The following is a 71,841-nucleotide window of genomic DNA, read 5'->3' as shown; positions in this document are numbered from 1 at the left end:
GTAATAGCAATATAACATGTTCACTGTTTCCTTTGTATCTGTCTACAGAAAGTGAAGAAGTCTATAATAAAGCAGCTAGTAGAGATCCATAAATTAGACAATATGTATTTTAGGAGGTTGGGTTTTAACACTGCTACAGTGCAATACTAACTTGAATATTTTTTTAATTATGAATCATGATGTTGCATAGCAGCAAGAGTCAGCTTTATGCTCTCAGCTGTATGAAATAGCTTTTGTTGTTGTTTTTAAACACAGTAAGAACTGTCAAAAGCTCCAACAGAAATTAACATTAGCTTAGATTTTCAACTCTGAACACTTCAAGACTGGAAACACAGCAGCTCTGGGTGCCCATACTGGACTCAAAACATTCTAAAAATATAAGGATGCAGCATCCTTACCATGCCTATGGTAGTTAATACTCAAAGGAAAAGCTCTAATATTGTATTCTCTCACATTACCTACACTGAAGGCAAAGGATGACCTTGTTTTAAGATATGAGTAATAATCTTTTTCTTTCTAAGATGAAAATAAAAATAGGATTGCCAGATTTTCCTTGCAGAAGAGAAGGAACAGTAACTGCTGAAATCCTTCCCAATTTCTACATGTGAAATAAAGTAGGTCAGGAAGCAGTCAATGGTAAAGCCTTTCAGAAGAGCTACGAGCGAATGAAACACGTGGGAAGGAAAAAAGTGGGCCTGTGATTTCTCATCCATGCAGCATTTCAAATGTGTAGGCTGCTGTTTAAGGTAGAATTGAGATAAGAGGCTACTTAGGAATCAAATTCACAGCTATGTCCCTCCTGTTGAACCAAAACCTAGGAAAAGAAAGATGAAATAGCTGCTTGCAGACCCAATACTGTATCCTGCTTTAGCCCCTGGCACTTGATCCTTCAGCTTGTGTGTAAAAAAAAGTTTAAGTATGAGAGACTCATGGAAGTGGCTTTGACTTTTTGCTTCCTCCTCACAAGATACATCAAGGTACATCAACACAGCTTCCCTCTTGCTAACCGATTTAGGATCTTGGCTACTACTGGCAGACCTGCATTGTGTCCCACAAACATGCTGCACCTCTCCACCACGTAAACAGAGTGAGAGAAGAGGCTGTGGCACTGCACTTCTGCTACAATCCATCAGGATTCCTTTAAATAGCACACTGTCCCTTCTGTGAGATATTGAAATAGTTGTACCCAAATGTAATTTTCCATTTACTCTCATATGACTTGATTTCTATCAGCCCGGAGCAGCCTCAGGTTGGCACTTGATCCTGCAGAGGAAGGGGCTTTCTGATGGCCAGGATGCTGTGCTGGAGATTTACCTATGGAAAAGCAGTTCTGTGCTGAGGAGGAACCTCTCTCTTAGCATGTCCACTTCAGTAAAGAAAATAATGGCACTTAGCTTGTTACTTTCACAGCCTTTACATATGTAAGATTCTGCAGTCATTACCACACACTAACCCTAAACCTTCCAAAAAGTTTCAGCTGTTTTTTTTCCATGTAGAAAAGAAACAACCTACCCAGCACGATCCTAACTTATAAACCAGTTTTGTCACTAGAATTCTTTTTGTTTCATGCATGTCTCTGTTAGGTACAGTTCCTCCCAGGCTGCCTACTCAAATTATCTACTGGAGCAGCAAGGGTATTAAAATGCTGTCTTATTGTATGTTTCTCAAAGCCTGCCAGCTCAGAAAAACTCACAGAAGCCAGGCAAAACAAAAACCAAATGCAAAGCACATCTCTGACAGCTCACAGGAAAACTCAGCTTCTAGTGATGCTATTCTTGGGTCCTCCTTGGACAGCAGTTTCCAAATTGAGTAGCTACCAGTGTAAAAACCAGTTCTAAGAGTTCTAAGAGCTCAGGACAGCAATAGGTTTAAGTGACGCTGCTCAGTGAATGCCATAGCATGAATAACCTGGAACATCTGGGATCTCTCTTTGTTCTATGTTGACAAGCTCTGTGATCTGAGACATGTCCCTACTCATCCTGATGATAATTCCCTCCTACTGTTTACCATACATGTTCAATCCAACAGTTCTATGCTTTTCTTGCCCTCTTTGTATGTTATAATAAAAAATATATTTTAAAAAGTTTTGTTATTTATATGCTTTATTATATATTTTCTAAGTGGTCCAAGATAATTCCTCTTAACTCAATATAGCCTGAGTAAGCCAAGAGGTTGGATATCCATGGTAAATCCTCTATTATGAAGATCCTATGATAAATCTGCATGGAGTCTAGTCTAGTAGAACTCCACACCTGCAAAACGATGACAACCATCTCCTCAAATAAAGATTTTAAGCATTTACTTTCATTACATGAAATTTATGACTTTCATTCTATTGATGATGTCAGAGCAGAAGGACAGAAGTGTTTTTAACATTAGTATACATGATCAAAATGTTGGGCAATAACAAGCAGCTGGTATCCAAGCTGGTTCCCTGTGGAAAGCACACTCCATGTAAGCTGCAGTACTGCCCTATCTCCTACTTAGTACAAGTGATGGGGGTGAAAGCAGGCACAGGAAAGACCAAAAGAATGAATGGGAATGAAAGAAAGAGGCTTTCACACTGAATGCATGAGATTTAATGTTTCAATGTAGTTGGTAGGCTGCATCATGCCAGATGCTGTAAAACTAGGACTATTGTTTTCACTGGCTTAGGCCAATGTAACTTGACTGAATGCATTTCATTGTCTTTTTCCAAAAGCTGAAGACCTGACCTGACCTGACCTTACCTATTCAGTCCAGAAAAAGCTGTGAGAAGAATGCAACTACAGCCTCCATTAACAAATTTATTCTACTAGATTTAAATGCATTACACAGGCACATCCATTGCATACATACAGATTCAGCTGGCTTGATTCCTAAGATGGAAATGCTGTAGCAGCACTGACAGAAAGCAAGAATAAGTGTAAAGCAGAACCAAACCCACAATGTTCATTTTACAGTTGTATTTCTTTTTCCTTGCTTCTTTGAAAGCAAACAGCCCTGCCAAGCTACGGTCCCAGGCCTCAGACGTTAAATAAACAGGTGGGGAAAATAGGCTCACGTTGGTGGGCAGTCTGTGGTTGCCATCTGGCGGCTTCATATGAAAAGTACAGGAAAATCAAGAAATAACCCATCCCTTGATCATATCTTAACAGTGTTTTTAAAGAATGTTTTGTGTATTCTCACTATTTTTAATTCCTTCAGGATGAGCAACATGAATATTTTTATATATACATACATATAATAGTTATAATATAGTTATAATATATATATATACTTGTTACTTATATTCTCCATAATGTAAGTAAGTCCCTTCGCTTTCATAAATCTCACCATCACTCAGTTCACCCTCATTCTCCTCATGGAACTTACTCTTTGCAGAGTAGCTCTATAAAGAATTAAGTGGTATGTAAGCAAACAAGAGATTCCCTTGTGGTCTTTATCATTTGCCTTTTAGGATACCCTGCAGATGTTGCCACTCCCATCACCTATCACCTGTTTGTCACAATAGTAGTCATTGACTGTGAGGTTCAATATGCTGACATTTAGGTGGCCAGGAGCATCAACAGCAGCACTGATAACATGGGCATTGTCAGGAAGGCTTGTGACCAAGGTGTGATATTTGTCAGGATGCAATTCCACCAAAAATTCAGACAGAGAGTTTGTTCACTTTCATTTTCCTATCAAAATCCCTGAAATTTAAGGCTGTTTCACCTTTAAGTTCAATACATCAATACACAAGCTTTCCATTCATTCTCAGCTTCCCTATTTCTAATTTTTTCTTTTTTTCAAATAACTTCACCTTGTTCCAAGAGAAAAACAAGTTGCTATTGGCAACATTTCTTTTTATAACCCCCTGTGCAGCACCATCTAAGGGATTCACCCTGTGGCTTCAAAACAGAGAACACAGTTTCTCCAAGAACTAAAAGGAATGCTGTAATACATCAGACCATCTTTACTTAAGTTCTTTTGGTGAGGAAGAAATGATTACACCTTTTGGTAAAGCCCTTCAATCCAATATTCTCCAAGGATTGATACAATGACATATTTTACAACGCATAGGCATCACATCAATCCCATCTGATGCTGCAGGTGCTCATATAACACAAACTAATAATACAGTATATGAAATATTGGATACACTATGCAGAAAACTCATGTAATTTTATACAGCTGATCACTTGTTCAGTTTGGGTGCAGAATGCTCCTTTTTAGCATCCAATAAAGTACACTTTATGTTCTCACCAGAGAAAACCAAGGTTTGCTTTAGCAGTCTATCAGTAACAAAGCCTAAAGTCTAATCAGTTTTCCTATCTACATTTTCTTAAAGCAAGAACCTACAAGTTAAATGCCATAATACCAAATGCTGTGACAGAGCTAAATCCTGTGTCACCATAAGGATTCAGACATGATAAATTTAGCTGATCCACACATACCTTCTGTTGAGCACCCTTTCACTTTACTCTTCTACTATGGAGGTGCAGGAAACCTGCTTGTTTGCACTTCTTGCTAGCAATTAAACCACTGGTAAGGAGATTTACTTTAGTGATAATGATATTCAACAATGGAAATAGACCAGGACATAGATGAGACCTGCCCTCTCATTCCCACTATTCAGAAAAAAAAAAACAGTAGACATGGCAGGTCTCCTCTGAGTCACTAATTTCATTGACCTCATATTTGAAAGTTGAAATGCAGATGGTAATTTTAACTGAACCATGCAGTGTTGGAATTATTAAGATATCTCCTAACAGTAGAAGAAGGAAAGCCATTTACAGCTGGAATAAATAGTCTTGTAGAGACTGAGGAAAGAAGTGGACCCCAGTGATTCAATTTCATTCTCCCTGCAATCTCCCAGACCCTCATTTCAATCAATTTAGGTTAATACTTGTTTCAAGCTCCTTGAGCAATGCATTTTCAGCACAAAAGGGTTCAGCAGAAGATGGCCTTCCTTTCACTGCTGGGTAGAACAGATAACATGACTGAATTCTTGAAGCGATTTTTTTTCTGCAGGCTATATCAAAACCACTAATTGAAAATACAGTCACCAGATGCTAGCACTTCCTTTTCACATAGACTTTCAGAGAACTGATGACTTCTGTTTAGATGTCAGGGCAGGAGAAAATATTTTTCCCCTTACACTGCAGGACTTTCACAAGAGTTATTTTAATGTTGTTTATTTTCCTGAATTGCCTTTCTTCAGCTTCTGTCTTTAATCTGAACTCTGTCCTTTCTTCATATTTTTTCCACAGCTGTATATCCTTTTATTGCTCTCTCAATTGCTTTTATCAGGAGGTTGAATGTAGCTCAATTTGTCCTTCGGATAGCAATCACACAAAGTTCAGGAGTCAGATTTACATGTGTACCATGCCAATTTCACACCAGCACAGTTCCTTCTTGAAGAGGCAAGTGCAAGACTCCTACAATTCAGGCCTACGGTACAGATTTCTATACAGGACATCATAGAAATATTTAGATACATCTTTGGAGCAAAGTTCTTTTGAGCCACTGGGATATTTTTTAAAGAAAAACACTGCATGAAATATGCAGAGAAGTGGGAAAAATATCTCCCTAGACTTCAGATTCAGGGAAGTCTTGTGGTCAGCATACAGTGCTGAGAAATGATAGACCTTCCTGTCTACTACAACGACCTCAGACAAGTCCCAAAACTACACTTCAGATTCAGAGGACAAAAATAAATATCATACTTACAAAAGATAAAGTGCTTCAGACTAACTAGGAGAACTGGTGCTACCTGCAGCCATATATTCTAATTTTTCTGAATAATGAGATCCTAAAAGAAAATGCAATAAGATAAAATCTTCAATCACAGGATTATCCCGAACTGGACAAAAAATGAAGCAGACACTGCAAATTTCTGGAGCAAATATTATGTCTTATGTCTGACCACAAAAAATCCTGCTGGGAATTATTAGCTCCTTATTTCTGAGATGAAATTCAGAACAGGAAACTATTAAAAAAAATAAGCTTCATACTTTGCATTACGATGCAATTACACTTCAAACAAAAATGTCCTAACAGAGATGCCTATTTTTAACTTGTTTTTAAAATTTTAAGCCACTGTGTCTTGTCCACCAACAGAATTGAAATGGTTTCCTGCTTCTGACTACAAGCACGAAATTTCTTCCAGCTGCAATAGGAGATCAGAAAGAGTAAACAGCTAAGAGCAGACAAAATTATCAAAGCACATGTAACAGTGATAATCACAGCAACACCACTATTCACAACATTCAAAGAGTAGGTTTTGGCTAACTGTAAGTCACAAAGAAACGGATATTTAAAAGGCAGAACAGTGTCAGTCTGTTTAGGAAATCACAGAAAAAAAATATATCCTCAGTCCTCTAGCATGCAAAAGCTAGCGTATCAGAAAGCCCTGGGGCACTCCAGTACAGCTATGAGGAAAGCATAAACTGTTACGATGCTCATCCTGAAGCAGTTGTAACACAGCTAAATTGGAGTTTATTGATTTCCCTGTACAGAAAGGCACATATTTTGATATCAATTATGCCCTAAAAACAGAGAAATTTTCCAAGTGTACATCATTAATTCGCTCCATTATCTGTGTATTCCACATTAGCATCTTGTTCTTTGCCAGTGAAGTCAAAAGAACAACTTCAAGAACCCATGCTTTCTGTACGTGATAGACCAACGCCCTGAGAAAAAAAAAAAAAAAAAAAAAAGTTGAAAATATCCACAGAAGAAATTGTATTTCTGTAAGAAATCGTTCTCAATCAATAGCAAAATTCCACTTCAGCATGGAAGAGTTAACTCTGCATCATTTACAAGCCATTTCTGTTCTCATGGCAACATCCACATAGGGAAGCTAGAGATGAATTAACATTTTGCTGTCCAGCATCTTCATGGGCCAATCCTTTTGCATGTAAGGGAGATGATCCTCCCTATCTACTCTGATCTCATGAGATGAGGCCCCAGCAAGACAGTGAGCTGTTGGAGTGAGTCCACAGGAGAAGCATGAAGATGATGAAAAGGATGGAGCACCTCTCCTATGGAGACAGGCTGAGAGAGCTTGAGTTGATTATCCTGGAGAAGAAAAGCTCCAGAGAGAATTTACTGTGGCCTTCCAGTACCTAAAGTGGGTCTGCAGGAAAGCTGGAGAGAGATTCTTTATCATGATATGTAGTTATAGCACAAGGAGTAATGGTTTTCAATTAAAAGAGAATAGATTAAGATTAGATATAGGAAAAAATTCTTCATTGTTGCTGTTGGTGAGGCACTTGGACAGGTTGTCCAGAGCAGCTGTGGATGCCTCATCCCTCCAGCCAGGTTGGATGGCAATCTTGTGTACTGGGTCTTGTTCCTGCCCACAGCAGTGGAGTTGAAAGTAGATAGTTTTTAAGGTCTCTTCCAACTCAAACCATTCTAATTCAGCAGCAAACTGAATGGTGATGAAACCTAATTAATCAGTAGCACACTGAGCACTGCAACTGGGAGACAACTGACCTGTGAAGCCAAGAGCAAGAGAGAGCAGCAAAAGCTCTTCAGTTGGTATGGCAAGCTGATCAATCTGTGCACTATCTTTCTTAACTTTCTTTCTATAGCTTGCAACTCTAGAACAAGGATAGTCTGGTACAATTCAGAATTACCTCATGTCGTTATATGCATGGAACTGATCCTCAGAGGCCTTTGCACTAGTTCACAGTATCTTTTTCTTCCTTCTTTCACAATGTGCTACCCCAAAATGATTTACTATTTGAATAACTGGACTGAAGATAGATGGATATTCATTCCTGTGAAGTCTGTAAAAGCTAAAGTGTCCCAGCATTTCATTAGCAAGGCTCAGAAGATGGAAACATAGTTATTTCTGACAGTTATAAATGTCATAATTCAGAACTGAGGGGAGCTAAAGAACACACATGAGAAGGTAGTTACCACAGCCAATTCATTTCCATTTTCACTGGGGCAGAAGAATCCCTTATAGAGTTTTACTGTCTGTGAGAGGAAATCCCTAAAAGGGAAAGGAGTAACAAAAGGAACTCAGATGTGAGCAGGAATAAAAAATGATTGAGCACTTACCACAGGAAAGCAAAATCCCAGCCTTGTCACTGCTTCTTTTTTTTAACAACCATGAGAATCTCAGCAGAAGGAGTGTTATCACAGCAGTGCAAATACAAAAAAAATCTCTAAGCACACAGCGTAGGGACAAAGCACAAAACTCAACAAAGAAAGTTAAAAAAAACTTGACTACCAAAAATTAAAATCAGAGAAATACTGTTTGCCTTTCTGTCATTGCTTAGTGCCTTATGTAGGCACAGACACAGCACTCTTCTTTATACGGAAATCTATAGGGATAAAAATACTAAAAAAGCACAAGTTTTATTTTAATACATAGGCAGATGTGGCACCTTGCAGAAGGGACATTTGAGAAGCCCTGTAGTGCGTTGTGAAAATCAAAAGCAGTATGGTTTCTGGACACTTGTGAAAGATTATCTCCATACAAATGTAATTTAACCAAAAGGGTATATAGAAGGGGAAAGGAAAATGTAAGCTGTAAATTTACTTATTATTTCTATCCCTTCTATGAGTAAAAAGTGGAAAGCTAGTATTTTATACAGTTTGAAACTAAGAAAGTCAAATAAATTGTAATAAAAGTTTTCTAGGTTAAAGAACCTACGTTTCACCTCCTTGTATTCTACTGACACTTTACAACAATAGATTTAGTTCTCTCATGTAACATTCAACAATAACTTCTATCAGAAACACTTCAGATTTAATTAGTGAGTGGTTCCATTGCATAATAGACTTGGAACTCATGAATTTCTTCACTTTTTCAAAATAAATGATTTAATCCTGCAGAACCCTGGGGAGCTAGGCAAGTCTTTTTATTTCACTATCTGTATGGCAAATATGTAACAGAGAAGCAGGGATATTTAATATTTACAAAGCAGACACCACATTAATCCACAAGTAAGTCTCCATTGAAATCACAGGAAAAAAAATGTTAGAAGGAACCCCAAGAGGTCAATCTGGACCAAATTCCTGCTCAAAGCTGTGTTACCTTCAAAGTTAGATCATGTTGCATGGAGCTCTGTGCAGTGTTTTGAAATACTGCAGGAATTTATATGCTCCATTTTTGGGAAGCCTGTTCCACTGCTTACCCGCTCCCATGTTGAAGGTACTGCAATGGTGAGACCTCTTTCAGTTGTTTACAAAAGGTTTCTTCCTCTTTCTTGTCTTGAGATAGCTGTCAGTTGCAGTCAGACAAGATGAAGGCCCCCTAGTTGGCCTCCCTTCCTAATTCTGACACGTAACCCTGTCCTCATTTCCAAAGCAGAACTCCATGTATTTGAGCATCTGCTTAGCATCCTCTCTCTAACGATTAAAACTGTAACAAAGACCAGCAATCTTTTTTTCTCTAGATAACTCACCTTTATTTGACAAACTACAAAAGTTTTTCTCAGACATTACAGAATAACCCAAATCTCCACTCTAGACTAGGTGTTCCTCCAGGTAGTTGTAAGTGGGATAACTGGTTTCACCTTCTTAGCCTTCTGCTGTAATCAAAATTTTGGAATTTGTCTTAATCGTCTATCAAACAAGCTATGTGACTCACAGGAATGAAATTATATGGTAAAAACTACCACTGAGAGATCTCATTCCCACTTTCTCCCAAAACATTACAAAACTCTTACAAAACCTGAATAAATTCACAGCATGCTCACTCAATTTAGTAGGAGCATTATCAGCTTGTATCTTGTATCTTCAGCAACAGATCCTGCACTAAGGCATAGGGAAAGTAGAAACTTGCTACTTTCTGATTTTTTTAATATTTTTGTTTTAGTGAAATGTTTTGGCTGCAAAGTGATTTACAGAATTCTGCAGAGGAACAAGCATAGCACTTTATGTATTTATCACAGCTGTAATTTGCTCTTGATCAAAGTTTGCCTATGCTCCTTGGGGTCATAATGTCCTGTACAAGCTGAGGCACGCTGAAGGCTATATATAAAATAGCTGAATTCATAGATTCTAAGGGGTGTGGGCAGGCCAATTAGCTTATGAGTGCTGAATAGCACGAATGTTTTGTCAACATTCCCACCACAGTTTCCTCACTGTTACTTTTCATCTTGAATTTTACTTGATTAAGTGTGGCTAAAACTCATAGGGATTAAATCTCCAAGGAATATTAGTCTAAAGATAAAATATTTTTGTTCATTGCCTAGTCCCACAGTGCTTCATTAACTCAAGTTCCAAATACCTCCAGCAGAAATTAACTGATCAAGGATTCCAGATTTCTAGGCCTAAAGGTACCCTGGCCATCTTAGTCTTCACAGGAACACCAGATGTGCCCATTCTTCACTGACTTCACTTAAACACAGAATTGACTTCAGTTTACACCACTGAGTAACAGCAGAATAGTGAACATGGGCACATAATGTAGATGGGTTGATAGTTGGACTAGATGATCTTACCAGTCTTTTCCAACATTAATGACTCTGTGATTATGACACTCCAGGAACAAAACGTGACACTAACTGCTGGGTAGGGATACAAACTTCCACTGTAGTCACTCCCAAATTCATGTTCCCTACTTTCTACACAGGAGATGTAAAATATTCCAGAATGGTATCTACAACAGGGGGTAATTTGGCAGACATCTGGTATTGACTTACTTGACAGAGTGGCAGAGCACTCTAACTAGACTGTTAGCTCAACCATTAAAATTATAGAATCACAGAGTTGTTTGAGTTGGAAGGGGCCTTTAAAGGCCATCACGTGCAACTCCCTTGCAATGAACTCCTACAGCTTGATCAGGGTGTTCAAAGCCCCATCCAGCCTGACATTCAGTGTCTCCAGGGATGGGGGATCCACTGCGTCTAGGCTGCTACCAGATCTCTCCAGTCTCTCAGCAGGTCCTCGTGGGGAAGATGTTCCATGCATCCAATCATTTCTGTGGCCCTCCGCTGGGAGCGCTCCAACATCTCCATGTCTCTGCTGTACTGAGGTCTCCACATCTGGACGCAGTGCTCCAGGTGAGGTCTCACAGCACAGAGCAGAGGAGCACGATCACCTCCCTCGCCCTGCTGGCCACGTTTCTTTTGGTGCAGCCCAGGATACAGCTGGCTTTGTGGGCTGTGAGGGCACTTTGCTGGCTCGTGACCAGCTGCCACCCACCAGTCCTTTTTCAGCAGAGCTGTGCTCCACACTTACATCCCCCAGCCTGTACTGACAGTGGGGGTTGCTGTGACCCAGATGCAAGATCCCGCACTTGCATTTGTTGAACCCCGTGAGGCTCTCTTGGACCGGCTGCTCGAGACTGTCTAAGCCTGTGGATGGCATCCTATCCTCAACTGTGCAAAAAATCAGTGCCCTGGGCGCTGCGGGTGTGATCAAAGTCCGCTGCCTGTACGAGACACCCCGACGGGCGGCACCGGCTGAGGCGGGAACCGACGGCCGCGCCCTCCCGCCCGCCCCCATGGCGGGGCGCTTCGGCCAGCGGGCCGGGAGCAGCGGGCGGACATGTGGACGTCGCTGGGCGCCGTCACGGAGCCGGTCGGCCCCAGGGCAGCGAGCGGCCGCTTCTGGGCCGTCACCCTGGGGGCAGCGGTTGGGCTTTTCCTCCTCGGGTTCCTCATTGGTACAGTGCGGACTTCAGCCATTTCTGGAGAGGAGCCGGGCTGAGCGGCGGCCGCGTCGGGGGGGGAGGGGAGAGAGAGGGCGGGAGAGGGGGAGTCGTGCACAGATGGCTCAGGATCGGGGATGGGGTGGAAGAAGACTCTTTATCAAAGCCTGTGGTAATAGGACAAGGGGAAATGGTTTCAAACTGAAAAAGATTGAAATTGGATACAAGAAAGAGGTTTTGTACTGTAAGGGTAGTGAAGCATTGGAGCAGGTTGCCCAGAGAAGTGGTGAATAAAGTCAGACTGAAAGTCAGACAGGACGGGGCTCTGAGCACTGATGGAGCTGGAGGTGTCCCCGTTCAGTGCATGGGAGTTGAACTAGATGGCCTTTAAAGGTCCCTTCCCACTCTAAAGATTCTATAATTCTATGTCCTGGCTTAAAAATAAAAACAGATATCAGAAACTTTCTAGCCAGGTGTTCCTCTCATCACTCACTGTGATAATGCCTGTTTAGTAAGGGAAGGTTTCCAGAATAAGAACTAGAGACAGAGACATACGTTCCTTAAAAAGGGGCTCTGTTTCTTTCCTACTTTTTAAAGCTGCTGTCTTTCTGAAATGACTGACAGCATCACGTTCTGGTGCTCAGGGAAGATAGGAGTCCTCCACATCTCTTCATTTGGAGGAGAGGAGGCTCAGGGGAGATCTTGACACTGTTCAACTTTCTGAAAGAAGGTTGCAGCTAAGTGGGGGTCAGCATCTTCTCTCAAGTAACAATGAGAGGATGAGACGTAATGGCCTTAAGTTGTGGCAAGAGAGGTTCAGGTTGGATATTAGGAAGAATTTCTTCTCAGAAAGTGTGGTGATGAGTGGCAAGGGCTGCCCAGGGAGGTGGTGGAGTCACCATCTCTGGAGGTGTTAGAGAACTGTGGAGATGTGGCACTGAGAGACATAATGGAGATTGTGAGAGTGGGCTGACAGTTGGACTAGGTAATCGTAGTGGTCTTTTCCAACCTTAATGATTCTGTGATGTAAGATCTGCAGTAAAATGACTGTGATTGGTATAGCATTGTATTCACCTCAGTGTCCTAGCTAACAAATACCGTGGTGCAGGACTATCACTGCCTTTACCACACTCTGTACCAAGTTGTGGCTGTTTTATTGTGCTATGATAAAGAATAATGGTAAAATACACAGTGAAAATCTTATGGTATTGAAGAAAAATGTATTTTGATGTGTTGTATAGGCTGGTTTGCAAAACCTGTAGAAGAGAAGACACCGTTAAGACCTCATGTGGAGATGAAGGCGGCATTTATGGCTGAGATGAAAGCTGAAAACATCAAGCACTTTCTTTTGTAAGCAATGTGTAGGCTTATCTGTCAAAAAAAAAAAAAAAATCAGGAACCAGCCCAAGGATACCACTAAACAGATCAGTGTGTAGGTTCTTGGCCATTGGTTTCAACTGGTGTTTCCCTAAGATGAGAGAGAATACAGTCTATCTTGACTCCTCTCATTCTTGTTTGTGTTGAAAACACTTGGAGTCATTCTCAGCAAACTCAATACTTAAAAGTAATTAAGAGCTGGCCAAATTCTTGCTCAGCAGTTGGTGAATACTTGCACAATCATAGAAGTTCACTCTTTCACTTATGTGGCCTATTTAGTCAACAGCAATGTTGATCTTACACTGTTTTTATGGAGGGTGTTTACTTCAAATTAGGCTTTATGAATGAACTTGGGTCAGGACAGATTCAGTGCAAAATAGTGGAGTGCTTAAACATAAAAGAGAAAAAAATCGTGCCAATATTTGAGCTTATGTTTCTTCACTCTTTTGCTGTTCTCCCAAACTTGTGACCACATTTGTGTTACTTGGCAGCATTCTGTCATGTTCTCACTTTCTTGAAGATGGATATTCCCAAGCACTTCCTCTCTGCACAGTGAACAACTAGAATGGTTATCTTTAAAGCTGTAAAGACATTTTTAAGACCATGTTTTTTCCCCCAAGGGGAAGGAAGGAAGTTTTCTACTCCTACAAGTAGAGATGCTAACTTTTCTTCCAGAAAATTCAAGTGGTAAAAAAATGGCACTGTAGATTTTTAAGATCTATTGTAGTTGAATTACTGTAGTTAATTTCTTGATTTCTTAAAGTTTAGAAGCCGTAGCTACTAGGAAGCTGATGCATTATTAATTGTTTGTTCTAGGGACCTTTTAAACAGATTTTCTACTAGGAAGGTGTGATATTTGTTAAAATAGTATGTTTATTCAAGCTAGAAGTCGTAGATTATTGGTGGAAATTGACTTTCTATGTAAAGAAAATATTAAAATATCAGTGCTTTTAGAAGTAGACAGTAGTTCTGGATTTGTTTTTAAATCCCAGCCTGATTAAATAGCAGGAAGTTATATCTTACTGCAAAATCAAATTACAAAAAAAAACCAAACACGTTTAGCTTATTGATTATGTCAATCCCACATATTTCATTTTAAGTGCACTTCCACAAACTATTGCAGATAAGTCAGCTGGGAAGTACTGCGTAACAGTCGTATCCTGGGCTATGTAAACATTGAAAATTTAAGATTTTTTGCACTCTTCAACCTGTTTTGGCTCCTAGAACACCAACTGTTGCTCAACAACTCTGTAAAAGAAGCTTTCTGCCCTGCAAACTCTGTCTCTTTGCCAACGGGAAACATTGTACCACATCTGCTGACATGCAGCCAGTTCTATGGTGGAATACACAAGTGCTTAATCACTACTCAGAACTAGCAGTACGGGCAGTCAACAGATTAGAACAGGAAACAAAGAAAAACAAAGTTCTATTAAATGGGGATATAACACAGAGGAATACTATTGCATAACTCAAATTGTAATCAAATCCAGAAAATGGTGCCTTGACTGTATGAGGAACAGTACAGTACAGTCTTCATAGAAGCTGTTATATCAGAACATGGCTCTGTACAAAAATCAGAAGTATATAATTCTTTCAAAGTACTTTGCTGTTTTTTGGTAACTCAGTGGAACTTAAGAAGTAAAATTTTCCCCAACCTTATACCTGGATCTTTTCTGAGGTCTCCTTTCCTTCATTAACACCACTTGGTTCATGTGGCATGCTGATGGCATGGTCATGTAACAGGAAGAGGACATAATGATGATAATCTCCTTCAATGGAGGCTTCTTTAGATCAGTTCACCACTGGGTTTCCTCAATAATCTGGCCAACTTTCATTTACAGCTGATGAGTTGCTCACCATTCCTGGTATCATACACTATTTGGTATTCAGTGTGCATGTCTCTTAAGTTACAAGCTGCTGAGTTTTTCTGTTCCTTGTTTGTAAGCTGCTACGAACTCATGCTCTTATTTGACAACAAAACACACTCAGTGTCAACTTTTAGATAAATCAGTATTTGTGCTAAAATTAATTAAAACAGTGGGATCTGAGGAGACTATCCAGCTAATTAAACGTAGGGATCACAGTAATTATGCACATTTCTAAACTGAATACCTAGAAGTAATTATGCTGTTATTTTACTCCTTCAAGGAAAGCTAGTCGTATTATGCAGAGAAATGACTGGCCCTTGGTTGCCTAGAAGACTAGGAATAAAGCAAGAACTAGATTCTATGGCTGATTTTCTGCCATTCTTGCTAGGCTGCATTGCTAACAAGATGTAAACACTTACAAGTGAAACCTTTTGCCTCATGTTATGTGTGTATGGCAGACAAAAATATAAATGCTGAAGAATCTTGGTATTGATTCAGTCTGAGCACATCTGGTTATATCCAGGACATGTTTCTAGCTAGGTTAAGATTATGTGCAGCAATGCCCGATCCTAACCAATTGCTTCTGTTTCTTCTAGCAATTTTACACAGCGTCCTCACCTTGCAGGAACAAAGGAGAATCTCCTTCTGGCTCAGCAGGTTAAAGCTGAGTGGAAGGAGTTTGGTTTGGATTCTGTTCAGTTGGTTCATTATGACGTCCTGCTCTCTTATCCTGATGAAAATAAACCGAATTACATCTCAATAATTGATGAGCATGGAAATGAGGTACTGAAAACACCTGTTTTTGCAAACAGTGCAAAAAAACACTTTTATACACCTGGGAAGACTGGAAGGGAAGGCTATTCTATGCTCTGTTTATGGTGTGGCACCTGATTCTGAGTTCATGGAAATGAATGGTTCTCATTTGCTCTGTTAATTTTTTTGTAATTTATATATATGTTTCTTCATTTTTGTGCTACGAATACTAATAACTAAGCTGCTTCATGCAGCTTACTGACACACATGGATGAAAGGAAAAGTATGTATTAGAGTTATTGTATGTAGTTCAGTTGTTTTAAAATTGCTTTGTTATTTAGGGAGAGGAAATCAACCATGGTTAGCAACCAAGTAAAATGACTTGTATTGAGTCATTTTACAGTATTGGTGATTGTGCTGAATTCAGTTCCTTGAAGATTACAGAGTTTATGCCTCAAGATACATTGACACAAATCAGTTCATTACAGAGCAGCTCTACTGCTCACTGATGGGTCAAGGATGAGCAGAATGCAAACAATTTTTTTATTATTGTGATCTAACCTTCTCTTACTTGCTATATTGACACTTCTAAAGGAACCTGGATTCACATAAACAGGCTTCTGTGCTAAGTCTGTGACAGTGAAACTATCAAGATCACGCACTGAATTTGCATACAGAAAGTGATATCCAATTGCTTATTAAAGTTTTGGTCACATCTTATTTTGAGTTAAAAAACTAGAGTCCTTTAAACATAAATGCCTGTGAAATGTGCCTGCATAAAGTACTTCTTTTTCATATTTCCTGGTTTACTGTTTTGTTTGTTCTTTCCTACTAGGTATTCAACACATCATTATCAGAGCCACCTCCTGCAGGGTATGAGGCAGTTGGAGATGTGGTGCCACCCTACAGTGCATTTTCAGCTCAGGGAATGCCTGAGGTAAAGTAGTGGAATAGTAAAAGAGACAGAGATAGAAATAAGAGAAGATGGGATACTGGAGCATAGTGTAGTGTAAAGTAGAATGGAATAGTATGGAATAGAGTAATGTAAAATTCCTGGGTCTTAGGCTGTGTGTGTACAGACACTGAGATACTACTAGTAAGAAAGATGAGTCAGCCTTGATGTTGTTGGGAGTTTTACAATGGAGTTGTGTTGAAACTGAACTGTCATACATGTATGTTTGCTTGTTTTTTTTCCCTCTAGTTTGACTTAAAATTGAATTGTTTTGCATTTTCCTAGAAATGTGAAAATAAATCTTTTGTTTTATCCACTTCTTCAGCTTCTCTAGATACTGTGTGAATATTCACTATTCTTTTCCATCTTGGTGATCAAAGTAAGACTTATATTTAAGTAGGCAATTAAACAACCTCATTTTCAAAGTGCTGTTTTCCAGAGACTGTAATACAGGTGTGGCTGTGTAGTGTACCATGGCTATTGCAAATGACTATTGCTAGCATTTATCTTTTCTCTTTTGCACAGATGGCACCAGCTAACAAACTGTCTATTCTGAAGCTGGTCTGTGTAACAGCAGTTTTCTATTCTATGGTCATTAATTGTTTCAATACATAATTTGTAAGAATAGGAAATATTTTTTTGCTTGCTGTACCTTCCCTGTCTGTACACAGAATAACATAGGTGGGGAGGGCCCTCTGGAGGTCGTCTCATCCAAGCTGTCCTCTAAAGTTGGAGCTGACTTTGGAGTCTGCAAGCAGTATTAAATTCATGTACTTTCTGAAGTTTGTTAATAAGATCTGCAAGCCAGAAAACAAAAGATATCCTTTATTCGTACTCAGAGGAAGCTGGAGAGCCAGACAGATAGCCTCTCTCCTAGGATATGAGAATTATGAGTGTTTCAAGAATCACAGTGGGTGTTTTGGAAGGTAATATAGGGTAAAATTCATAGATTCTGTCTTCCTGTTTTAATATTTCCACAGAAAGACAGAATAACTTCACTGTTTTATTTGATTTCTAGTGAGCTACAGTAAATGATGGGATATGGGAAATAACAATAAAAACAAGTTTTAAAAGATGCAGCTTCCTTCTTCAGAAAATGATTTTATTTGAATTAAATAGAAGAACATTGTTTCTGAGAGAAACAATACCTAATGGACAGATTGTCTATTCAAAATATATTGCTTATGTTTCCCTTAAAGCATAATAGTTTGATAATAGCTCCCGATATTGGTGCTGTTAGCCACAACATTCTTCAGTAAGTAGTTGTTGCAGCAATATTGCAAATAGCATAGGAGGGAGCATGTATAAAGCTCTGCAATGGGAATGCTCCTGTGTTCTGGGCTCGTATGAATTTTCCCACATCTTTTTATGCTCTTTATCTTAAAAGCCATTTTATTAAAAACGGAACTAAGCTGTGGATATGGTTTTGGAACCTGCCTGGTGCATTCATCGGTCTTAGGCATTCTGCTCTGAATTTTGGAACAGTTCCTGCATAAAGCTCGAAGTTCAATGAAGGGAGAAGGCTGTCAAGAACCTGCATGCCAGGGTAACTCTAGTATCAAGAGTAGGACACCTTCCTGAGAAGTGGGAAGAAATAGATCAAAGTTCTTCATACTGAGAGAGGCCAGGAACACAGCTTTCTTATTTTCTGGGTGAAAGCTCTAATCAGGGAGTTGTAGAGGTACAGTTAGGTGCTGCTAGCACCATTACTGTTTCCTGCAGCTGTTCTTTAAAAATAAGTGGTAGTGACTGTATTTTGAAGGTTATATACTGTCAGAGTGGGATGGTAGCTTCTTACCTGCTAGAGTGAAACCCTGCAGAGATTTAGAAATAACTACTGCTCATTTCTGGTAGATGTAGTATTGTAACGGGGTTTTCTAGATCTATCTGTGTCCGTGATAGGAGAACAGCAGGCCCACAGGCCCACCAGCCCAAAAAGGGGAGGGGAGGGTGTTAATGGTTTGTGGCCACTTCAGCCCGGTTTTGTGACTAATGGGGCAAGGGACCCATGGATCCATGCTGGGGGAAAGGTGAAGGGGAAAGGGAGAAGGATAGGGAGATGGGAGATGGGCCTAAATAGAGAACAGCAGCAACCATCTGAAGAGGAAAGTTAATTTACTAAATATTATATCAGAATGCAAGATAACACAATATAATACAATATATTATTGGAATTGAGGCTAATAAATCAAATCAAATGAGAGAGAGAGTATTCGAAACCAAAGGCCTTACTTTGAATTGAAGGTGGAATGGCTGGGGAGCACACCCATGCACTGCCAGGCAGCGAGAGAGGGAGAGTCCCATGACTTGCGGGTCTTTCCTTCCCCTCTGAAGGAAAGTCTTCTGGGCTATGTAGTTCTTCTCTTCTGACCAGGTATCCAGAAGTCAGTCCAAGGAACTGGAGTATTAACTCTTTAAATCCCCGAGCTTTACATGATGTGATGATGTGGAATACTAATAACAAAAATCATAAAACTATGACAAGTGTACCCTGGTCTCAGATACAATATATTTTTCTTCTTTGTGATGTATTTCAACTAGATGCCAATAAACAGAGGAAAGAAGTTAAATTTTGAGCAAAAGCATCTATTCATATAAATCTTTAGTAGAAAGCTTACGCAGTGATGATGTGAAGTCACGTTCTTACTTACAGTAGTGTTGGTTTGGAACATTAGCATTATAAATAGCAGTAAAATTCTGTTCCTTCCTTCATTCCTTTTTAAGTGACTGGAAAAATGCCTCATGCCTTTGGATATCAGGGGGAAGTTCTTTACTATGAGAGTGGTAAGGTGCTGGAACAGGCTGCCCAGAGAGGCTGTGGATGTTCTGTTCCTGGAGGTGTTCAAAACCAGGTTGGATGGAGCCCTGGGCCACCTGGTTTACTATTAAATGGGGAGGTTGGTGGTCCTGCCTGTGGCAAGGGGGTTGGAGATTCATGATTCTTGAGGTCCCTTCCATCTCAGGCCATTCTGCGATTCTCTGATTCTGTGGTGAAGCCAGTACAGTTAAAGACCGTCAGTCTATGCTGTATACTGTATTGCAAGGCCACCTGAATGTCTGCTTACAGGCTGTGTAGGAGATTTAAGCTTATTCATTTTTGAAATTAAATTGAATATCTCTCTGGAAGCATGTGGTCATACAGAGAAATGCACTTTGAGAAGTGTTATCTGTCACCTAAGTTTAGCTGTCTGAAATGGCAAGTGTCTACCTTAAACTGGTTCTTCAATCTCTCTGTAGGCATTTATTCTAAAGAGGGCAACATGTTTCTTCCTAAGATAAGTTTGGGATACCTCCAACTGTCCAAGGCTGACTGACTAGAGCTTAAGCAGACTAGGAGAGAAGAAAGGCAAATGCTCTGAGAGTTTACACTCAATTTCTGAATCATATCTTATGTTCTCTATTGAGGCTTGAGGTCACACAGCTTTTTATATTATTGTAAATTCGTGAGAAGTCACTTACTTACCTAATTGTCTCTATCAGAGAAGAATTCATATAAGAGCCAGTCCTGAAGATTATTGTTCCCAGCCTATTGTCTTGCTAAATCCCATACTCTTCCTGTTATGCTCATCGACATTCAAATTCTATTTCCTTCTATCAGGGTGAGTTAGTGTATGTCAATTACGGCCGCACCGAGGATTTCTTTAAGCTAGAACGTGAAATGGGAATTAACTGTACAGGAAAGATTGTTATTGCCAGATATGGGAAGATCTTCAGAGGAAATAAGGTAATGACTCTATGTAAAAATGTTATTTATGCCATCCTTTAGTTGACTTCAAGAGACTGAAACTGTTAACCAAGGTCTCCTCAAGCTTGTAGTGTAATTGAGGTTTTCATAGAGGTGCATTCAAAGAAAATTATGTAATAGGAGATATAAAATATATGTTCGATATGTGTAATACATCTAAAGGATAAAAGTGAGTTGGAAAATGTTACATATTTGAAAATGTATCTGCTTACTATTAATTGTTCCAAAATGTAACTAACATGCTCCAGTAATATACTCTGTGAAGTAGTTTGTTCTTCCCAATTTGTTCAAATGCACCTGAATATAATTTGGGAAGTGCTATATTTTGAATTTCTCAGTTAGATGTGAGTGTCAAACACTGAATATCGTCATTGGAATGCCAAAATTTATTATACAGACTTGAGTAATCTTCTGGCAGAAGATCTCACTGGTTTATGTATATGCTGTTTTCACTGGTGAAAAATGATTTGTGGATCTTAACTCCAGTCAGATAATATTGTCATTGAATTTTTATAGGCTGCCACTCTTAAAGATACTATCTGAATGGAAAAGACTTAAACATTATAGAAGAATGTGAGTCATTTATTAAAATGAAATACACATCAAAATTACTTATAACCAGAGGGACAGGCAGTTGCCATTTAGTTTGGAAGCAGAATGTCCTCACTGACATAAAGGGATGATACATTCACTCTTAAGGTCGTGTTTCTAACAACTGTTTATACTGGTGTGCAAGTTTCCTACTTCACTATCTGTGTATCTATATGATCTTTTTGATACAGAACAAGTGTGGGACCTTTACTTAGCTAAAGCTGTGTGAAAGGTTCCAAGTTATAATCACTGTAATTTATAATACATTCTTTTGCCCCTTGAATGCTTATGTCAAGCTATAAAGATCTGGATGGAAATCAGAGATGTGCCTTGCAGGTGAAGAATGCTGAGCTGGCAGGTGCAAAGGGAATTATTCTCTACTCGGACCCTGCTGACTACTGTGCTCCAGGAGTAGATCCATATCCAAATGGCTGGAACCTTCCAGGTGGAGGGGCCCAGCGTGGAAATGTATTAAACCTGAACGGTGCAGGAGATCCTCTGACACCAGGCTATCCTGCAAAAGGTGAAGTGTCTGTTCAGTGGACCATCACACACTTCCTAAATGGATTCTGAATGTTACTGTGGAGCTAGACATTTGTATGTTTTCAGTACAGCTACTAAGAAGCCTCCCTCCACAAAGGTCACTTGTTTAAGGTCAAAATTCCAGTCTGTTCCATAACCTACTAGAAAAATGGCTCCCAAATGTTTATGTTTGTCCACACTGTGAAAATTTAGATACTGGTTTGTGTGGGGAAAAAAAAAAAAAAAATTATTTGAATTGTGTCTTGTCTGAGCAAAATCTAGTCCTCATTTATTTATTTACTTATTTTTGTGAAAACAGCAAAACAGAATACTCATTAGTCTAGTGTGTAAGTCTGTATCTGAATCTCTGGCAGATGCCTAGCTTGGTGTTCCAAATGTTAGGCTATCGGCTCACATTTTAGTCTTTTTTTTTTGGCTGTGTCTTTTTCTGAAGTTGCTTCCCACGAAGAGAGGTATTTATGTATCATTTCAGTGCAAAAAAAAAAAAAAAATTAAGAAATAATTTTAAAATCTCCAGCCAATTCTGAATGTGTAACTGGAGACGCTGTGGGGGAATATTTTTTAGTGTTGTTTTGAAAATGTGCTGATGGAGCATAAATAGGGAAGTCACCAAGGAAATGTCAGCCCAAGTTATAGGGAAGTGAAATGATTCTCTTTGAGTCCTGTGTTAAGACTGTGCTGTGAAATGTACAGATTCCTTCTGAGACTTCTAAGGACAGAAATCCTCATCTTTGCCTTTCAGAATACACCTACCGGTTAGACAAAGCCAGTGCTGTAGGTCTCCCAAAAATTCCAGTTCATCCCATTGGCTACCATGATGCTGAGTCATTGCTGCGGTAAGTGTTTGGGAGAAGAATTTTAAAGACTGTTCAGTGACAGAAGAGTGTTTGAAAAGAAAGGGAAAGGATTTTTTCATTCAACAACTTCTGTAGTTTTTGAAATCCTGTTTGTGATTAGGGATCTGTAGGAGATCTACAGATGTTGCGACATACCAGATTCATGCAGAGTGTTTTGGAAAGGGCTGATTTTAATACATCAGGTATTATGTGAAGTAACAAGGATTAGCATAGGTACACTGAAGTTACAATGATACTGTAGAGAAAAGGCAAGAACTTGTAGGCCTGCTGTGATGCTTGTTTTGTGGAAAAAAAAAAAAAAAAGGTAATTAGAGTGTCCAGATGAATACTTAACTATACACCTTTGATGGGACAGTGTCTGTATTCTGTTGTAGTTACATAAAGCCATATGTTTTCTCTCCTCATTTGTATTATGTTGTGTAAATGTGAAACGATGCTAGCAAACTAACATAAGGATACTGGAAAAACTCTGGAGTGTTAAAAAGTATTTAATAGATATCTATATGTAAGTAAGTGTGCATACTAATTATGCAAGTGATCTGAAGACAGGCTCCAAGCTTTGCAGAGGATGGTATTAAAATTCATTTTTATGTTAACAAAACATATATATTGAAAAAACTATGATGCAGTAGAGTTGGTGGATGCAGCGTTGTCCTTGAACATTCAACTTGGAACAAGAAATGATGACTTGGACATATCAGATTTGTTCAGTTTTAGGCATCTTAAGAACACTTCAGCAATGTCTATGCCACCATATTAAATGGTGTCCAGAGACAGGAACTGAAAGACAATTGCCTGTGCTGTTAAGCTGGTAGAATGGTCCAAATAACAATCTCTTGAATGAAAACAGCAAATGCAGTTCAAGACAGTAGAAAGTTCCAAGGACCATTTACAATGAACAGTTTATATGCAAAACCCTTGGAATCAAAGACTGTTTTCCATTCTGAACTGTCCTCAATGCCAAGGAACAGTTCTTGTTAAAATACTAGTATTAATGTAGCCAAAAATGTAGATTAGTCACCTTTGAAACCTTATGGTACAAAATGTTTAAGACAGTGACCATCACTGTGGTCTGCATTGGCATGGTTCTGAGCAAAATGTGGTTTCTGGTTCCTTGTTTGTGTTTAGTGCTACTGCAAGATTATTCTAATAACGAGGATACTATGTATTTCTTTTCATAATAGTAATATGGGAGGATCTGCACCACCGCATAGCAGCTGGAAAGGAAATCTGAATGTGTCTTACAATGTTGGTCCTGGTTTCACAACAAATTATTCTACAAGGTAAGTTCTGTTTCATAAGGGAAACATATTTGGGATTGGAGAAAAAAATCAGTAGAGCAATAAAATTTGACTGAAGATACAGTAGTTGAGGCTGTATGCATTGTTCCTTTGATTTTGGCCATTTCCTGGGCAGAGCTGCTCTCTGTGCAAAGCTTCAATAGATTCACATCTAATTGGGCTCATATGACTGAACTGCTTTAGTTTTAAGCTAATCTCGAACCAAGTTCATTTGACAGTCATCTAGCTTTTGGCAAGCTATTTGAATAGACAGGTTATTTTTTGAGAACAGAACCTATATATTTGAAATTCCTGTTGGACTGGCTTTTGATCTTACCTTTTGCCATGTATAAAACAATATTAACCTACACTTCTAAGATTTCCAGAAAAAAATGCTGGAAGTGCAGTGTCATTGCCTCAGATTTGTGTTTAAGTAAATAATTACAGTTTAGGATTAATTCCAGGCATTTCACTATTGGCTGAACTACTGTATTGACTTCATATGAACCATTTGACCTTTTGTCTTTTAGTCAGACCTCTTCTTCCAGAAAAAATATGCGGGCATCTTTGAGGATGAGCTGTTGTACCTCTGTTGTGGATAAACAGAGTCTGTGACACAACTCAGTTCATCTGATTTTCTGATGTCTGAGGTGCCACATCAGTACAAACACGCAGACTTTGCTGAATTCATTACAGTTTACTCTGTATGCTTTTTAAAGGTGTTGATGCTTTATTATGTAATCTGGTTAATTTTTTCTTTGAATTTTCCTCCCAATGCACCAGAAAGGTAAAAATGCACATTCATAACAACAACAAAATAACAAGAATTTACAATGTGATTGGTACCATCAGAGGCACAGTGGAACCAGGTAAAGTCATTTGTCTTCAGTGGACTAGCTAGAAAGGGGAAATGAGGAAGATAGTTTTCTCTGAAATATTGCTTTGTGTGGTACTTGGTGTTGAAATATTTACTGCATCAGATTTCATACAGTTAACAGTGTAAGTGCTGAGTTCCAAAGGGAGAGTCATACACTAGACAGAATATTTGTCTTCAAACAGATAGTTTTGCAACTGAAGGAATACTCTTAGGTGGATATTTTTCCCTGTTAACGAGGAAATGATATTGCCAGTTGAAAGAGTTCAAAACCAAATGAAAATGGTTCAAAAACAGGTTTTCCATTCCACCTGAATACATCGTTTCCACCACTGTTGCGATCGCCTGTCTTACAGTTTTCTGCAACCAATGTTATATTTACACTATAAAAAAGTATAAATAGAGACATCCCTAGAATGATGCATTCATTTGATATGTAACTGCAGCCCTTCCCCGTTCTTTGAAACACAATTGCTGACCATGTTACAGTATCACAGCTATCTAGTCTGATCGTATTAATCACATTTCCATCACATTGAACACCTTTTTATGATTGACTATGTACATACTCACAGAAATACATACTTCCAATGCTGGGAGTCCATGATGTACAAAAATACACACACTATTGTAAAATGTGAAAAGATGCATCTATTTTCAGAGGCAAACCACAGAATTTCTAATAGTAGAAGTAATGTTATGAAATTTAGGAGATCTTATGTCTTATGGGTTTGAATTGTTCGACAAGTTTTTTAGCACTGGCTGAAAATGCAGAAAAATGTCTAGATATTAGAAACATCTTTTACCTTTACATTATGTGTGATACAAACTAGTAAGCTTTGTTACCTGCCACCTGCATGAAAAACTAGAAATAAGTTCCAATCATGCTGTGTCCAGTTCTGGGCTCCTCAGTTCAAAAAGGACAGGGATCTTCTAGAAAAGGTCCAATGGAGGGCCACAATGATGATCAGGAGTCTGGAACATCTGAACATCTCCCATATGAGGAAAGGCTGAAAGACCTGCACCTCTTTAGTCTGGAGAAGAGAAGGTTCAGACTGGATCTCATCACTGTTCATAAATATCTGAAGTGTGAAGTTGGTGGGGGCAGGCTCTTTTTGGTGGCATGCAGCAATAGCAGAGGGGGCAATTGGCAAAAACTGAAACACAGGAAGCTCCATATAAACACAAGGTAGAATTTACTGTGAGAGTGATGAGCACTGGAGCAAGCTACCCAGAAAAGTTGTGGAGTCTCCTGCTCTGGACATATTCAAGACCTATCTTGACGCCTTCCTGTGCAACCTGTTCTGTAGGGAACCTGCTTTAGCAGGGGAGTTGTACTCTATGATCTCTAAAGTTCCCTTCCAGCCACTACAATTCTATGATTCTGTGTGTAATTAACAGCACTATAGCAGGAAAAAAATGTTTTTTTCTAAGTAAACTTCTGTATTTTTCTAGATAGATATGTCATCCTAGGAGGCCACCGTGACTCATGGGTATTTGGTGGCATTGATCCTCAGAGTGGAGCAGCTGTGGTTCATGAGATTGTGAGGAGCTTTGGAAAACTGAAAAAAGAAGGTAATAGTCATGAAGGAATAAAGCACACAAAAAAACACTGCTTTCAACAGTGTCTGCTGATATCTCTGAGATTTAAGCATGTGCTTAAACTTAGGTTTATTTATCTCTGATCTCTCACAGAAGCACATTGATCTGCAGCTCTTAATTAATCACACTTACAATCTCAATATCTCTGTATTACATCTATTTAAGAGAAAATATACCTAAAGAAAAGCAAAAGTCAAACCATAAGTTATGAGAAGGATAGCAAAATAAATATGACATTCAGATAAAGTTGATTGCTGATTACTTGGGATGTTGATACTGGGAGTTTGAGTGATGCTATAAAATTGATACTGTGGTAAACTGATTAATACTTCAGCAGGGTAGCATTGAAAGTATTCTGATCACTTGACTGGTCTGGAGATAGGCCCAAATATGAATAAAATTTGTGTAATGCAAAGAATGAGCTGTGCAAACATAGTAGGAGGTAATAGTTTTAAAAATACCTTTTACCTAGTTATATTATAATAGGAGATGAATATTAAATGTACCAAATTTCTGTTGTTGTCAGAGCAAATGCTGTCACTCTCCTTGATATCTCATGCAATGAAGCTCTGATATAACTCAAGTAGTGTGCTATAGGAGCTTTCTTTGCCTTGCCACTGCATTATAAACCTATTAGCATTCCATTTTCTCCTCTTTCCCTTGCAGTTATTGAATGTCTGGGGACACTCTCTTTGGAATGCAAGCTTAAAATTAAAAAAAAAAAAAAAAAGTTGTAGGGGGGCAAATGAAAAGTATCTTTGTATCCTCAAACTTTGTGCAAAGTTAGAGAGGCAAGGTAGTGGAGTCTGCTGCATTCAGACTGGGTTTGAATGAACTACAGAACTTCAAGTGAAATAACTTTGTTTTGAAGATGATCTAGGTATGGAAATCTGGTATTTGTGAAACAGGTCAAAGAAATTGAGTACTAGATGTGACAACTTTCCAAATATAACTTTTTGTTAAAGTACAATTGATTTACAGTGTGCACTAAGTTGAAATGAGCAGATAGAAAAGCTTTCTTTCAATAATTTATGCACAGACATTCTTTATTCTTGTTCAGTTTTAAATTTGAGAAAATTTTGTTGAGAAAAAGTTTTGGGCATGATATTAAAGTGGATATGAGATTGCTAAAAATAATAAAGCATTGTTAGATTAAGAGAAAATTAGGTTTAAAGTTCCTCTTTTTCCACAAATCAAGATAAAAGATGAACACCTCAGAAATCACATGAGCTGCTTTTATTTTGATAATACACTTTTTATGATCTTATTGCAGGATGGAGGCCACGGAGAACAGTGATATTTGCAAGCTGGGATGCAGAGGAATTTGGCTTGTTAGGATCAACAGAGTGGGCTGAGGTAAACTGATGTGGCTACAAGACAGGTTTTCACAATGGCAAATCTTTAAGAAATCTGTTTAAGAAAGCAGCACTTCCTCTCTCAGTTGTTCTGTCTGTCTTACATACACACAGTTTTCCTTACAGACTCCCCAAGGTAGATCTACTCAGTGCAGTAAATCATATGAACTTACTTGAAACCAGTTACTTCTGTGGTTGGAAAAATTGTTCTGAGGAGAAAAGTTTATCCATGTTTTCTTTCTCTGTTTCTTCTCAGGAAAATGCCAAACTATTGCAGTCACGAGGAGTGGCTTATATCAATGCAGATTCTTCTGTTGAAGGTATATTGTTTTGGCTTGCATTTTATAGAAATAGAGATGGTATGTATGGATGACTGGGAGGCAGTTTGACTTAGAAATCTGTGAAAGCCTCAACATGATAATGTTGTTGGGTTAATATAATAGTGAATGTGGAAGGAAATGGTGACCCAGAATTGTAAAGCATCCTCCAAATATTTCATTCCTGTTGCTTTAGGAAAGAAATGCCTTATAGCAGCTACATTATTTGGGGAGTCATGGTGAGCAACAATTGTTGTGCCTCTGTCAGCAGTTCTTGCGCAACTCAGTAGGGTCTACATCCCCTCTCATAATGTTTGTAATCAGCATAGGGGCATAAAAAAAGCTCTTATGGTTGCTTAAGAAGTTGGTCTATAATTCATCCTAACTAGCTCACAGGAGAAGAGCTCCTCTACAGGAAAAATCAGCTTGCTGCTTGTAGTGTGTGTAATTTTCTAATGTCTTATTCACTAATAATGGCACAAGGCTTCGGTTGAACTTCCTTCTTCATATGAATATTTTTGTTCTGTTTTTCAGGAAACTATACACTAAGAGTGGATTGCACACCACTGATGTACAAACTGGTGTACAGTGTGACCAAAGAGGTAATATTGCTTTAAATTTTTAGCCACAACATTCACTGTTTATTTACTGGATGGGGCTTAGTATATAAAATATGATGTCATGTTGCTTTCTTTTCTACCAAAGTAAAGGAAGTATAGTAACTCAATGTAGGCATTTTCTGGCAATTGAAAGACAACAAATACAATTTAACTCTGTTAAAATTAGATGCCCAGTTACAGATATTTCTGTCTGGAACTGTGGAAGAGCTGATCACCTGCAGTTCCCATGGTAACTTGTGCTAAATGTGGCAGTTCAGAACTTCAGAAAATCAGGTCATTAGAGCCTCTCTTTGGACACCAGAGCCATCATTAAATTGTTGACCTAAATACCAGTAAACATGGTTGCATAACCCTTCCTTGAGCTGGAAAGCAGCAACAAAGGCTGATTAATGCATGTTACTACACCCTGTTGGTAGCTGGTGTCTGAAGAGATCACTCATCAGGAAGGAGGTTCTGGAACCCCATCCAAAATTAACCTGTGGCAGAAAATGTTAACGCGCAGTTAGCTCCATGTCTATATAGCCAAGCATATTTTATTTTGATTTCTATCGAGTCATTCTTAGAAATATATTGAAACAAAAATAGAGCAATGAAACGTCAGCTGCCCGTCAGTGAAAAGAAAGCTGAAAAATATACAGTGTTTATTGTGCTCAGTAACCTGGGAAGTAGTGTGAAAATAGGAATGAACTAGATAATATTCGTATACCTCTGTAGCAGTAATAATGATGGAAGCACTCAGTGCTGCACACTTTGTCCTTCTAAAGTCACTATTCCTTCTCTGGAAATCCTTGTTTTGAACTGAAACAAGGAAAAAAAAAATTAAATTAAACCAAGACAGAATTGTTTGAAATTTCCTGCCAGATTGAAGCAAGAAGCTTCTTTTTTTTTTTTTCCAATATTTTAGTATTTAAATTAAATGACTGAACATCCCATTAAAAGTATCAGAAGGTAAATATTGACATGAAATGTTCTGTTTTTTTGTGTTTTCTTTCATTTAAAGTTACTTATTTTTAGCAAATAAAATATTCCTCTGAAAAATGTGCATTTAAAAGTTTGAACTGGAAAAGTTGAAAGGATGAGGGATTAAGACTTTTATTTATCCATTGTCCTAAGCTATAGGCTTTACGTGATGGCCAGTTTTAGTTTCATTGACTGGTAATATTTAAAACTGTACCTTTTGTCTTTTTTTGTAATATATATTTTCTAGATACCAAGTCCTGATGAAGGGTTTGAAGGAAAATCTCTTTATGAGAGCTGGTATAAAAAAAATCCATCAACAGAATATAAAGAGGTCCCCAGGTTAGTGACAAAAAAAAATGTAGACAGTGCCAGAACTTACTGCAGCTTGTAGTTGTAGTTAAAGAAATACCCACTTGAAAAACTGAGCACTTGAATGAAACAGTGTGATTTTCAACAGATAAAGATTTCAGAGTTTGATTGCTACTGATACTGTATTGTACAGCACTTATATGAACTTGGACATGTAGCATCAACAGGAGGCTCTGTGAGTTAAAAGAAGTGTTGGTGTAGTTTAGAGATGCAGACATATAAAGGTAGTATGTGAAAGCCAGCGACAGGAGCACTAGATGATAACACAATAGCATTCCCTTGCAGTTTCTTCCAGTTTCCTGGCAGGCCTCTGAATTTCTGTGGCTGTGGAGCACACCAAGCAGGTTTTTGTAATAGTGTCCTTCAGAACTTACTGAATCTAAGAAACTGATTCTCTTATGTGAAGCCATGCTAGTACTGTTGTGTTTTCTCTCAGTTGAGAGATTGGAAATAATGAAAGTTTAGCAGGAAGAAGGTATTGGGTTCTTCTCAATTATTAAAGGCAGCGAGTTAAATTTTCCCCTTTAATGTTTTCTCTGCGCTGGCTCTGTCCTCCTAATAATACAGTTATTGGTAGGAGATGAATACAATCCAGGGCTTTCAGGGAATTTGTGGTGTATTGAAAGAAAGAACATGCTAGGGAAAGATTATGTAGTGACTGTAGCAGGAGAATAAATAGCTATCTCAGTACTTGGAAACAAACTAGAAAATGTATTTTGAGTATTGTCACTCAAGGCATTTTCTTCTTTCTTGTTAAAAGAATAAATAAATTGGGGTCTGGCAATGACTTTGAGGTCTTTTTTCAACGTCTTGGCATCGCTTCAGGCAGAGCACGTTACAGTAAAAACTGGGTAAGTGTGCATCTTAGTAGTTATATCTCCCTTGCAATTGCCTGAATAATAACTGTAAATGAGCCATTCACAGTGGTAGCTTTTTGTTTACTGTGTCAGAGTGGAGTCTCAGTTCCTAACTAGAACTCTACATGCTACTACACTACAAATATTTAATAAACAGGAATTGTCAACTTGGTGTCAATCAGACAAAAGAAGAGGAATTTTATTCAGAGTAAGTGGATGTACTCAAAATTACTTATGGTTCAGGAAGGGTTCAGTGGCTTATGATGTCTTTTAAATGAATTTGATGGCTTATGAAGCTTTGAATTCAGCAGTAGTTCATGTTTTGTGAAGAATATAGGGTCAACTCTGGTTCATGGTATGAAAACAACTGAGAAGTGTTTGAGAAGCAATCTATTAAATTTAGTCTTTTTCTGTGAAAAAGCATAGCCAAAGACGTAAACAGAAATAACTATTAAGATCCAAAGAGAGGAAGGGCAAGTTCACATTAATTTAGAAAACTAGAGGTTGTGTCTGTTCTTGGCTACTTTCTTTATATCCAGTAGCAGGTCAATGGAAAGAGCATCTCCAGGTAACCATTTCATCATAAGCTGACGTCTAAGAGCTGGCTCCATCACTGAGCAGTTCTTCCCATGTGATTGTCCACAGCAGCTACAGAGTAGTAGTGTGACCTGAACACCTAACTTTACTGTGCCTTAAATCCTACAGTCAAGGTTTTCAAACAAACGTAAAGTATCTGTAGCTGACTTGAATAATGAATTTGATTTTGTTTGTTTCAGAATGTAGAAAAATATAGCAGCTATCCGGTTTACCACAGCGTGTATGAAACCTATGAAATTGTGGAAAGATTCTATGATCCCTCTTTCAAGAATCATCTGACAGTAGCTCAGGTACGGGGAGGGTTGGTGTTTGAATTGGCCAACTCTATTCTGCTTCCTTTTGACTGTAGAGATTATGCATCAGCTCTGAGCAACTATGCTCATATCATCTATAATATGTCAAGGAATCATGAGGAAGAACTGACGGTATACAATGTATCCTTTGGTAGGTATAATCTTTTAATTCCTCTGTTAATTGTAGTGATGCCTTATTTTAATTTATAAGTCTTTCAATTCCTTCCTTTCTGCTCCCTCCAGATGCTCTCTTTTCAGCTGTGAAGAATTTTACAGAAGTTGCTGATAGCTTTCATGATAGACTGCAAAGGATAGATAGCAACGAGTAAGTTTAACTGTTTTTTCTTCCAGCCAAATCTTTATAGTCCTCTGTGCTCAGGGGGTATTGTCTTCACTTGCATTTAGTCCCCTGAATAACTGTGATGACAAATGACTGATGGTCATTTGAAGTCCTTACGGGCTCTTGTCTTTAAGGATCTGATTGTTCTAAGATACAGAATATGGAAGTGTTGAACTAGTGGACATCAGAGAGACACTGGAGAGCCTGGAAATCTAGCCATTTTTGCTTTGAAAAGTATCCAAGGTAATAAATGTCAGTTCTGCTCAGGAGAAGCACTTGGATGACGCATGGTTGTGACTAGACTGTTGGATACAAAACTATACTTCCTTTTATACATGTTACATTTCATGGGAAGAATCAGGCTTAGTCCTAGGCTTGCCCTTGTGGAATACTAAGAATAAAAGCCATATTTTTAATAGTGGCAACTTTGAAGAGAGATAAATATACTGTTATTTCTTATGTAAAATATTAGATTTAAGACATATGGCAGATATGAGACATTTTTCTGGGCTTCATATTTCTATGGTGCTTATATAATGTTATTTGAAAAAAGGTTAATTTGCATAAGCAGAAAAAATGACTTTTAAGCTAGAATGTAATTCATTTTCTGTTTTGTGCTCCATTTGCAACTCAACTTCCCTCCCAACTCTGTCAGATCTCTTCTGCCTTAGTTATTTTGTAACTCCTGTTGGATACCAAAAGCTTACACATTTGTAAATTTCAATGTATTTGTTTTCCTGAATCACTAAAATGTGTCAGTAAACATAGCTGAAGTTTCAAAATAAAGATAGAAGAAAACACTTTACCATTAATGTTTGTGACTCAATAACATGTTTTGATAATTCTTCAGCACAGTAGCAAATGAGAAAGTTCAGTCTAAAATCATTTTACTGATGATTGACCTAAATCTAAACATTAATTCAGCCAACCAGATTCGGTTTACATCTATATCAGTGTAAGCTTGAAAAAGTTTCATTGACAGATGCAGAATTACTGCAGGCTTACAGGGATAGAAAATTTACCACTTTTTCTTGGTGAGTGCTTTTGAAGCTTTACAGTAAGTTACTTTGGATGTGAACTATCAAACCCACATATAGTCAGCATATTCTCCTTCACAGTTCTTCTATTTGTTAAGCATCAGTAGTATGCCCAGAGCTATTAAAAGCTCACAGAAACAGATGGTCTCTGCTCCAGGGAATTTTCAGTCTGCTATCAGAAAAATAAAATTCTTGGATTACTCAAAAGATGATTCTAATGTTCCTGTTTCTCAGAGGTGATTTTATATAAATGTTAATGTGATTTACTGAAGTAATTTGATGCTGACTGGCTTTTTGGAAAATGGAGTCTTCTATAAAGGAAGAGAATGGTCTATCTAAGCATCCTAAGAAAAAGGAGATATGGGAATAAAAGCATAAAAGAAAATACCTGAAAGTCTGTCTTCTTTGACAGTATGCCTTGGTCTGTGGAACAGCTTTAAAAGACCTTCAGGTCTTTTCTCTCCTCTGGAGAGACCTCATTGTGGCCTTCCAATACTTGAAGGAAGCATATGAACAGGGGAGGGAACAGCTGTTTACAAGGGTGAATAGTGATAGGACAAGGGGAAATGGTTTTAAACTGAGACAGGGGAGGTTTTGGTTAGATATTAGGAGGAATTTTTTCACTCAGAGGGTGGTGACACACTGGAACAGGTTGCCCAAGGAGGTTTTGGATGCCCCATCCCTGGAGGCATTCAAGGCCAGGGTGGATGTGGCTGTGGGCAGCCTGGTCTGGTGGTTGGCGATCCTGCACATAGCAGGGGGTTGAAACTGGATGATCATTGTGGTCCTTTTCAACCCAGGCCATTCTGTGATTCTATGATTTATACACCAGACTGTCTCACAGTATAGAACAGCATAATTTGCTCGTGCAGGTTAGTTGTCATGGTCTTCTGTGAGCTATAGTTCAAGTTCTACATCCTGGATCTACTTCGTATACTGGATATACGTCCTTTGTATATCCAGAGCTGTATACATCTCATGGCATGGAAAGAGTAAGCAAAAAACTGTAGCTGATGTATTCTTTTGTTGTTTTCTTTTTAGCCTGCTTGCTGTTAGATCGTTAAATGATCAAGTCATGTTTCTAGAAAGGGCTTTCATAGATCCACTTGGATTACCTGGAAGGCCATTTTATAGGTAAGAAAGGGTTATTTTTCACTTTCTGCCTGAAATACTATATGAGAATTTCTTTGTAATTTATGGATCTCTAAATGAAATTGTAATGACTTTATTGAACATAGTAAAAGTACATTAAATAGGAAAAATAAGATTGAAAGGGAAACAGTGCTAGGGAAAACTTCACTGAGAGACTCTGTACAGAGTGAGTCTTGCTGTAAGCATATTCAAATAAAAAAATCCATTTCCATTGATCTTAGTGTGCTTCTAACCAAATCAAAAAGTTTGGCTCTGGTCCCAATGCAAATTCTCTGATAAAAAATCTTTAGGAAGCTGTGATTTGGAAGTGACATAGGGTATACTGGAAACATCTAAAATTTGACTCATCGTAGCTGAACAGGCATGCTAGCAAATACATTATAGAGGGCAGTCCTCTAGCAGCAGTGAATTCAGTAGTTCTTTCTTCCAGTTCAAGAAATAAATTTTGTTTGAGAGGCAGAATAGCCAAATCAAGCTTAGCTTTTTCATCCTTCTAGTACTGTGTATTCTAAATAGTAATCTTTCCAATAAAAAGTAACTGTAGAAGGAGAATGTAAGATTTACAATCCTATCTCTCATAACTACTGATTAAAAATCTCTTGAGAACAGCCTGTTGCTAGAAAATCAACTTTCATACCTCAGAGCATGACTGTATGTATCTGTGAGAAAAGATGCTGACTCTTTTTTTCTTTATTTAATCTTTCCCTTTCTTCTGAAATGAGAGAAAGGTAAATGCTTTAGTCAATTTTATCTCAAGACTTCTTAGCTACAAATTCATTGAATTTGCATGGAGTAATGTAGTTTGTTTAATTTTCTTTCTTCATAGACTGTAGACATTGTTGCTACAATGACAATATTTATTTTCACCTCCAGTGTCAAGAATTTGACAAAGAATGTAGAAACACCAGATTTATTCAGAAAAAAATATTTTATTTTCCTAATACAGAATGTATTTTTTTTCCTTAATTACAGACATGTTATCTTTGCTCCAAGCAGCCATAACAAGTATGCAGGAGAATCATTCCCCGGGATCTTTGATGCCATGTTTGACATTAAAAACAAAGCTGATCAAGATGAAGCCTGGAAAGAAGTTAAGAGGCAGATCTCCATTGCAGCCTTCACTGTACAGGCAGCAGCAGGAACACTGAAAGAAGTAGCATAAATATGTGCATTATCATCAATGAAGGCTATGTATAACAGTGTGCTGAAGCCTCAAAACCAGAACATTTGAAAACACTAAGACAATTACTAGAAGTGTCACAAAACCCAAACAGTCTTGTTCTTTGCAATTATTATAACCAAGTGGAATGCATTTAGCAATGTTAACAAGGTAATGATGTATAATATAAATTCTGGATAATGGATGCATTATATAAATTCTGAAGTGAGAGTCTACATTAAAAAAGATGTATTTTCTCTGCTTCTCTTTTTAAGAATCTCTAACCACTGGATTTATTTTCAGAGCTTTCAATTCTGCTTACTTAATTTTTTATCTTTATATTTTTTACCATCGAGTTGCATATTTGTACTCTGTGATTGTCTTTTCACTTTCCTTTTACATGAAGATTCACAAAGAAAGGTGGAAAAACTCACATACCATGTGAGGAATGTATTACGATCATAACAAATTTTGAGCTGCCAGCCCAAAATACTCATCCATGATGTGCTTTTTCTTTCACATGCTAAGTCTTTCAGCTGTTTGCAGATAGATTTAAGCAAGAAGCTTTCTAGTCACTGGAGAGAAAATAAGGTGATATATCATATCAGAAAGATAATGATCTCACAAAACATATCTTTCAAGATGAAGACCTGGTTTTATACTTTCATCCTAAACATATGTATGTTGTATCTTGGCCATACCACAGCATTCTTAATATTAAGACAATTAGAAGAAAAGAAAATTCATCATGTCCTTCATGTGATAGTTTACTAAATTATTAAAACTGCCATAGAACCTGTATTTCTGATTTTGGCATGCAGCTTACTCTCACACCAAGCTGCTAGAAGGGACAACTGAAATCAGGTGGAGAAGACTCAGAAAACCAGGTCAATTCGTCTGACAGTCTGCCACTGCAGGAATTAAATAATATTTATCTGAAATTTGATTTGTTATTTCATCTGAGTCCTCCACAATTTCTTAGAAGATTCATCTGTCATCTGGTGGATTTCAGTGTAGTGAAAGATTTTTTATTTTCCATAACAATTAATTTATTCTTAAAAATTCTTCTTTTCACATTAAAACCCTTTCTTGTTAGATCATCTTACTTGGCAGCTAGTCTTTCTCAAAATAATCCATTTTATCAGGTAGTGGGAATTGCTCTTGCAAGTACAATTATTATCCAGTTATTTACACATTTTTATGGAATTGATTAAAGTTGGAATAAGAGCATGAAGACATGTTCTCCAAAATCAAGTTGTGTGGATGGGAGGCTGAGCTGTCTTTGTTTTATCACTGCTGTCTGCTCCGCTGCTTCTTTTGTCAATGAAGCAATGAATCATGATGCTCTATGGTCCAATTCTTGCAAAATTAGTGAGGTTAGTTTAGGTCATCATTTAAGTTAACCTACTGGATTTTGTGTTTGAAGATCTCTTCTAATTGAACTCTCCTCTCCTTACCTCTCCTCTCCTCTCTTCTCGTTTTATTCTATTCAGTTCTAGATATGAGTTTTAATGAATGAGCAAAAAATGAAAGCACAGTTTTGTGTGCACTGAGAAATGGCATTTCACATTACTCATTTACTAGGAGGACAATAAGAAGCACGGGTCACATGATATTTATTAATGAAGTCAAGCCAACTGGCACATGCCAGCAAATGAAGCATTCAGTTCCTATCAGCCTAGTGGCAAAGCAGTGGTTAAATAAACAATAAATAAGCATTCTGGGCGCTGTCTGTTAATATGTTCTTGAGAACTTTGTAAATTTACTGATAAATATTTCCAGTTCAGTGCTTATTTGAGCTCAAAAAACAGCCTGAACCAACCACGTGCACAAGGAGATATATCTTATGAGCAGGTCTCCTAAGACACACTGTGATAAGCCAGATAGAGGAACAGATAGTTTTTAAGCATCTGTACTCAGTTGGATCTGTCTGTGTAGCTCAGGTGTATAGCTGTTATCTAACTGAAGCCCTGAGTGTGGAATCAGGGAGTGGTTGGTGTGTAAATTGGCTTCAGGTTGAAATGGAGCCCTGAAGGTCATCTAGTCCAACCCCACTGTTGTGGGCAGGGATACTTTTCACTAGATCAAGCTGCTCATGGCTCCCTTCAGCTTGGCCTTCCAGGGATGGGGCATCCATAGCTTCTCTGGGCAACCTTTTCCAGTGCCTCATCCTAAAGGATTCCTTCCTTACATCTAATCAAAAAAGCATAAGTCTTTTTTGTTGGACTTCTACAGTGAGTCGAACTTTCAATGCTACCAACTGCTGTTGACCAGATTAACCATTTTGACTCTTAAGCTTTGATATTATTCCATGATAATTGGCCAAGAAGGACTATTGAGTTAATTTTTTTAAACTGGTTGTGAATAGGAATAAAACAAGAAGATTGACTGAATGTGTTGAATTTACAGTTAGTATACTGGTTGTCTAACATGAGCAAATTGTTCATGTAACTACAGATGTTTTCAGCTACAGATGACCAATAGGGGAATTGTTTACTGTAACCAACCTTCAGAGCTTTTGTTCTCTAAATATGTTGTAATGACTACTTAGAAGAAATAACATTGTACTTCCAGACAGCTCCTTGCATGGTCCTTGCAAACACTCATTTGTTTTTGATGGTTACAGCAAACAAATTCATTATGTCATTGATTTAAGTACAGAAGCAGCTGACTTGAATAGAAGTCAGGAGTTTTAAAAGTGTTAAGTAAGCAGAGGGAGGAACCTCTGGCATTATTAAGAGAAACATAAAAAAAAATAAAGTTGCTTTTTTAGAGAAAGTACATCTTCTCATATGTCATTAAACCGAATGCTGTCAAGATTTTCCAAAGAACTCCATATGACCATACTGTGCACTGTACATCAAATGAAATGAATGTGTTGGAAAAGTAAAACCTGTACTTGTATTAAAATTAATCCTTGATGTCAGTGTTAGAGCAGTCCCTGGTAGTCAAGATCTTTGAGATGGGACCTGTGCTTGTCTCTCTATATGTAAGCTGTTTGAAATTTGCAGCTGGATCACAGACAGTAGAGTGGTGGAGCAGAGTAGCCAACTCTAAACAGCTGCACTCAGAGTGTGTGTCATTCTTTCATGTGACCCACAGCAGGTCCTGAGGGTAGGGGACTGCAGTGCATAGAGCAACATCATTCAATCAGAGGATTGTAGGGTAATTCAGGCTGAAAGATACATCAGAGCTCTGTAGCCCAAATTGCTGTTCAAAGCAGGACCAGCTCTGAGGGCAGATCAGGTTGCACAGGGCTTCATCTAGTCTGGTCTTAAAGAACTCCAAGGACAGAGACTGCATGACCAGTCTGTGCAATGTGTACCAGTGCTTCATTCTGTAATGAAGGAAAAGCTTTTGCTTCAGTTGATGCCTATTGTTCTTCATGTTATTTCTTGAAAGACTTTTTGTAGACACCATTAAGTTGCTTTTGGTTTATGCTTAATGTGCAGTTCTCTACTCTTTCTACCTCACTTGGTTTATTCCTCTTGTAGAAGAAAGGGTCAAAGTCTGCAAGCTGAACTTAGCTGCCAGTAATGTAAACTTTATCTGGAATATGATAAGGGACTTCTGAAGTTCAAGATAGCAGTCTCCAGCTCAAGGCTGCCCTTTTAATCTAGCAGTCAGACAGATTGCAGAGGCCATGAGAGAGAAAACTCTGGGATGACTGTGAAACTGGCAGAGTCAGAAGGGATCTGTTGACTTGAAATTGCAGTTGAGCATTCCTTGACTGCTAAATAAGATGCTCAGTGAGATATATGCGTTTCTGTTCGGAGCAGCAGCTTCTACCTCCTCACAGATGTGATTTTCCATTCCAGGCATGCTGTACTTCAGCTCTCATCATGTCAGGCTCATTTTTCTCTGGCTTCAGTTATTCTTAGATGTTTTAGCATAGTCAGGACCTGCCAGTACAACTTTGGCTTTGTGATTTGGTAATGTCTCTTGTGGGCTACTAAGAGCATGTATCAGGAAGTAGCAAATGTGCAGGACACAGACTGCATTTCTTACACTGCATACTTTAGAATTGGTAGTATAAGCAAGGAAGAGAAAGTAAGGGAATTAAAGAAATAGAAAATGATAGGGATGAAGGGAATAAGAAAATGAGCAGCAAAAAATACTAAAGAGAACCCCATCTTTCATCATAGGCAGCGAGGAAAATGAAAGTGGGTACAGGAGGCATCATTCCCTTTGCCTTCTCTTGAAAAACAGGTCAAGCCACTGCCTCTGCATGCTCTTTGAGAATCATCTGTTTCTGCACCCTGTTCCCCCTTCAAGAAGGGAAGATAGCAGGAGCTATAAATTCTGTTACATGAGTGGAATTTATTTAGCCTTTAAATGTCATTCTTCTCATCTTTCTACCAAGTGTGTAGATAAAATAGCCAATGTATACTCTTGCAGCATATCAGTAAGCCATTTCAATGCTATATATAATAGATATGATCCAGGAGAGCCAGCAAAAAATGTTAGGTAGTAATGCCACTTCTTGAACTGGCCTCCACAGCACACCAAGATTATTGGAGGCATAGATTCATAATATGGTATGCTTGCATTTAAATGAAACATAATGTACTCTGCCTGTGGCCAAACCATGGAGTCTAAGAACATGCCACAGGTAACAACTAATAGTATTAGAACTTTGTCTTAAATTGTAGAAGCCACTTGGTTACTGCTGTATCAAACACGACGTGCCTGATTCAGTCTCTGTATAGCTGATATTGTGAAGATATAGAAAGATACAGAAATACATTTTCTACTGTCTCATTGTTACTATTCTTACCTTCTTCCTCCACTGATGTTACCATCATGTGAGGTCTAATTTAGGCATGAATCCCCAAAAGCCCTTGTCACTTTGCTGTCTATTATGTGCCAATCCCACACCTGTGGTGCTATATAAATGCCAATAATACACCAATATGCTCATTTGTTCTATTTTCTGTAGGTGGAATTCCATCTGGTTTGTGTACATCAAGTGAGATGGTGTGAAAAGGCCTTGCTGTTCAGGATTTGTGATGGTTTATGAGCAGCCTGGAAATGACAGGAAAAAAATGAGAATAAGGAAACTGGACTTGCTTATCATTCTTGCTTATCGTTTGAACAAAGACATCCAGCCATGTGGCCGTATGCTCAAGTTCATGGCTTTGAGTGGAATAGAATCCCCAAGTCTTGCAACTCTTCTTTCATCTCTGGCTTTCTTAAAAGGCCCTTCCTGCCGTGACTGGGATGCTAAGCAGCCTTTCTAGCTATTTCTGATTATTTTCCTGTTGATACAGTCTGAGACACTTGAAGCACTTGGATACTTGATACTTGGAGCACTGCCATTTCTTACACAGGATCTATCTCCTTTGGACCTTTGGGATCAAGCATTAAGAACAGCGTGCATGTCTGGGTTCCCAGAAAAGCTTTTCTGCCTTCATCCTGAGAAGCTGTCTCATGGGCAGGCCCTCAGTTCCAGAAAGATCTGCCTTGGCTTCAGTGGCAGGGAGGGATATGCAGAGCCAGAGTAAGTTTCCACAAAAAGCCTTGGCTTTTCCTTGGGCTGAGGCTGCATCCTTTCCCACGAAATACTGATGGATTTGGTGGAATTAGACTGTCAAAACTAGATCCTAAGGACCTTGTAGTCCAAAATCTAAAAAGCTAAAGGATGTAGGAAATCCTTTGGCAGTGTGTCTAAATTGGAAAGTGACATCTGGAAGTGTCCCCATTGGCTAATTTAAATCGTAGCCTGAACTACCCTAAGTATTTATTGCTTGCCAACATAACCACAGATTACAAAGAGGAGCGATTCAGTGCTTCCTCAGTAAAGAGAAAGCAATTTTCCCTTCCTCCATTTCATCTCGTGGTCACTTCCACGGATTGTGGTTCAGCTTGAAACAGGAACTTTCAAAAGCAGAAAGTCCTGATAATTAGTAGAAAATAGTTTTAAAAATAATAGTTAAGCACTGCTTGCTGCACAGCCTTCGTTCTGATACGCAGACTGCCTTGTGAGGCGGTTTGCTGTGCTCAGAAAATCCTCCCACCCTCATCGCAGGGTTGCAGCTTCCTAGGCAGGACACGAGCTGAAGATCACAGAAACTAGAGGCAGCCCTGGTGCTGAGGGGGGGGAAGAGAAGGGGGAGAGAAAGGAGGAGGAGGAAGGCAGCAGCTTGCCTGCCCTCTTTGCCTCTCCGTATGGCCAGGAGCCGGGCCACCCTCTGCACATGGCTGGGCTGCCCTGCGCTGCTGGGCTGCTTTGTGCTGGGCTTTCTCATAGGTGAGTACGGAGCTCTGGGACTCAGCCTGCAGCCTTTGTCCTCCACAGACACTTCTATGCGACCCGTGTCGTGATTAACTTCCCAACGAGGAGCTCGGGCTGCTGTTCAGGGACTTCAGATAACGCTCACTTGCACCACGAGTGTTCATCTCTCTGATTTGTGTCTTTGGGGAGGGAGAGGAATGCAGCAGTCACGCTTCAGCAGAAGAGGAGCCACAGTGAGCTGACAGCTCCCTCCAACAGGCAGTCCAGAGAGGAGAGCTTAACAGAAGAGTCTGAGATTTACATGACTGAAAAACCTCCAGGATTTTTTTTTTCTTTAATTTTTGTTTTGTTATTCCTTCTGAAGGTCTATTGAAATGCTCCTATTCTGTTGAAGGAATGTAGACAAGGAGGAGTTCTGTCTAACAGCCAGAAGCAGAGCTGCTGAATTTTCCATCATGTCCAATGCACTCCACTACAACTTCAGATTCATTTCTGCAGTCACATGCAACATTTGATTTTATGTCTAAAATTGCATGTCTGCATCTGTCCTTTTTAACTTGTTGCAACAGAAGCAAAGGGCTAAAGCATGAAGGAAGGCTATGAAATATAAAAATCGTTGCTTTCATTTAGGAGATCCCTAAACAGCAAATTTCTGGTGGTTTTGCTACAGGGGCTTTTATGTCCTAGGTTTTTGCTTTGAATATGCTCATACACAGGTTTTTAAATACCTGTATAAATTAACGAAACTTCACACATGATTCAGAATTTATACCATAGTTAAAAACTAACAAGAGATGAGTCTGCCTTAAAAATTAACAATATTTACCAGAGGTTTAAGGTATGCTCTTTTAACGATGTCACTTTTTTTTGCAATTCAGTCAGTGACATTTTTTTTGCTTCTCTGTTTCACTCCTCTGTTTGAGTCAGCAGGCAGTGACAGAGGGCACTCTAAGCCCCAGTCATCCTCTTGACTTTGATGTGACTGCTCAGTACTTGAAGTTCCACGTGGGCCCATAAATGTGAGAGCTGGGGCTCTTGCTAAGTAGGATCTTTTTAATAATGACTTTTTCATAAATAACTTTTCAAAATGTGTTTCAGGATGGTTTACAAAGCCAACCGAAAAAAAACCCAACTCTTCAGATGTCTTTCAGAATGTGAGACAGAAACTTGTGGATGAAATGAAAGCCGAAAGCATCAAGCGATTCCTTCGGTAAGCCCTGCTCATCTTGTCTGGTGATTAATTTCATCAGCCATGAAAGCCGGGAAGTGATAACATCAGCTCCAAGAAACTGTCCCTGAAAGCAGAACTGTTAAGATGCATTGAAAATGCCTGGTTTGTGCTGGCTGTCTGGGGAGAAGGTGCAGGCACCATCCCTGGAGGTGTTCAAGAACTGTAGATGTGGCACTGAGGGACGTGGTTAGTGGGCATGGTGGGGTTAGACTGTTGTTTGCACTTGATCATCTTAGAGTCCTTTTCCAAACTTAATCATGCTTCTGTGATTCTTTGATTCATTGAACTGATAACTACTACTGGTGACCTTTTGTTTTATTCCAGCTCCTTTACCAAGTTGCCTCATCTTGCAGGAAGTGAGCAGAATTTTCTTCTTGCCAAACAAATTCAAGGCCAGTGGAAGGAATTTGGATTGGATTCAGCAGAACTTGTTCATTATGATGTGCTGCTTTCCTACCCAAGTGAAACACAGCCAAACTACATCTCAGTAATTGATGATCAAGGGAATGAGGTGATATTTTTAATGATCAAGCTATATTTATGTAAGATCTCTTTTAAGAAATAACGTCTTCCTCTGTCTTCACACTCCCTCATCCCAGCACTGGGCTTGATTAAAAATCCAGTGGAAAGAGAACTCAAATGTAAAAATAGTTTTCCAGTCTGTGCAGCAAAACAGAATAGTGTGGCTTAAATCTCAGTGCCTCATACAGAAGAAAAAGGACATGAAGATAGGCAGGGACTCAACACATGTATGCCATAACATATGTAAGAATGACCATTACTGGTTCATATTAGAGGTACATATAGACCAATATCCTCTTTCTGCAAACAGCTTTAAGTAGATACCCAGGCAAGTTTAGGAAAAAGAAACGTGTCCAGTGTGCATAATTCTTCCAGTGTCTAGATGTTTTCAGCTCAAAAGTGATTGTATCACATTCAGAGAACGTACTAGACCTCTTTTCCAAGTATTTAATTGGTTAGTACCCTTATTAGCTCTCTGTTCCAAGTGCCAATCCGGTGTCTGCTTGAATGTCTGTACAATTGTTTCCACACATTGCTGAGGTATGCCATGCAGTGCTGCTCACTGTATGGAGTACTGCCTCTTTTCAATTGCTCTGAATATGATCTTACTGCCTTCCTGGGGTGTTGGAAGTAATAACAAATGACTCGTATGTAGTCACCTGTATGTAGTCACCTTCTTCATTTTTTACACCCAGGAAAATTAATAGGTAGCAGTGAAGAGGGAAGATGGAGCTGCTAGGGAAGCATCATAGCACACTGGCAGGAATGGAGACCACTGGTAGGAACTGAGGAATATATGCTCAGAAAGGAATGAACTTAAAGGTAAAAGAAGGGAGAAAGCCTTCCAGAAACTCAACACAGTCTCTGAGAGAGACTCTCACAAGGTGAACAAAGAATAAAGGTAAACCTTGAGACAACATGAGTGTTACAGATAGATGGTGATGAAAGGCTGCATGTTTAACTGGAGCATAACTACTTCAGAGAGGTGAATACATGAATAATAACATAGGTGGGAGTTATCACAAGAAATGCCTGTGATGGCGTGGATGAACCCGGTGTCTTTATATTGTCATCACCTCTTGGCATTTTTCAGCTGCTTTTACTTAAGTGACTGATGAACATCTTCTGACAAGTGATCTGTATTCATAGCAGCATTATGTTATAAAAATTCAGCCATGTATCCTCAGCTGATTTTTCTTTGAAGTTATGCATGATGTTTAGCATTCCATCTTTTTGTTGACAGTTTAAGGAAATTAGCATATCATTTGCATTAACCAAACTTATACCTTGAGGTGCACTGCTTGACCAAAGACTTATGTTATTTATTGATAGATTTTCAATACTTCATCATTTGAACCACCTCCTCAGGGATATGAAAATGTTACTGATATATTACCACCATATAATGCTTTTTCAGCACAAGGAACACCAGAGGTAAGAAAGAAAAGTAAGAGATTTGTTGACTGAAATCATGTTGTGAGAAACACTTGGTGGAATGGATTTCTTCAACGTTTCAGAATATTTCTTATAGAAATTTTAATTAACCATTACTACAAGCGAAGAAAAAGACAGCTAGGCCGCATATTGTGTGAAGGTTAGAAGTCTATTAAAAAGAAACCTTTCTGAAAGTGCTAGAAACTTTCTATTTCTATGGAGAGTTGGATACATCTCAGATTACTCCACATTACTTAGTCATGTGGAAAGGATTTCTATGAGTCTTAAATGGAAATAACTGTAGAAATCATTTTGAAAGACATTTTGGATTGAGTATGTGTCTTCAGAGGTTAAAAAGTCACTTGAACTAATAATTCTTCATGGCTAGAGCAGTCGGGGCAGCATTGTTTTATATATATATATGAATAAAATTATAAATAGCAAGTGTCTATGTATACAAGGAATAGTATTATCTATCCATGGCCACAGAACTTTGTTACGTTAGCAGGCTGTGTCTTCGTTTGCAGCCTTGGTTTGTATGGCTGCTGGGCAGCATTTAAGTGCAGGGTAATATAGGAAGGTCAGCTGTCTAAGACAAGATTTCCTGTAGATATGATGGAAATATTTTGCTATTACTTTTATCGGGGCTGGAACTCATGTATGGAAATGCAAAATATATCACACATGAAGAAAACGGAAGAGGTATTTTGTTTGTTCGATGACCAATTGCCAGCAAACTGATGTTCTTTTCTGTACAGGCAGATCTGGTATATGTGAATTATGGCCGCACTGAAGATTTTTTTAAGCTGGAGCGTGAAATGGGAATTAACTGTACAGGAAAGATTGTCATAGCCAGATATGGGAAGATCTTCAGAGGAAACAAAGTAAGTGCTGTGTTTAATTTTTTTTTTTTTTTTTTTTGTAGGTAGCTTTGTCTAATACTGCATGGTAATACTTACCTGCATGGTAAAACCTGCAGGAGTTAACGACAAACATAAGTTGCAATATATGAGCAGAATCATAGAATCATAAAATAGCTTGGTTGGAAGGGACCTCAAGGTTCACCAAGTTCCAACCTCTCTGACACAGGCAGGGTTGCCAACTTCTAGATCAAGCACAAGATCAGGCTGCTCAAGGCCCTATCCAACCTGGCCTTAAATACCTCCAGGGATAGAGCAACCACAGCCTCTCTGGGCAGCCTGTTCCAGCACCTCACTTCCATCTCAGTGAAAAACTTCCTTCTGACATCTAATCTAAATCTCCCCTCCTTTGATTTAAAACCATTTCCCCTTGCATAAGCACTATCTACCCATGTAAAATGTTTATTTTCCTTCTGTTTATAATCTCCCTTTAAATATTGAAAGGCCATAATGAGGTCACCCCACAGCCTTCTCTTCTCCAGGCTGAGCAAGCCCAGTTCCCTCAGCCTCTCTTTGTAGGGGAGGTGCTTCAGTCCCCTGATCATCTTAATGGCCCTCCTCTGGAAGCTCTCCAACAGCTCTGCATCCCTCCTGTGTTGAGACCCCCAGACCTGGAAGCAGTACTCCAGATGGGACCTCATGGGGGCAGAGTAGAGTGGGACAGTTATCTCCCTTGCGCTGCTGCCAACGCTCTTCTGATGCAGCCCAGGATATTGTTGGACTTCTAGACTGTAAGAGCACACTGCTGGCTTATGTTAAGTTTTCCATCTACCAGGACTCTAGGTCCTCAGCAAGGCTACTCTCAAGGATTTCTTCTCCCATTCTGTATATCCACTTGGAGTTACCCCAACGCAAGTGCAAAATTCTGCACTTCGCTTTCTTGAACCTCATTAGGTTGATATGGACCCATCTCTTGAGTTTATCAAGGTCCCTCTGGATGGCATCCCTTCCTTCTGCCATATCAACTGCAATACTCAGCTTGGTGTCATCAGCAAACTTGCTGAGGGTGTGCTCAGTCCTATAATCTGTGTCATTGATAAAGATGTTGAAGAGTCCTGGTAATGCATTCAGCATGTCTGCCTTCTTTACAAGAACTTGTAGCAGAAGGAAAATCATTAAGCATACTAATCTTCTGAGAGCGATATGACTACAAACTCTTTAGGCAGTTCTTGCAGGAGATTATTTTGGGGAACAGAGTAGTTTGTAGAGCCAAGGTATTTACTACTTTTCATCTAAAGAGCTGCAGTATTTTGGAGAAGGATTCAACAAGGATTCTGATGTACAGACATTGAGTAACTACTCCTCTGGCTGGACATCAACTCCAGTAAAATTCAGAATAGAAGGAAAAGGAGGGTAGTGGTTAGGTTTTTTTTTTTCTCTCAGTGTTATGCCTTGTGCTTTCTCTCACAGCTTTGAGGTATGATTTAAAGGTGTGACACAAATAATGAACTTAATGTCTTTTGTTGTGGTTTGTTCTGCTGAGTTTGTGATCATTTTCACTTTTCCACATATATATCTTCTAAAACCATGTCCCCACGGGGATAAATCACAGCACTCAAAATTATTATTGCACTGAAGAAACCCTATATTTCTTAATGCCAAATCATTTTACAGGTTAAAAATGCCATTTTAGCAGGAGCCATAGGGATCATACTTTACTCAGACCCTGCTGACTACTGTGCCCCGGGAGTAGATCCTTATCCAGATGGCTGGAACCTTCCAGGCAGAGGAGTCCAGCGTGGGAATGTGCTGAACCTGAATGGAGCTGGGGACCCTCTAACACCTGGTTATCCTGCAAAAGGTGAGTGACACATCTGTACCTTGGACCATCAAGTACTTTCTAAAATGATACTGAATGTTACTGTAGCTCTAGAAATTCATCTGGTTTTGGTGCAGATGCAAAGAGAAAAGCTACTTAGAATGACTTCTATCAGTCATTCATTTTCCTGGTGCACAATAGATTCTGCTTGTAGGTCATTTCAACTGGTTGCTTTTGAGTTAGGTGGGGATGGTTACGTTTTCTGGAAAGTCTCTTTGCATTTTCTCAGCCTTATAACTCTCAGTTGAATGATTTCCGGTTTACAGACTGCAAAGTAGTTGAAAATGAGTAACAATTTACAGCTGTTTTTAAACCTCTATGTTTCGCAAGAGGCCAAGTTTGAACTACATTATATTCCATCATCAAAGAGGAGTAATAGCTTTGCTTGGAGGTATGTTTTCTTTCTCATCCTGAATTCCAAGTAGAAAAACAATTTAAGATTCTCTATATAAAGTGTAAATTTCTGTAATAAAAATAACAATAGCCTAGAGCCTTTTGAAACTTGGCTCCATATGCTTGTCTTGTCTCTATAGGCATCCTGAATTAAGGTGCCTACCAGTCCTGTCTGCCAAAGGGATGGCAACAAAAAGGTGCTTCTGGAAAGCTCACTGGCTTGTGTGATCACTACTGGGGGCATCACACACCACCATATAGAAAAAAAGCAAACCTAACAGGGCAGGCTGTGTGCACCTGGCTTACTAGATTCAGAGAGACAGTGAATGTCTGTAACACAGGTAAATCACAGCGTCATAGAATTGTTGGAACCTCCAGAGATCTTCGAGTCCAACTCCCAAATGCATCTGTGGATGTCTTCTGAAGCTGGCAGAAAGCAAACACTTGGTTATCTCACATTCAGCTTTGAAGAGACACAATAATGTAAATGGATAGCAGATCTAGCCTTCAGTCAAATCTGCATTCAGATTAGGAATTCATCTGCACCAATAATCTCTTTCTACAACCAACTTTAAGTGGATGCCCAGGCAAGGTTAGAAACAAAGAAATGTGTCTGATATGCATAATTCTTCCAGTGTCCAGATGTTTTCAGCTTGAATGTTCTCTGAATGTGATGCAATCAGTCTCTTTAAGAATCCTCATTAGACCTCTTGTGGGGACTGTGCAGAAGGACCATTGGATTTGTGACTCTCTTATTACGTTTTGGTTTTCTGGAAGCAGTATCTAAGAAATGATGTAAGAAATGATGTAAGAATTAATGTATGCTTGTGAGTGCTATGTGGCTGCATCGATCAAAAGAAATCTTGGTTTAGTTTGGTGAAAGCTGATAAGAATGCTGTACAATGGATATTTTGTTCTGTTTTTTTTTAGAGTACACTTTCCGATACAAAGTGAATGAAAGTGTAGGGATTCCAAAAATCCCAGTTCATCCCATTGGATATCATGATGCAGAAGTGTTATTACAGTGAGTATACGTCAATCCTCTTCACCACAATTTAGTATTCACAAAGGTACTGTGAGATTTTTTTATTCTAAGATGCTGTAATCTGTAGAGTTACTTGTATTTATTGTTATTCTGTAGTAGCATGTGCTTCAGAAATTTCAAAGATTTGGAGCAATCTGTTTCTGGTATGATGTTTATAAGAATTTTGTAAGCCCACTTTGGTTTAGGTGCAGCAGCTATTAAAGGAATTTCTGGTTTTAGCCCACTGCTCAACTGTTTTTCTTGGTTTTCACTTAACAGTGCAATGGGAGGACCTGTAGCTCCAGACAGCACCTGGAAGGGAGCTCTGAATGTATCTTATAAAGTAGGGCCAGGATTTGTCGACAGCTTTTCAACAAGGTCTGTTTTAACACTCACCTGTTCATAAAAATTGCAAAAATGTCCACAAGAAAAAGACTGTGAAACAATACAACCACAAGTGTTCTAATAGCAACATACAATCATAGAATGGTTTTGAATGAAAGGGACCTTGAAGTCAAATCTAGTTCTAGTTTCAGCTACTCTGCCCTGGATAAATTAACTTCATTCTTAGTGGAGAACACTCAATGATAAATATTAGAATTTGGAGGTAAATGGTCAAAACTACAGCGTTGCTCAGTGTTCCCCATTGAAAATGGATAGACAGATGCAAAGAGTATATATCCAGTCCATCTATCTGTTACTTTTTCCTTCATGTTTCTAACGATCAAGGGGAAAATAGTTAAGCCAATTTGTAGATGTCCAAAAGGGAAGCACTACTAATTCAGCAGTACTCTTCTAGATAGCTTTCCATTGTCCACTGGAAGCCTCCCAGTGTTTCTTTGAACAGAAGAGCTGTGGAATGGTTTGTGAGTCCATCAACTGTTTCCCAAAGCTGGTAGTTCCCATGGTGGAAAATCTGTAAAAATAACAGAATATAAGACAATGAAGCACAATGTCTTACTAATTTGAGAGGGAGAAATTGGACTTGGAACTGTTGGATAAGCAGTAGTAATTTGCTCATTACCTTTTTTCATCTTTAATGGAGAAATAAAACTGGTCAGGTCTCCAGCACTAAGAATCACTTTCGAGCACACCAAGCCCTATAACAATTGTGGTTGGATGTCAATGATTTGACTGGCTGTCAGGGACTGTCATGGCATTCCTGATATCTGATAACTGATAAACAGCGTTAAAAAAGCTAAAGATTGTTTTCACATGGGAATACATCATGTAAAATAGTTCCAGCTTACATGAAATTTTACCCTTTGAGGACTGGCCAGTAGCAATGAACAGTGTGTGAAAATGATGTGTTGCTATCACTGTTCAAACTCCTGCAGAACAAGATATTATTTTGACAGTATATAATTTTGTAAAGACTTCATTTATCTTTATTCTTTCTTTCTCTGTTCTAACACCATCTGAAAATGAACAAAATAGGAAAAAAATAAGAAAGCATAATCAAGATGCTTTGAATGTCTTCAAGAGTAATAAAACCAACAGTTAGGAAAGAACTACCACGATTCATTGTGAACATATGCAAAGGAAATACTTTTGAATGCACTTTTTAATATCTTCCCACTTGATAGGAGAAGTAGGTTTTGTAAATAGAGACTAATCCTGCATATACTTTTCTATCAGAATAATTCTATATCAGAAGGAGACTTTTGAGTCTAGGTAGACAGACGCTTGCACATGGAAATGTGCAACTATAAGCATGTTCAAGCCACAGGTGCCAGTTACTTTCTGGGCAGTGATCCAGTAGCTGTCTTGGGAAGTGGGTCTGGATTTTGACAGCCATGCAGATTTGCTGCTGAAAAGATGTGAAGCTCTTGGGGTTTTGCCAGACCCCAAATTAGTGTTGTTTCATTCTTTGTGTCTTCTATAGGTTAAAAGGGGCTGAATAGTACATTATTTTTAGTTCTTCTGAAACCTGAATTTCCTTTCTTTTTATGAAATTTCACGAGGTTTTTTTTTAAATATATTATTTTGCTTTGACTAATCTTGATCACTTTGATGTGCTTTCTTCAACAGAGATTTCAATGTATTTGTGCATAACTGTTTATAATGACCATTTCTCCAACTTCTATCACAATTCATGTAGTTTTGGTAAAATTCACAGTGTATTCTTTATAAAAATATTTATATCTGCAGTTATCATTTTGGTCAAAATTCAGGTTCATTTTTAGTTACTGTGTAGATTTTTCAGTTTCCTGCTCTAACATACGTTTGACCAATTGTCACCCATAAATAACAATTCTATAAATTCTGTAACCTTTTGAAACTTTAGAGGCTGACCTGTATAGGCCTCTTTCCATCAACAGTTTAACTTGAAATAAGAAATGGGAAGCTGATGCAGCATGATGGATAAGTGCTGAACACACAAAGCAGAATAGAAACAGAAATTTTCTTACTCAGAAGCTTCTCAGAGATGGTTATACCAACTGCTTTTCATTTCAGAAAAGTCAGAATGCACGTTCATACAAACAATAAAGTTGCTCGAATTTACAATGTCATTGGTATCATCAGAGGAGCTGTGGAACCAGGTGAGCATAATGTGCCTGAGGATTTTAATTCCTTCTTTATTTGGTGTTTTGTGAAATTGTCATTGAGTTGCAAGAAAAGGTCACTTTCTAAGATAGCCAGATAGTACTGCAATCTGAGAAATCCTTAATAGCTTGTCCCATCCTTCCACTACACCGTTTTTAATAGGTGTAATGGATAGGATTAATAGAATATACTTGGATTATAATGCTAGAATGATAGACATAATTCTTTACATGTCTGTCCTTTTACCATGGGATTCTGGTTATATAATTAATATGCTTTGTCAGGCAAATCTTGACAGAATGCAAAGTGCAGAAAACTGGTTATGATTTAGGACCTTAACATCCTATTGTTGGGACCCAGTAACAGGACATGCATAAAAGAATGTTAATTCAAAATGTGTGTAGAATAGATTGGCTTGCATTGGAAGGGGAGGTGAAACCCACCCCGTTCCAATCCCCTGCCATGGGCTGGTTGCCCCCCACCAGCTCAAGCTGCCCAGGGCCCATCCAACCTGGCCTTGAGCACCTCCAGGGAAGGGGCATCCATAACTCTTTGGGCAGCTGTACCAGGGCCTCACTGCCCTCAATAAAAATTTTCTTCCCGATATCTAATCTAACTCTTTTAGTTTAAAACCTTAACTTGTTGTCCTATCACTGCATGCTTTTGTAAGAAGTCTTTCTTCATCCTTCATATAAACCTCCTTTAGGTCCTGAAGTTCTCCCCAGAGCCTTCAATTCTCCAGGCTGAACAACCCCAGCTGCCTTAGCCTTTCTTCATAGGAGACATGTTCCAGCCCTCTGATCATCTTCATGGTCCTCTAGACCCACTCTAAGAGATCCTTGTGTTTCTTTTATTGGAGACCCCATACCTAGATGCAGTACTCCAGGCAGGATCTCACAAGGGCAGAGCAGAGGGGGACAGTACCCTCTCTCACCCTGCTGCCACCCTACTTTTGATGCAGCACAGGATACTGATCTCCTTCTGGGCTGTAAGAGCACACTGTTGGCTCATGTCAAGCTTCTCTATTCTGAACACTGGCTCCTCGGGGCTGTACTCAATCCACTCATCCCCCAGGGCTTGGAATTGCCTGAGCCAGATGTAGGATCTTGCACTTGGCCTTGTTGAACTTCATGAGGTTTGCATGGGTCCACCTCTCCAGCCTGTCCTGATCCCTCTGGATGGCATCCCTCCCCTCCAGTGTTTCAACCACACCATGCAGCTCCGTGTTACTGACAAAGCTGGTGAGGGTGCACTATCACAGAATCACTGAATCACAGAATCACAGAATGGCCAGGGTTGGAAGGGACTTCAAGGGTCATGAATCTCCAACCCCCCTGCCACATGCAGGGCCACCAACCTCCACACTTAATACCAGCCCAGGCTGCCCAGGGCCCCATCAAACCTGGCCTTGAACACTTCCAGGGACGGGGCATCCACAACCTCTCTGGGCAGCCTGTTCCAGCACCTCACCACTCTCTCTGTAAAGAACTTCTCCCTAACATCCAACCTAAATCTTCCCTCCCTCAACTTAAAACCATTTCCCCTTGTCCTGCTGTTATCTACCCTTTCATAGAGTTGATTCCCCTCCTGTTTGTAGGCCCCCTTTAGGTATTAAAATGATGCAATGAGGTCACCCCGCAGCCTTCTTTTCTCCAGGCTGACCAAGCCCAGCTTCCTCTGCCTGTCTTTATAGGGGAGGTGCTGCAGTCCCCCCACTAAATCCCACTGTCCGTGTTACTGACAAATATGTTGAATAATAACGGTGGAAGCAATAGAAATGCAAATAACCTAATGCATTTTTAAGTCAGGATTGATATTGTGTGCTTGTTTGCAGATAGATACATTATTTTAGGAGGTCATAGAGACTCCTGGGTATTTGGTGGTATTGATCCAAGTACGGGTGCAGCTGTTCTGCAAGAGGTCGTTCGAAGCTTTGGTAAAGTGAAGATGGAAGGTAACTTACTTATTATGGACTTAAAGTGATGGATATGGAAAAGAACAGCTTTGAGAGACTGTGATGAATATTCCCAGTAGCAGCTGTTTTGATTTAAGCTTCACCTTTACAGAAAGTTGGTTGTATATTTCATTATGAAACATACAAATTCGCTGAAGAGATGCAAATGCAGCAGTGCATCTTAGTTGGGTGAATTTATTCCCTCATCTTTCTCGTCAGTGTAATATTACTATTTTAGTTGTATGGAATGAAAATTTTACATTAAGGAGAAATGTCTTTGCAGTAATATGTTTATCTAAAGAACCTAGAATTGTTTTTTTTTTACTGCTATTTCAATTAAGTCTATTTTTTTAAAAGTGATTCATTTAACTGTGGCAAAATTAAACTTGAAAATTAATTTTGTGACTGCAGGTTGGAGACCTAAGCGAACTATCATTTTTGCCAGCTGGGATGCAGAGGAGTTTGGATTGCTGGGTTCCACAGAATGGGCTGAGGTAAATAACGTGGTTTATTAGCACTGGAACATTTAACAGATTTTTTTGCTGTTAAAATTTTATTTACGGGGCTGTATTTATAGAACTTGGATTTTGCTTCCAAAATATGTAAAAGAAAATACTTAAATATTTTTATTTAGTGTATTTATCAGTAGAACACAAAATTGCAGAACAAAACCAGAAACATAAAACAGCATCGTTCTTATGTTAACAAAGCTGAGATTTCTCTTTCCTTGGACTTGCACTAACCTTTTCTCCCATGAAATGATGTTTTGCTTCCAGCTGCAATAGACACTCTGCCCCTTAATGTTGTTTTATGGGATATTAGACAAAGGAAACATAATATAAATTACCTTTAAAATTATTTACTGAGTGGGGGGAGTTGGTACTAAAATTTCACCTCTCCTGAATTCCAGTGATAACAAAAGTATAGTGTATATTAATCTTTTATTTATGGTTTCTTTCTCTATGTATCTGGGCACGTTTAGATGCTATCAAGAGAAAAAAGAACAATTCTTTTAAGTATGAGGTGTATGAAAGCATGATACTTAAAAGATCTATTTCTCTTGAGCAAGTAATGAATAGATTAGTTCTTTGTATGCTTGTTCTCATATTACTACTGCTGCTCTGTAATGTTTTTTGTTTAATAATGTAACAGCCAGTAATCCATCATCCACTATTTCACTCCATGGCAGCTGTAGTAGATTAGAAGCCTCTAAGCACCACTCATATCTGAACCTCAATGTTTTTCTGTTATTGTTTTCCTGCTTTGTCTCAGTGGTGTGCATTCCTCCTCTTTGACACCAAAATTAGATTTTAGTTTCTCTGGAGACATTCCTCACAGCTTACATTCATTTTCCTGCAGCTGCCAGATCTGCCATCTACTAAATCTTGAGGAAAATTAATCCATTATATTCACTGTCTTCTCTGTAACAAAGACTCTGCAAGTGTGGCAACATCCTTTTGTTACATAAACACATCTTGAAGGAATTTATGCTGCAAATATGCTTTTCCACATATGCATGGACCCATGTATGCACATACAAGATTGCCTTCTTCCTTCATATTCTCCTGCAGAATCTTCTCTAGTGTTTGTTTTAAAGACAGTGAATGCATTATCGAGTTATCAATTATCAAGCTAATTTGTAGTTCGCATGATTTAAAAATAATTAGTTGCTTATAAATTGAATGATTCAAGTATCAATTACTAACCTGATTAGAATATCTATTACAAAGCCAAGATTTAGTAACATACCACTTCATGATTAGAATATCAATTCCAAAAATAATTATTGGTTTGCAAAAAAATTAAGCGTATGTGTGTAAATACTTATCATGAAAGCGATGCTTAGTTGACTCAAAACTGCTTTGATTCATTGTTTTTAGAAATGAGTGAGTGTAGAAATGACAGCAATACCCACTTTCTCACTGTTAAAATTCAGTTACATACTGGCATGTGATATCAGTAGCAAAAGTGGTGAGGCTACATTTAGAATACTGTGTCCAGTTCTGGGCTCCCCAGTTCCAAAAGGACAGAGATCTCCTAGAGGAAGACCAGTGAAGGGCCACAAAGATGATAAAGAGCCTGGAGCATCTCCTGTATGAGGAAAGGCTGAGTAACCTGGGTCTGTTCAGCCTGGGGAAAAGAAAATTGAGGGGGGGTCAGATTAATGTTTGTAAATATCTAAAAGGAGGTGGGAGGCAAATGAATGAGGCCGGTCTCTACTCAGTGGTGTGTAGTGATAGGACAAGGAGTGCTGGCCTAAAACTTGGATGTAGAAAGTTCCATACAAATATGTGGAAGAGCTTCTTTATGGTAAGGGTGACAGAGCTTAGGAAAAAGGATGCCCAGATAATTTGTTTAGCCTCCTTCTATGGAGATATTCAAGACCCATTTGGACTCTCTCCAGTATGAGAGGTTGGTTGCTTTCCAGAAAAAAAAATGAGTCCCAGAAGCAAGAGTGAATGTTGTATGCTCAGATCACTGATCCATCCTTTGGTGAAGAACATTGTGCTACTTATCCTGACTTGTTTTCTAAAGGTAATGTGATTAAAAACAAACAAACAAACAAAAAAAGCCCACCTAGTATACTTAATACGCTCTTGAGTAAAGGTCACTAAATGAAGGCAATAATTACACTTTTACAACCCCAGGAAAATGCCAGAGTCCTCCAGGAACGGGCAGTGGCGTACATCAACACAGATTCTTCTATAGAAGGTGTGTCTTACTTTTAAACTCACTTTACTTTATGGATGTCAGTTTTAGTAGTTCACTGTGTATTATTATTGCATCCAGAGCTAGCAAACGTCAATTATGTAATATTCAAAGTAATTGTAGCAAATATAGAATGAAGTGGAGGGAGAGGACAATTCAAATCCTCATGTTGCTTGCTTGCTGCAAGTAGTGCCATCCATGAGCTGCAGTCCACATATCTGGAAGCCAAAAGGCCTCCTCTGTATTCAGTGTTCTGTGCAAACGAACTGAGCAGTCTGAATTTTTAAATCTTTCTTAACTGCTTTAGCAGTTATTATACAATTATTGTTATGATGTATGGCTGACATATATACAGCTTCAGCTCCTTTTACTGTGGAAGTGTAATATCTTGGGACACTATACTTATTTACAGTCACAGGACAATTAGTGTCAAAACCTTGGGGTTATGTTTTGTAGGTGTGGGAAATGGTTTTGTTGCTTTGGGATGGGATGAACCCCTTTGTGCAGTGCTGTGAAGAGGGAGGCTGTGCAGAGTGCCTGAGCTGTCATAGAAAAATAACCTCTCCGGAGTGATTCACAAAGTGACCTACTTCTTTAATTTACTGTGTCCTTCAGATTCTCAGAAGAATCTGGCATACAGGAATGCTGCTTAGAAACTAGACTTGGGAAGTTAGAGCAAGCAGAATGACCTAAATCAGAATAGCAAGAATAATATCATTAAATTATTCTGAGCTTTGTTACAGAAGGTCTTCATTTGCTGTTTTCTGTGCTGAAATCATCACAGAATTCATAGAACTGTTTCAGTTGGAAAGAACCCTTAGAGGCCATCCAGTCCAACTCCCTTGAGATGAACAGGAACACCTACAGCTCCATCAGGTGCTTGGAGCCCTGTCCAGCCTCACCTTGATTGTCTCCAGAGATGGGGCATCCACCACCTCTCTGGGTAACCTGTGCCAGTGCCTCACCAATCTCACTGTAAAAAACTTCTTCCTAATATCCAGTTTAATTCCCTCTTTCTTTTGTTTGAAACCATTTCCCCTTGTGTCCTATCACCACAGACCCTGCTAAAGTGTCTGTCCCCTTTGTTCCTGTAGTTCCTTTAGATACTGAAAGGCTGCTCTCAGGTCTCCCTGGAGCCTTCTCCTTCAGCTCTCCAGGCTGAACAGCCCCAGCTCTCTCAGCCTGTCCTCGTAGGGGAGGAGTTCCATCAGTAGAGCCCCATGAATCTGTTCAGCACTGTTCTCAGTTCTTTCTGGCAATGCTTTTCCCATATTAAACCCAACCGTTTTGAGCTTACTCTGTGTGAATAAAATGGTTATCAGTAGGCACATTTAAAAACTCTTCTTACTTCTGTCAGCTGAAAATTCTATCTGTCACAAAAGGATTGGAAGGAAAGAAAAGCCAAACCCAGTTTCTAAATGCTGTGTTGGAGGTTGGGTGTAAGGACAGTAGAGCTGTTCCTTCAATTATACAGTGTACATGCTGTGGAAAAAGTGGAGCAGAAGTTCACACTTAGATCTCATGGATGAAATAATAGCTTTACAACTGCTTCATATTCTCAGCATGGATTGTAACACATTTATTTTTTTCAGCTGATCTGCAGCCAACATGCTGCTGCATTAACTATTTACTTCCAAATCCTCATTACTCAAACACATCTCTTGCTTTGTGCATTAAAGAAAGTGTGAAAGTAAAACCAGTGGGAAAGATATGTAATAAGGCAAAAAAGCACCATCATCAGTGGACTGTTTTAAGTATTTGGGCATTTTTCACTTTCCTCTGAGCATCTGCTGTAGAGCCAAAACATCCATATACTCTGGGAGTTAACTTTTTTATCATCATGCGTTTTCTACAGTGCTTCTTGTGCCATGTTTTGAACAGCAAATCCTTTGTATTCATTGGCCTTGAGACTTGAAAATCCATAAAAGGAATAGCAAGTCATCCTTTTGAGTATTTTTGTGTCTCTAATTTCCAGTTCTCAAATAGAGACTCTTGTTGGAAACATTATTAATGCAATCAAGTGATTTTAACATTATCTAGAATTTTTTACATTGCTGTTGGGTTTTATGTAATTGTTATCCAACGCTCACTCTTGTGAGCACGCAGTGGATGACCCCAGGTCTAAAGCAGTAACAAGACCTAAAAAGAGTGTTTTCTGATGTTTCATTATGTCAAAACCTTCTCACCCTTCTAGTTGTCCACATCTGAGGGGAGAGATGTTTGCCCAGCTGCTGTTGGGTGACTACAGAAGAGGTTGCTTTGCAGACCCGCCTCCCTCAGTAGTGACAGGAGTTTCTTTGCAGTGGAGCTCTTGCTGCTATGACTGACAGCTTCCCTTTGAGATACTTACTCACTTACCACTGCATTCTCTTTAATGCAGGCTTTCGGGAGCATATGAGAGACAAGGGTCAGTGAGTGACAAGTAGCTGATGAAGGATTTGCACATATTCTAGAACTATGGGGAAGCTTCATAACATTATTTTGCATGTTCAATAGCCAGTGCAAAACTGTTGTGTAGAAACAGGAGCCTACAAAGTATGACCAAATAAACAGTCTGTTTCTGTGTGTATTCTGAGGAAAGATCTAAATTCTTTGCCTTGGAGTCGAGAAGGAGTTTGTCTAAGAAGGACTGCAGGGCTTAATCTGTTAGGAAGATAATGTCAATTGTATGTGGAGGGAAGATAATGTCTGTGCTTCATTTTCAGGCAACTACACATTAAGAGTTGACTGCACCCCTCTTCTCTACAAACTGATATATAATCTAACGAAAGAGGTACTGAATCAGAGTGTTTATTGTTCTTGTTTTTCTGAGAATGAGCAAATTTATTGGATAAAATGGGACTATTGAGTAATACTGCTTTTATCTTATAGCAATGCTGAAAGAATCTCGATCCTACTAAAATCAGTAGCAAAACATTCTCTTAGTGGTACACAGTCCTGGCTCACAGTTCCTTAGTACTCCTAGCAAGGCTGAAATGTATCACTGACATAACTGGAATATTATTTGCAATATATAGTGAAATAATTGTATGTAGAGATTACTGTATATGTATGTATGTACAAAACTTGGAATATAGATAATTGTATAAATGAATAAGTTTGAGATAAGAAAACACTTCAGCAAGATCATTTCTTGTAAGCACGCAAGGAAATAAACTGCATTTGACATTCAAGTGCAATTTATTACAATCTAAAATCTATTTCTTTTTGCATTGGCTAGAGACCAGTTTTTCTCAGATCCCCTTGAATCACCTCCAGATCTCACTGAGCTTCTGAAACAGTATAATAAATATCAGAGGACTGAATGGGCTTTGTAGCAAGCCAGGTGTTTGGATGTGCTTTACTACAAGTGGTCATATCATGTCTCCTTTGCTTTTTTAACTCTCAGCACAAATTATCACGAGGCTGAAAGACTTATTTTCTCTCTCTGAAGAATCTCACCTACAATGCATTTTCTCTATATACTCTTTTTTTTTTTTCTTTTTTTTTTTTTTTCTTTTCAGTTTCATGCCACAGTTTTCTACAGAATAATTTTTGGCTATCTTTTCTTAGTTCTCAGCCTATGACTGCCTACCATCAGTTTGGAAAATAAAATCATGGTTCAATTTTTACAGTGCTTCAATTTTGTATTTTTCAATTCCAAACCACTCTAATTTACCAATGTTGATGTGTCCCAAGTGGCCTCCAGTGACCACACATCTCTCGTTGTGAAACCCTTCTTTTCCACTCCTTTGACCTTCCCTGTAAGATCATCAATAGAAGTTTTTGGGATTTCCCCAAGGAAAATGATGTTTGATGGATTGAAGAGAAATCAGAGATATTAATGGCAATGTGTTGAAAGATTGCTTCTACCTAGGCCACCATTTCTGGTAGTACAGAAACATATGTACAGGTGACTGATAGACACTGTAGAGCTGTGATGTGTTCTTTTCCTAGCCTCACCAAGTCTACCATCACAGAATAAAATTTATATAAGGATTTGAACATCTTTATTCTCCTGGGATCTGATTCCAGATTTAAATCTAAGTTAGAGTGAACACTTCATTTTACAAGGTTCTTAGAGTTGTATGAAAACACTGGCCAATGGTTTTGATATGACCAGAGCTGTTAGAATAACATCTCCAGCAGAGCATGAAGCACTTTTACTTGCCTATGTCAAGAGTTCAGCTTGCTCCTGTTATGCCATTTCCAATTTAGCCTTAAAACTTTACTGAAATGCCCTGAAAATGACAGCAGTCAAATGATTGCTTCACAAAGTTGTTATTTTTTCTGCTAACTGTTGCCATAATTTTAGAGGTCAGAGCTCCTAGGATTTTCAAGGATTTTGGAGTCTGTATGTTTTTCAGTGCTGTATTAAGACTCAACAATATTATGCATCTAACCATGCACATTTATGCTTTGCATTAAAAAAAAAAAGAAAGAAAGAAAGAAAAAGAGAGAGAGAGAAAAATCCCAATCTTGTGCACATCATAACCAATTTTACATTTGAAGGACAATGCTAACTTTAGCCATAGCTGTCACAGACAGGTAAGCATAGCTGGAGACCTGGACAAGGTTTTTGATTTATGTGAAACTCTACCATAGTTCTTCTAGCAGCTTTGGACAACCAATTTCCTAGCTTCATAATTTTCCATCATGGATACCTAACTATCCTTTTTTTTTTTTTTTTTTAAGGTGTGTCTTATCCAATCCTGGCTGTGTTCCACTGACACTACTTTAGACCACAATTCCTTTATAAGCTTCCTGTAAGAAATGCCAATTTCAGTCTCAGCCTGTTGAGGGAACATCACTGTTTTGTGGTACAAAGTTGTGATGATGGCTTAGGGCTGTCTTCTTGCCAGTTGAGAGGTGAACAACTGGAGCAGCTCCACAGTACTATCCTGTGCACTTGTACATATGCATACATAGTGCTATAATAAGTTTTCTTCCAAAATCAGATGGGTTTAATTTTGTGTCTTACAGCTTTTATCTTGCTCTACCTTCTGCCTGTGGTTGGTTCCAGGTGCCTGTGTGATGCTATTTAGTTGTATATAGCAGTAAGCAGGCTCTGTGTGCCTCCTTGCATACAGCAGTGCTGTTGGTTAAGGTCTCTTTTGATACCAGTTTGACTTTGTGGTACTTTCAATGAGATTATAATGTATTCCTCTCCAGATTTCAAGCCCGGATGAAGGCTATGAAAATAAATCTCTTTATGAGAGTTGGCTTGAGAAAGACCCTGCCCCTGAAAATAACAGTTATCCCAGGTAAGTAATTAGTCTGTTTTCACTTTCCCAATGTTTTCATTGTATCATAGCATGGCTCCTCTCCGGAATTCTTCAAGATGTGCTGTTGTTGACAGTGCTGCAAAAATCTTTTAGTACTTGAAGTCTCTAACAATATCTGAAATAAAACAAAATGTCATGACCTTTTTTTGAATGATTGTGACATCTATGTGCACTATGAGAAAAAACCTCACGCTCTGTAAAAGTCTGTTTTTAACAGTAAAACATTTCGGAAAGTAAACATGGAAGTGCAGGGTGGGGAAAAAATCAAAGTATAGTTTAGTTACTCTTCTAGATGAGATAATATCAAGACAGTTATGCTAAGCAAGTACTTTGTTGAAAGAAACTGCCTCAGGCAGTAATTAAAGAGCTCTCATGATACTTATTCTTTGTTTATACAATGGGTGTAGATGTTATACATTAAAAATCTATACTTGAAGGTATTAAAACCTCAGCACATTGTTTAAGCCCATGACTGGTAAGGCTAAATCTTACATTCTCATAAGGCAAATAGAACTGCCCCCTGTATCATTTGACCCAAATGTTCTGAATGGATGACCCTAATCAACTTGGTAACATGTTCTTCTAGACGCATTAAACTCACTTAAGACTTCTTCCTTTTGAAACACATACTAAATCTAATCCCTCTTAGCTGATACTGACCTGTTTTTTTTTGCAGAAATACATGCCAACAGAAGGAGTTGGGTTATTTTTCTTTCTTTCTTTTCTTTTTTTTTTTTGGCCAAGAAATGCCAACTGTCCACCTATTCTCTTGGCTAGACACTTAACCTTAAAACTTAATATAAAATCAAATGAATATTCAAAAATACTTATAATACAACATCTTTATTACTATTATTTTGCTTTTCCTCTGTATTGCAACACCGACCCAGCAGATGGCAATATTTACTTGTAAGTAACAAACGTTAATGTCTTCTGCTGTGGAAATTATTTGCCAGGCTCTGTACTGTGGAATATGCTAAGTATGTAAGCACATCTGTCTTTACATATATTGCCTCCCAATTCCTTTTAATTTGGGAATAGGCATTTAATATTTTAAGCAGAGGCTTATCTGATGCAAATCTACACTTCTCGTGAATGCAATGTTAATTTTTTTCCTAATGTGGTCACAATCAGGGATGCTACCTTTAAGAGATCCTCGTAGTAATACTGGATACTGGATTAGTGTGCTGGAATAAAATCAGTTAGGGTAATTAAGCTTGCTGCTCATCTACTCTCTGATCTGCCTGTCGTCCCTGGTGTGCCCTTCAGAAGCCTTGACCTCCATTTCTATGAAAATCTGCATTTTGCATACATTACCACCATTTTATAAAAAAAATACTGCCTCTCTGACGTGTTCTGTTTTCTACATGCAGAATAAACAAACTGGGATCAGGCAGTGATTTTGAAGCTTACTTCCAGCGACTGGGAATTGCATCTGGCAGAGTCCGCTACACCAAGAACAGGGTGAGCCAACACATTGCTCTGAGGGGTTCAGTAGTGCTGAACAGTCATCTTTTAAATGAATTTTTGGCTCGTTTTTGACTCATCAGTACCATTTTAGAATTTAACAAGAAACCTAATGGCGTGGAGAATAAAACGTTACTGTAATGTGTACATTTTATGGGCTATCAAGTTCTCAGGAGTATATTTATAGTGTCTGATTGGGAGGGTGGATTTCATTCCACTGTACTATTAGTAGTCCCCTTAATATATACATCCCCCTGGAGTTTGTTCAGGAAACTGTGCAATATTCAGAGGAGCCACGGCTGAGGATTTCTGTGATCCCAAACTTCAGACTGATTTCCAAATCAGGGAAGGCCACGTTTGTACAAGGGAACTGAAGACAGGTCTGCGTAGGTGGGAAGAAAGAAACCTGCCCCCTTATTCTTGTGTGACAGCCCGTGGATTTGGGTTGCTTTATTTTCTGAAGATAAACACACAAAAAGAAGGGGAGTAAATTGTGTTTTGTAAGAATTAGCTTTTTTGATCTGGAAGCCGTGCAGAACATCATGGCAGCAATACAACCTTAACTGCAGTCACTGACAAATTTACTTGCTCTTTTTTTTTTTTTTTTTTTTTTTCAGAAAATAGACAAATTCAGCAATTACCCTGTTTATCACACTGTGTACGAGACCTTTGAGTTAGTGGAAAAATTTTATGACCCCACCTTCACGAAACAGTTAGCAATTGCCAAGCTGCGAGGCAAACTGGTTTATGAACTTGCAGATTCCCAGGTCATTCCATTCGACTGTAGGGACTATGGAGAGGCCTTAAAAGGATACAGTGACAGAATTTATAAATTGGCTAAGAAACATGAAGGACAGTTGGAAACATATGGAGTATCATTTGGTGAGTAATAGCCCAAGCAGAATTTGCTGAGTGGGTCAATTGGATTTATGCAGTGACATGATATATCTGTTCTCTCTCTGAAACTGAATTCCTTTTCTGTTTCCAACCTGCTATCATGTTAAGATCCACTAAAAAAAAAAGAAGGTTCTTTCTGAACCTAACTGGAATTATTGTTTAGAGATGAGTGAGTTACAATAATGTTCATTCATATTATTAGGTGTGTTATCATACTACTGAGGAGCAGCAATGAACCAGAATCAAAAGCAGAACAAAGAGATAGTATCAACCTGGTTCTCACCTGTGACCAGATTATTTTCTCTTCCTTAAAAGAAGACAAATCACCCCCCACTGTAAGTGCAGAGCAGGTCCGAGACCGCCTCATGAGACTGAATGTGTACAAGTCTATGGGGCCAGATGGCGTGCATCCCAGGGTTCTGAAGGAGCTGGATGAGGTGGTTGCCGAGCCGCTTTCCATCATATTTGAAAAGCCGTGGCTGTCAGGTGAGGTCCTGGATTACTGGAGGAAGGGTCACGTCACTCCCATTTACAAGACAGGGAGCAAGGAGGACCCCGGGAACTACAGGCCGGTGAGTCTCACCTCTGTGCCTGGGAAGATCATGGAACAGGATGATGACGTGCTTGATCTCATGCGGAATGGGCGTGTGATCCAAGACAGCCAGCTTCTGTCTTGGATCACACGGCTTCACCATAGGAAGGTCATGCTTGACCAATCTGGTGGCCTTCTATGATGGAATGACAGCATTGGTGGACAAGGGAAAGGCGACTGATGTCATTTACCTGGACTTGAGCAAGGCCTTTGACACGGTCCCCCACCACATCCTTACCTCCAAATTGCAGAGATGTAGATTTGATGGGTGGACCACTCGATGGATAAGAAACTGGTTGAAAGGCTGCAGACAGAGGGTGGTCATCAATGGCTCCATGTCCAGGTGGAGGCCAGTAACGAGCGGCGTCCCCCAGGGGTGTCTTGGGACCGGTGCTCTTTAACATCTTTATCAATGACATTGATGACGGAATTGAGTGCAAGTTTGCTGACGACACCAAGCTGAGTGGTGCGGTCGACACAGTTGAAGGACGGGATGCCATTCAGAGGGACCTCGAGAGGCTAGAAAGGTGGGCCTGGGTGAACCTGATGAGGTTCAACACGGCAAAGTGCAGAGTTTTGCACTTGGGCCGGAGGAATCCCAAGCATCCCTACAGACTGGAAGGAGCGGTCCTTGAGAGCAGCCCTGTGGAGAAGGACCTGGGGGTCCTGATGGATGAAAAACTTAACATGAGCCAGCAGTGTGCCCTTGCAGCTCAGAAAGCAAAATGGTATCCTGGGCTCCATCAGAAGAGGGGTGGCCAACAGGGACAGGGAGGTGATTGTTCCCCTCTACTTCTTGAGGTCCCTTCCAACTCTGGCCATTCTGTGATTCTGTGAAGACAGATTAAATATTGGTGGCAGCTGCCTAAAATTTGAGAGACATGGGTCAAAGACTTAATGTGACCTTGGGAAACCTGCTTCCCATCTATATCAATGCCTGGGTGCCACTTTTAGGCAACAGAACCCTTTAATTTCTGTATAAATGCATTTACTAAGCACGTGAGCACATTGTAATGAGGCACATAGAATGGGAGAAGCAGAATGCTGTGTATCACAAGCTCGGAAAGAATCATAGAATGGCCTGGGTACAAAAGGACCACAATGATCATCTAGTTTCAACCCCCTGCTATGTGCAGGGTTGTCAACCACTAGGTCAGGCTGCCCAGAGCCACATCCAGCCTGGCCTTGAACGCCTTCAGGGATGGGGCATCCACAACCTCTCTGGGTGAACCTCTCCGGATAGTTTCCACAGTCATTCTCTTTTTTTCTCCCTCCCTTTTTTCTTTCTCCTTGCCTTGTTCACCCCTTGTGTTTCTGTACCAAAGAGGATTTTTAGTCACTCCTAACCCACTTGGTATCTCATGGATCATGGGTTAGAAGATATAAATTAGCTTTAATATAGTCCTCTTTTGGGTTGTCTGAAATGTGAAGAAATTCAAATCAAATCCCCACTCAGGGGAAACCTAAAAAAGACATTTAAAACTTCCTGTAATGGCCTGGTAGAAAACTCTTGACCATTTTGAAGTGATGTTTTTTGCCATGAGGCCACAAAGGAAGACCTTTGTGATGTTGATGTGTTGCCCAGACTGAGAGTTAACTAACAGAAAGATTTAATTCAATGAGAACTGCGGTATATCATATGAGGAAAACATCAAGATTGGACTTTCTTTTTCCACCATTGGAACAAAAATTTCTATTAAATCTTTTATTTTTGTTGTTCGTTTTTCTTTCTCATTTCACATTAGAACTTGCCCGAATTTACATCTAAATGATGCATACACATACTATACTGACATAGACTATGTCAGGTAGGCTCTAGAAGCAATTTTTGAGGCTTTTTTACCCTATCACTAAATTGTCTCCTTAAGAACTTCACAGATGGAGCACTTTGACAAGGCACGTTTTTTAACCTTTTCATTATTTTTCATTATTTTCATGTCTTTCCTCTGATGCCTGATCAGTTTTAAAATATTTCTCAGATAAAACTATGATTCTCATTTTATGTTTATTCAGTGGCAGCAGAGTGCATTGCAATAAAGATGTAGTTTTTACACTACTGTGAAAATCGAAATTCATTTCAGCCAACATTTCTATGGAGCTGCTTATTGACAACCCCGAATGTCAGAAAGCTGTTAATTAAAACTGAATAAATCACATAATTGTTCTTCAAAACAGTTGATAAAGTTTTTAATTTGCCTTTGTGCTACCATTTCAGCTGCTCCTTTGCAACAATGAATGCTGGAAGCCTTTTCTTCATGAAATATTTACTTCTAATAGTGAGCTATTGGGAAATAAGGCCTGCGGGGAAAAAAGAAAAAAAAAAAAAGTGATAATATTTCTTAAAATAAACAAAATTGGCAGCACAGAGTAGCTCATGAACATGAGCACAAATTCTCTTATATATTTTCAGATGACCTTTCCTTTTTCTCTTAAATCCCCTCCTACTGCTTCTGAAATACAATCTGCTGCCTCAATGCAGCCATGATGTCAGCGGGACATCTGTCCTCTGGCAAGATGATAACTATTGCCCCGGGGAAGTGCAGTCATGGACAAGTGCAAATCCTCCCCAGCAAGGTGACTCCACACCACAGTCCATAAACAGGTTGCAGGAGCAAAATCCGTACTTCTACTTATGTAGATTCTATGATATTCTGGCTTATCTAAAGAGTTCTGAAACTTGTAGGCAAAATATGCAAGTTGTGAAACTTCCTCCTGCGTAGTGAGTTTTGCTCACAGAACCCGCCTTGTTCTACAGAAATCAGCTGCAGAAATTGCTTCTTTTTCCCAGGTCTGCATCAAACAGCCCCTTCCACAGGGAAATCATTGCTGCTGGTATTGTCGTTAGCAGGAGGTCTGCTGCTTCTATGGCTCAGCTACGGCACGAGGTTGGATGGGCTGCCGGGGGCAGAGCTGGAGAAAGCAAGCAAATGTGCGGTCAGGTGTAGCAGGAAGAGTCTGGGATAGCAGTGATGTGGGTGGCACACAGGGCCATGGCTGAGGTCCTTCTTCCTGCTGGTAGTGCAGCTCTTCCAAGCCTGCACTGGGGAAAGTAATATATTCTGTGAGAGAGAGGAAAGCTAATACAAGCAGCGCAGTCAAACACATGTAGTCGCGCTTGCCCTGGTTAAATGGAAGGTGTCTGGGGCTCTGCAGATCGTCTGAAGTTGCTTAAATCCTTCCCATTCCAGATCCTCTTTTTTCCGCCGTGGGGAACTTCTCGGAGGCTGCTGCTGAATTTCACAGGAGGCTTGAGCAAGTGGACAGGAAGGAGTAAGTCTGAAAACATAAGGACGTGTATCTCCGTTTTGGTAAAAGATCATCTCTTGGTTTTTCCCTTCTTTGTCCCAGGGTACTCCTGAAGCCCTCCATCAGACTGTGATTGGAAAAAGTTACAAATGCAGACCAGCTGAACTTTTTGTCAGTTTTGGATTTGCTCCTAGTGCAGCCTGCATTTCTTTCTCTCCTTGGGGTGATATTTATCTTGCTCAGTTTTCAGCCACCTTAAAGATGTAATTACTTGTCTTGATTCCCTTTATATTTAATGGAGCAAAATTAGTATTTTGAAGGGGCAGTTAATCACATCTGCTTTGGGTAGCGAGGGAGTCTGTCTGATTAGTATGGACCAGAGCCCTTGAACTCTGGGACAGGCAATATCTGCCAGGATTCATTTTGCTTTCAGTGATGAATAGTATCAGCTGTAGAGCTTATAAATATCAGTTTGTCATTACAATTATTGTAGATTTTGCAGATAGCAGTGGAAGTTAAAGTTGGACTGAGCTCTGCATTTAGACACCAATACTTGAATGCTGTAGGTGTCACAAATATATATATTTATACTTTTAGCATACCTAAAGGAGATAGAGTGATGCTTGAGAGTATATAAGACATGCATGTGGTGCTTGAAAACCTAGGGGGCAACCCTATAGCATTAAGTTGCACCAGAGGAGGTTCAGGTCGGATATTAGGAAACACTTCTTCTGAGAGAGAGTGTTGAGGCACTGGCACAGGTTGCCCAGGGAGGTGGTGGAATCACCATCCCTGGAGATGTTCAAGAACTGTGGAAATGCTGCACTAGGGGATGGTCGGTAGGCATGGTGGGGGTGGGTTGATGTCTGGGCATGATCTTAGAGGTCTTTTCCAATCTTAATGATTCTATGGGACTCACATGCAGTGGCTGGAGGTCACTATTTGCAAAACTTCACCTTCTGTCCAAAGAAGAGGAGCAGTATTTGAATGAAAAGAAGCAGTCATGTTTCCTCACTATGTGAAATGCATCTTGTTTCCATTTTCTGCAGCCCAATTGCAGTGCGAATCATGAACGATCAGCTGATGTTTATAGAAAGAGCTTTCATTGATCCTCTTGGCTTACCAGGAAGGAAGTTTTACAGGTGAGGTAATATAATAAGTTTCTTGACTTGTCAAAGTTCCTTAACTGTGTAAGTTAAGTCCTCTAACTCTTAAATTTCTTAGCTGTCCAAGCTGATTTTGGAGATGAATTCCACCCTAACAAGCCAGCCAGTTTAACTCCTGTGTAGGCTGTATGTAGGCATCATAGCTCATCAGATACTGTTTTAGTATAATTCAGCAAGTAGGAGACATTGTTGATAACTTGCAATCTGCATCACCCTAATTGATCTTTCAAGTTCCAGCATTCTATTAGCCAGGATACTCTGTGAAGTTTTGTGTTGCTATTCTGTGGAGTCCTTTCCATCCCACCTTTGGTTGCTTGCTGTTGTCTTTAATCTTAACTGGCTGTTATTGAAGTTTTCTCTGTACAAGCCTGTGGGTCTGGAGGAAGGCAGTGCTCGATTCACCACCATACCCTCTGTAGAAGTCCAATGCGTTTCTTAGTTCCACTTGCCAGAAGCTAGCTGTCAAGTATGCAACTGCCTCACTTTGCTCACAATATCCCCCTTTTTCCAATGACTGGATACATCTGATGGCTGGATGCACCTGACTCACTGGCTGATGGCATTTGCACCAAGCCAGTGAGTCCCTCAGGCAGAGGGATTTCCATCCTCCTAGGATAAAGTGTTGTTGTTCACACCTGTGTAACATTGAAATGGTTGTTTTCTGCAGTTCTTGTGAACGTTGATTTAGTGTTTATTTCAAGTTGGGAGGCATCTTTCACATACTACATACGCACTTTATTACCTTTTATGAACAAAATAAATTTAAAAGTAGGACTGCAACTATTCATTATAAAAAAAAAAAAAAAAGTTACAATTTTGTCCACTTTGGTTCCCATATAATTACTGCTTCTCTAAAGAATCCATGCTTTTCTTACCAATTACCCCATAGTTTTCCACATTCCTTTCCCAGATTTCACAATTACCAATCATTTGCTGCATTATTTTTTGGGACTCGTGTACTGTTTCTCCGCTGTTGCACACCCGTATGCTACTTTATTCCACGTTCTGTACTGTCACATTAGTTCAATATATTTGTTGGGCTCTCATTTACAAAAGTTCCTAACGTGGTTTCATTCCTAATTAGACAAATGCACTGTGTTTTGCAAGGAGAAGCTCCCTGTGCTAAACCTGGTCCCTTTCCTGTAGAGTTGGTCCTATAGGCTGATCTGTTTTGTCTTTCTAACGACAGTTCCAGCTAGACTGCCAGTATATTTAGTGAATTCTAGTCTTCTTGTAATTCTTTATTGCTTTTGTAGCACACATTTTTACAGTTTCCCCCAATGAATGCACATAATACTCTTGATTTTTTTTCTTAGTACACCTACAATTTTCTTTTTTCCCCACAGACACATCATCTTTGCTCCAAGCAGCCACAACAAGTACGCTGGAGAGTCCTTCCCAGGTATCTATGATGCCATGTTTGATATTGAAAGCAAAACTGATCATCAAGGGGCCTGGGAAGAAGTTAAGAGGCAGATTTCCATTGCAGCTTTCACTGTGCAGGCAGCTGCAGAGACGCTGAAAGAAGTAGCATAGAATGATGACCTGGAAAAATGCACTGTAGGCAGGCTATGCAGTGACCCAGCCTCAGATAACTGTGGCTGCGCCTGAGCTCCCAACCTTCAAAAGCATTTTCTTGGAGGTTTACACAAAGACTCATGAACAGTGAGGTTCCACCACTCAGGCAGTGACTATGTACTTCCATCCTGTAGTTGCATTTTGGAAAACAGAGATTATGGGATAACTGAGAACTGACATTTTTGCTCCTGTTGATGCTCTCGCCAATCCCAAACCAGTGGCAGCTTTTGCCTTTTCTCTTTTCTTTTTTTCTCCTGGAAGATCTCTTTCACACAGTGATGTCCCTTCCAGATGAAGGGGGTGGATGACAGCATTGCCACTATTGTTGCAGGGCTGGAGTGTATGAAGTAATTCTGTCTTCTGATAAGAGAGAGTTTCCCATCAGGAGCTGCATGTAGAATCATAGAATCCTTAGAGTTGGAGGGGATCTTTAATGGTCATCTAGTCCAACTCCCCCCCTGCAATAAACAGGGTCATCTACAGCTATATCAGGTGCTCAGGGCCTAGTCCAGCCTCACCTTGCAAGTCTCCAGGGACAGGGCATCCACCACAACTCTGGGCAACCTGTTCCAGTGCTTCACCACCCTCACTGTAAAACACTTTTTCCTTATATCCCACTTAAATCTACTCTCTTTAAGCTACTTCTCCTTGTTCTATCACTACAGTCCCTGCTAAAGAGCCTGTCCCCTTCCTTCCTGTAGATCCCCTTTAGATATTAAAAGTCTAAACTGTACAAAACTGTTTAATTTTTAAAAGTTATATATATATATATATAAAAGTTTAATTTGCCTCTAAGTGTATCTCTCATCCACTTTACAACTAATACAATTGTTAGAATTTTATTAAATCACATTCCCATTTATGAGGGAGCTGATAATAAAAACTGATAATTACCTTTTTTTTTTTTTCCTGTTGTATAAAGTACGATACAGCTTTTCTCACACCCATAAATTGCTGCAGGCTGTGGAAATGAAATGCTTTCTGTTTTACGGGGAGCGGAACAGATGTGGTGCTAAAACAGACAGAACTACAAACAGGGCAGCAGACTCAACAGGCTACAGCAAGAGTTATTCTCAATGTCTTGAATTCAGACAAGGGAGCCAGAAATTACAGTAGTTCAGTCCCTCAGGTGTTGGTTTCAGGGGAATCTGCTTCCAAGAACTGTGACTCATCCATAACCACTTTGGTCACCTTTCCCTTTTCTTGGATAGCTCTTCCTCCCTCATAGATTTATGTTATGTTATGGACAGTAACTGAGTGTTTCCCAGGGAGAGATTCCAATGCTTGGATGGTGGAAGAAAAGCCACTGGTGCCTCTTCCTTGTGAACAGCTGTTGGTGGTCGCTGCCTAGGGCCTGTCAGAGGATGTGACAGAGAAAAAAGAAATATATGGAGTAGCACGATTTCTTCATAATTGGCAGGTATCTGCATAATAAAATAAGCCACCTCTCATTTAAGTGAACAAATGCTCCACCAGTACACATATACTTTCAATGCAAGTTTGCGAAGCTCTGTGCCATTACCTCACCACTGCAAAATAACCTGTCATCTCCTGTGGTTTCCATGCGCTATTCGAAACAGTACAAAGAGTGCCCAGCTAAAATCTATTGCTTCCTTCCCCTTCTCAACTTCATTGATAATTACGTATGAATGAATGAGTCATCATGACCTGCTATGTCCTGAAAACTCTGTGGAGCTTAGATCTCTTTCCCTTCTTCTGTTGTGTTACAAAGGGATATGATACCCAAACACTTACTTACAGATG

At 39.2% G+C, this 71,841-nt stretch overlaps 2 protein-coding genes across 6 annotated transcripts; both read left to right on the top strand.

The window, feature by feature from the left end:
• The first annotated feature begins 11,425 nt into the window (after positions 1–11,425).
• LOC116241925 (putative N-acetylated-alpha-linked acidic dipeptidase) lies at positions 11,426–35,354 on the top strand. 5 transcript variants are annotated; one of them, XM_031612432.2, is made up of 19 exons: positions 11,426–11,596; positions 12,823–12,931; positions 15,423–15,609; positions 16,415–16,516; positions 20,130–20,255; positions 21,204–21,390; positions 22,153–22,246; positions 23,452–23,550; positions 24,331–24,416; positions 25,877–25,996; positions 27,297–27,379; positions 27,635–27,698; positions 28,230–28,297; positions 29,523–29,614; positions 30,405–30,495; positions 31,278–31,542; positions 31,635–31,716; positions 33,810–33,902; positions 34,893–35,351. In XM_031612432.2, the coding sequence occupies exons 1-19, from the start codon at positions 11,479–11,481 to the stop codon at positions 35,080–35,082; spliced, it is 2,256 nt and encodes a 751-aa protein (XP_031468292.2). In that variant the 5' UTR covers positions 11,426–11,478; the 3' UTR covers positions 35,083–35,351. The 5 variants fall into 5 exon arrangements, with proteins under 5 accessions (XP_031468292.2, XP_089990178.1, XP_089990177.1 ...); XM_090134050.1 differs by lacking the exon at positions 11,426–11,596 and adding an exon at positions 11,635–11,753 and having other exon boundaries at positions 34,893–35,352; XM_090134052.1 differs by lacking the exons at positions 33,810–33,902; positions 34,893–35,351 and adding an exon at positions 31,866–31,991.
• A 5,707-nt stretch (positions 35,355–41,061) lies between these two features.
• NAALAD2 (N-acetylated alpha-linked acidic dipeptidase 2) lies at positions 41,062–70,803 on the top strand. Its single transcript, XM_031612438.2, has 19 exons — positions 41,062–41,329; positions 42,413–42,524; positions 42,870–43,056; positions 44,400–44,501; positions 45,260–45,385; positions 47,036–47,222; positions 48,564–48,657; positions 48,937–49,035; positions 51,115–51,200; positions 53,039–53,158; positions 53,570–53,652; positions 55,807–55,870; positions 58,573–58,640; positions 61,019–61,110; positions 62,505–62,595; positions 63,216–63,480; positions 67,276–67,357; positions 68,383–68,475; positions 69,846–70,803. Exons 1-19 carry the CDS (start codon positions 41,248–41,250, stop codon positions 70,033–70,035), a joined length of 2,223 nt encoding a protein of 740 aa, XP_031468298.2. The 5' UTR covers positions 41,062–41,247; the 3' UTR covers positions 70,036–70,803.
• The last annotated feature ends 1,038 nt before the right edge of the window (positions 70,804–71,841 follow it).

This window comes from Phasianus colchicus, chromosome 1, assembly GCF_987193195.1.
Source record: "Phasianus colchicus chromosome 1, bPhaCol1.hap1.1, whole genome shotgun sequence".
Lineage (NCBI taxonomy): Eukaryota > Metazoa > Chordata > Aves > Galliformes > Phasianidae > Phasianus > Phasianus colchicus.
This window is presented reverse-complemented; position numbering and strand designations above follow the sequence as displayed.

Bases quoted from the DNA above. Each gene is read 5' to 3' on its own strand.
- LOC116241925 (XM_031612432.2), top strand. From the start codon at position 11,479: ATGTGGACGTCGCTGGGCGCCGTCACGGAGCCGGTCGGCCCCAGGGCA. The intron at 16,517-20,129 runs GTAAAGTAGTGG...TCCTTCTATCAG, and splicing joins CAGCTCAGGGAATGCCTGAG to GGTGAGTTAGTGTATGTCAA. The intron at 22,247-23,451 runs GTAAGTGTTTGG...TTTTCATAATAG, and splicing joins GATGCTGAGTCATTGCTGCG to TAATATGGGAGGATCTGCAC.
- NAALAD2 (XM_031612438.2), top strand. From the start codon at position 41,248: ATGGCCAGGAGCCGGGCCACCCTCTGCACATGGCTGGGCTGCCCTGCG. The intron at 47,223-48,563 runs GTGAGTGACACA...GTTTTTTTTTAG, and splicing joins ACCTGGTTATCCTGCAAAAG to AGTACACTTTCCGATACAAA. The intron at 55,871-58,572 runs GTGTGTCTTACT...CTTCATTTTCAG, and splicing joins CACAGATTCTTCTATAGAAG to GCAACTACACATTAAGAGTT.